The sequence below is a fragment of the Vicia villosa genome, unplaced genomic scaffold (assembly GCF_029867415.1).
Source record: "Vicia villosa cultivar HV-30 ecotype Madison, WI unplaced genomic scaffold, Vvil1.0 ctg.000924F_1_1, whole genome shotgun sequence".
NCBI classification, from domain to species: Eukaryota; Viridiplantae; Streptophyta; class Magnoliopsida; order Fabales; family Fabaceae; genus Vicia; species Vicia villosa.
The window spans coordinates 101,204-173,292 of record NW_026705415.1 but is presented as its reverse complement, the minus strand read 5'-3'; positions in this window follow the sequence as shown (position 1 = coordinate 173,292).

The window sequence follows — 72,089 nt, the reverse complement described above, 5'->3', positions numbered from 1 at the left end:
ATCTGAGGTATGTCACTTTTTTAGGCGGAGCAGATCCTTTTTCAGCATTTCCAAAGTTGAGTACTTTGGAGATTTCTCATTTTGAAATTCAAGGAGAAGAGAATATATGTATATCAAGTAGCACCCTTCTCATCCTAACAATACAATCATATTCTTACCAAGGCAACATCAAACTATCTACTCCAAATCTTTGTACTTTTACTTTTATAGGCATTCCTGTTCAAATATTACCTGAAAGCTATCTTAGTTCTGTTGAACATGTAGACATTCAGGAGGATCTATAAGTGCAAGGTAGTTATGTAAAGCCTCCTTTATATCTACTTAGTTGTTTGTTACAGTTTGCTTGTATCAAATCATTTGATCCTTAATACTGCTTCAAATACTAGTTAGTTAGTATTTTAATATATGAATCTAATTTTAAATTTTCATGATTCATTGGTGAGATTCTCTCCTTACTTACTGATTAATTAGTAGTTGAGTTTCCTTCTATATATAAATGTCATTTGTAATTTTTTAACGTACTATTACTTACTTTTAATAATTTTTTATTTGATTAATTTCGTGTACTTAACTCATATTCTTATGTTAGTATTGTATATTTTTAAAGTATTTAGTGGCAAAACTCTAACACATTAAATATTGAAAATGGTTCCGATCAGGTAATAATTTTTCTATTTTTTGTAACTTTTATTATTGGAACATTCTACCTCTCTCGTGTATAAAGAGGTTATCAATTTTTTATATTCTCCTATTTATATTTATGACAATAAATTGTAATTTTTTTGTTATATTAGAGTAAAAAAAATCATATCAAACAAAAAATGATAAATAAATTCGAAAAAAACGTTAATTAGAAACTCTTTACGAGGCATTAATTAAATTTATTATTTTTTAATATAAATTACATATGTTTATTACTATAAATTAAATATTTTCTTATTTAAGAAATTTGTTTTTTAAAATTTCAAAACCCTACTTCTTTTACTAAAAGTGAGAACCTACATGAAAATTGAACCTTTGTTAAATATATTTGCTCACTAATTTAAGATAATAATAATAAATTAAATTAAATTATTATTTTCATATTTTTATTTATACCAATGATTTCATAAAAGTAAAGACCTCGTTAATATTATTTTTTATTAAAAAAAAAGTTACAGAGGCAGATTGAGTTGTGTGGGTTGGGTAAGTTGGAAGAACGTGAATTTAGTGTTTGAAAAAGGGGGATTAGGAATAAAAAACATTATAGTGTTTAATTTAGCTCTTCTTAACAAGTGGAGGTGGAGAATTATTCAAGAGAACGATTCGCTTTGGTACAATGTGTTGAAAGCAAGGGTTAATTGTTCTCCTTTGGTGGAGGGATATCGTAAAGATTGGTAACTGTTCCTTTCATGATGCTATTGTTCCTTGTAGTAGTTTTGCTATTCAGAATGGTTTTAATACACCGTTTTGTAAAGCAAAATGATTTGAGGAAATTATTTTGAAAGATGCATTCCCGGATTTATAGAAGGCTTCAAGTTTAAAAGGGGTGTCAGTGGCGGCTATACGTGGGTGGATAGAAGGGAGGTGGCAGTGGAGTGACTTTGGGATTTCCATGTTTTTTTTTGGAAGAATCCGGCCATATGGGTGGCTTCATTTTATTTTGGGAAAAGTTGGAGGGTTTTTGTGGTTTCACCGATGGTAAAGATTCAGTTTCTTGGGATTGTAACAACGGATTGGATTTTTCGGTAGCTTCGTCTTATTCATATTATGGTAATGCCTTAATTCCTTACAGACCTCAAAACAAGTTCAACGATGTTTTTCGGCTCGTGTGGAAATCGGAGGTGCTTTTCAAAATTAAGGCTTTCGATTGAAGACTTCTTCTTGATATAGAGAGGTATTTCTATTTCTTTGGATAAATTAAAGTGCATTTTTGGTGGTTTGGATGCTGAGAATAGCAAACATTCTTTTTTTGGTTGTTGCGTGGTGAAGAATATTTGGAGCGAAATTGCTCTTTGGGTAGGTAAAGTGAATAGATTGGAGGATGAGTGTTTGTCGAATTTTATGGATTGACATTCGTACTTTTGTACTCAAAAGGTCAAAGAGAGTAAGGTAGATGTTGTTTGGCTTGCCACAACTAAGAATTTATGGTTATTAAGGAACGGGGCGTGTTTCTGGGAGGAGCATTGGAACTTTAATGACACGGTTTGGAACATAAAGCTCCTTGTTTGAAAGTGGTGTTTTTGCCAAAAAATTACACATTCCAATTATTCTTTTTACGAGTTTAATAAGAATACGTTCTTATTTCTCTCGAAATTTTAATTGGATTGTAATTTTTCTTTTTGGTCGGCTATTCCCGTGTCTTCGTGTAAAAATGTTGGAGAACCCTTAGTTCTCCATTATATAATATTTTGCTTAAAAAAACTTATTTATTATATGCTAAAATAAATAAAAAAGTAAAAAGTAAAAGACTTTATAATGGATACATAATTTAAGATGAAAAATAGTGTGCTTTGTTATTCTTGTAACTTGTAATCTTGATTAAAGAGAAAGGAAAGAATAGCTGTTATAACCAATTATTGTGTTCTTCTTATTTTGCCATCTTTTCTAACCCTTGTGAGTTTCTTGCCGTCAAAATCAAACTGTTTATACTTTGTAGTTTTCAATGAAGCTTTGGTGCCTATATGAATAGCGTCTCATATGCTAATATAGTGGGTTCTTTGATGTATGCTATGGTCTATACTAGACCCAACATAGAATATGCAGTAAGTCTTGTAAGCAGGTACCTGGCGAATCTTGGAAATGCTCATTGGCAAGCAATGAAGTGGATTTTAAGATACATAAATGGGTCTCACAGGGTCCTAATTTATTGTGGAGCCTTGGTGAAGATATTAAAGCAGTAATCGAAGGATATGTTGACTCTGATTATGTAGGTTGTATGGATTCTAGAAAATCTATCTCTGGATATGTTTTCACTATGTTTGGCAAAGCAATTAGTTGGAAAGAAACACTTCAAAGGTTGTTGCTCTATCAACCACTGAAGCATAGTATATTTCCGTAACTGAAACTGTGAAAGAAGCATTGTCGCTTGAAGGTTTTGCAAATGAGCTGAAACTTCAAGGTCGAGGCATCACTGTTAAATGTGATAGTCCAAGTGAAACACACCTGTCGAAGAATTCAGCCTATCATGAGCGAATTAAGTACTTTGATGTGAGGCTGCATTTCGTCAGAGTAATCGAGCGTGGAGAAGTCCAAGTGCTGAAGGTTTCGACTGAGGACAATGCTGCTGATATGATCACCAAGACATTATCATATTGCATGTTTTTCTACAGTATGCAGTTGATAAAGCTGCATGAAGAAAGTTAGTTTGTTCTTTGATGTTATAGATTTTGTTCTAAGGTGGAGATTTGTGAGATATTGTATCGAACTCTAGTATGGTCAAAGGGCAGCTGGTGTCAAAATGTGCATGATGTAGTCAAAGATGGATCTAGCATGCAGGTGTCAAAGATGCTAGGGTTGTTAGCATGTTAAATTAGGTTTTAGTGTTTAAACCCTAATTTGTTAAGTTAGCTTGTTTATTAATTTAACTTGTGTAATGGGCCTTGTGGATAAAGACCATTAGTTAGTATGCTAGGTTTTATAAATAGCTTACTAGTCTCTCATCATTGCATACTGCAAATCCTAATTTAGGATGAGAGAGTTATTTGTTATTCTTGTAACTTGTAATCTTGATTAAAGAGAAAGGAAAGAATAGGAGTTATAACCAATTAATGTGTTCTTCTTATTTTACCATATTTCCTGACCCTTGTGAGTTTCTTGCCGTCAAAATCAAATTATTTATACTTTGTTTACGGTATCGTTTTTTACAATAGTGATACCCCAATATAAACAAGATAATGTTAGTACGGATATAGGAAATGATGCATGAATAAATGACAATAATATACTAACAAATATTAAACAAGGTTAACTAAAGAAAATCTAGAAATAAACATATTAAATTCTATGTTGTTGTATGTTGCTTGAAGTATAAGTATTAGTTTAAAAAAATTTCTTATATGTTGTTTTTAATATAGTTTTCATTTTTTAATTTTTGTATTGTATTAAGGAAATTTTAGAGATTTATTATGTTCTATTCAAAGTGCCTTTTTTTAAATACAAGTGGATTGACGGTAACATTATTGTATAAAATGATGAGTTAGGATCTACATTGGTTGATATTGGAAAGGCAACTTATTTGACCAAACCATTAAATATGGCATCACAAGAAAAATAAGCATTTTATGTCCCCCCCCCCCTTCTGACAAAAGATGATAAATTATTCTCCATGGAAAACACATTCTTTATAGTGATGAAAATCACAATTGAAAATTTGATATTCCTAAGACCCCTTCTTTCGCAAATCTATACCATTGGATGATAAATTATTCTCCAAGGAAAACACAATCTTCATAGGGATGTATTCTTTCTTGCCTTCACTCTTTGAAAAAGCTATTAAGGAATCAACTTTTGGATTTGATTTTGTTTTCCATATCCGGTGACTTCTCTTTCATCTCGGATGCCCTGATGATTATTTTCCATATCCTCTACCCCAAACTGAAATGTTGCTATCCCAACAGTAACCCCAAACTTAGAATGATCATAGGTCAGATAACTCATGTAACTACTTTGAGTTGGGAGGGAAAGTGTTTGGGCTATAGGCGTATATGATGCAGTTACTAAAACAAACAAATGGATAAAGGCTTAAATGGGGTTAACAAAGGATAATAATAAAAAAGGATGGCTAGAAAGGCTCAGGGGTAATAACAAAAAAAATGCATCACTGTGTGAAATCATGCAAATGTCATTAGAAAAGAACGTACGCAAGTTCAGAATGATAAAGACATACCTGAATTGTCTACATGAAGAATATTGTGTTTAGCTTTTTCTGCTCCCACCATGTTAGGTAGAGCTGACAACCTACACAGTACCTCTTATTACATGGGGCTTCTCAACCAATTACGGTTAACCTGCTCAACCTTCAATACAACACAATTAAACCAATCAGATCATTCAGAGGTATATAACAACTGTCATACCCCAATTTTTGACCCTAAAATCATACATCAATTGCATATTAATCATTAATCAAGAGCACCATTGTGAGGCTCTATCTTTGATACTGTGATTGTCTCTGAGGGGAATCATCAAGCACTTTTAGCTTTTTATTTGTCCATACTAACCAAAATCAAAAAAATATGTGTTTTGTCTCTTTTGTTTATATTTTACAGGTAAAAGATCAGGCAAAAATCAAAATAGTGCAAGAAAACATTTTTTGGAAATTTGAAGGTGGAAATCGATTTACCCCTATGGGAAATCGATTTCCTGTGCGCAAAATTAAAAAAATATAAGGAGGGAAGCTTGACATCATTTTGGCACCTTTTTATTTGATCATTTTACCAATTTTCCACCTCACCAAAATTAATCCCTTCACTAAACCCACTTAAACCTCATTCTACCATTTTTACCATTTAAATGCCATTTAAGTACCAATCAAACACAAGTTAATTAACCAAGAGCAAATGACCAAATTGCCAATACTCTTGCTCTCATCCTATAAATAGAGGTCTCTACTCTCTCATTTCTCAAGCTTGGAGAGCCAAAAAATTGCTTGCAAATTCATTTCTCACCCTTTCCAAAACCCTCACCCAAAGTTCATTCTCATAGAATTAGTGAGATTCACATTGAATCTTACTAGTTTTAAACTAAACCTCCTACATTTCTCTCTTTGCTTTGTTTGTTCATCTCCAATTTTGAAGGATCTACACACTTTGTGCTTGTTCTTGAAGTTACTACAACAATTTGTTTCAAGAATTGGTAAATTCCTAAATTCTAAGATGTAGATCTTTGTTGCTTGTGTTCAATGCATCTTTGATGCTATATTGGTCCTATTTGATGGTGATTTGGTGGAAAATTCGTGCTCCAATGGATATGTGATCATAAGGTGTTTGTATGTTTGTCTAAATCAAGTTTTATAGTTCATAATGCTGTTTTTTTGAAAACTGTGCGCAGGAAATCGATTTCCTACAGAGGGAAATCGATTTCCACTATGTTTTTTGCGCCAGATCTGAATTCTGCAGGCAGGAAATCGATTTCCTACAAAGGTAAATCGATTTCCAGTGAGGCAGAATGCTTGTTTTTTTGCTATTTTTGACTTGTTTTTGGTTCTAACTCTTCTTCTACTCTATTCTTTTGATATTTTCTTTGAATCACAAATTAGAGACCTAATTTCTCTCTAATATCAATGGACTTAGGGCGTCGATAGGATGAGAATCCAAATCCGCAAAATTAAGTGATTGAAATTATGGATGAAAGGAGCTTTTAATGTGGTTCCATCTTTTATTTCTTTTTCTTTTGATCGATGAAAGTATTAATACCTTGAGGATTCTTATGGATTCTTGGTAAAGACTAGATCACTCCTCATTTTTCTTTTCGTGCGGTATTGCTTTCGGAGAGTGATCTACATATCGCTTCTCTCGCATGCATTAGCACATAAAGTTTTGACCGGCCTCGTTGTAAGGTGATTTCTACATAAATCACTTGGCGATCTGCTTAACATAGCGCAATATTTCGTGTCCCGAATCAAAAAGATCAAATATGGAAGAGAATTGTATGCGGTTGATTTAAGACTTATGGAGGTTTATCGTGTAGTCGCTATGGTTTTATCAAGCTTCTGATAAATGTCCATTGAATTTAAATCCGAGAACATCCTTCACTCACTATCGATCTTTCTTACTAACTTTGATAACATACTTGACAAGCTTCAAGATGGTTATCTTTAACATCTAACAATTGACTTTAATTGCCACAATTTATTATATTGCTCTTTATATTTTGCTTTATGCTTTACTTTACCATTTCATCATATTTACATTCCGTTATTTTCTCTTTGTCCATTTGGACACTATGTTTATGTTTCCGCTATTTTCTCTTTGTCCACTTGGACCATACTTTACTTTTATGCTAAAACATTAATAAACAACAAAAATCTAAAAAACGTTTAAGGCTCTCTTTCGGACTATTGGTTACTATCCTGAGCATTTTGGAGATTCGGACTTATGGACTTAGTACCTCTGGACCCTTATTCTGTTGTTACTCTGCTGTTATTCTGTCTGTCTGGCATTGGATTGTTGTCTGTTTGTGTATGCAGGTATTTCCTTGAAAATCCTTTATGGTTAAGTCCGAGGCATTGAGATAAGGATTTTACCCGAAAACAGCCGTTACTCTGCCCGATTTTCGTCAGAATTTTAATGTGCTTAATGCAAAGTGGTGCTAAGATAATAAGTTTCTCTGGATCCCCAAGTGGTAATGTTTTGGTTTGGTATTGATAAGTCCAAAGGATGGGAAATCTACCTTGACTCACAATGTCAAGTGTTGGCTTCTTATTTTGGTTAGACCGTTCTTTTCCTTAGCTTTTATTTTACGCAATAGGATAGCCTCTTCATCTCCTCCCATTCTTAAATTTTCAAAATCTTCTCCCTTTTTCAAAAACCTTCTTATGTTTTCAATCTTTTCGAAACCTTTTCTTTAAAAATATCTTTTGCCCTTGGTGGCTTTTCTTCAAAAGTTTAGACACGACTAATTGTCGAAACGAGTGCTTATACCCCTTGATTTTGAAATTGATTGATATAATGAGATCTTTTCCGTGTGAGAGAGCTAGTGGCATACTCGTTGATTTTATCCGAGTTGGAGCCCTTCTTTCATTTGCGATGCAAAGAACTCGTTTGTTCTCGTGATCAAGATCAATGGCTGAGTATTTCTCTCCGACGACGATAAAGTGTTTATTCGTTATTTTTAAACGTTTTTCCCTTTAAGCGGAACTACATTAGCTCTGACTTCTCCATTGCACCGAGGAGATATGTAGGCACAAAGCTTAACGCTTTGCCGAGCTTATTTTAAAAATAAAACAAACCGTTTTTTAGCACACACGACACAAATTTTCAAAAAGGTTCCTGTGGAGTACCACAGATATGAGGGGTGCTTAAAACCTTCCCCTTGTATAATCAACACCCGAACCTGAGTTCTCTTTTGTTTTAAAAACAAACTTTGGGTTTTACGTTCTTTTCCCTTTTCCTTTGGAAACAATAAAGCGCGGTGGCGATTTCAAACGAAATATTGAGTCGAGTCAATCTTATGGCTATGATCTCTGATTTTCCCCGCTACACAAAAATGGCGACTTCACTGGGGATCCAGTTTTAAGTGTGTTAAGCCTATTTTTGTTTATCTGTGTGTTTTTATATGTATATATTGTTGTGTGCTTTGTGTGTTTATTTTCTTTTTTCTTTTTGGTGCTCGATGGTTCCTCTGTGATGAGATAAAGTTCTAACCGGACTTTGGTGAGTAACTTGAGATAGGAGGTGGTAAGACCAATAGTCGCGTGTCAGGAGCAATCCTTACCATGAGTGTCATATGGTGGAACCCCAATCAGTGGAGGCCTCATGGAAGGTAGTAGAGGTTGTTACGAACCATCGTGATAAGGCTATTACTTTCAATAGTGAGTGTCCGTAGAAGCTGAATGGCCTAGAACCCTTTTAACCAATCTAAGCCTTTTTAGGATGTAGTGCAGAAACAAGATCAAGTACCAATTTGAGCTTGTTGTCATGCGATACTACGCTCAGACGAGGTCTTTTTAGGCATATTATTGGCGCCCATGAGCAATTGTGCATGCCGGTAATATCCGATAGAAGATTGATAACTCTGAGAACCTTTGTAGAACCCGATTGGCAGGTACAAAATTCCTTAGAACACACCTTGTGGGATGGGTAGACCCATGGCTCCATGCTCGTGACGTCGAACCTTTGAACCTAGATTGTGTGATTTTGTGTGATTTGATGTGATCTTGTGTGCTCTTGATTGTGATTGATGCATAAACCATGCATTCATGCATTCATAAAAAATGTCCTTTACAAATGGTTTTCAAGGATCTTAGAGAGTTTGTTTGTAAACATCACAGGTACCATGGATCAAAAGAGAAGCATCAAGAAGTACACTTTCAGGAATTCAAGTGCAAAAGAGTTGAAAGAGCTAGCAACTTTGGTTCCTAATCTTGACAACTTCAAAAACCGTTATGGAAAATTGATTTCTATCTTGAAGACCAAAGTGGAAAAGGGGATTCTTGAGACTCTTGTGCAGTTTTATGACCCGATTTATCATTGTTTCACCTTTCTGGATTATCAGCTTATGCCCACTTTGGAGGAGTATTCTTATTGGATTGGTTTGCCAGTTACGAATGATATACCGTTTAGTGGTTTAGAGAAAGAGCCTCAGGTTGATGAGATAGCAGAGCTTCTTCAATTGAAGATATCAGATGTGAAAGCAAATATGACCAAAAAAGGAGGAATTTGGGGGGTGACTTCTAAGTTCTTGATTGGAAAGGCTTATATGTTGGCTAGTAAAGGAAGTATGATTGCTTTTGAGACATTTTTGGCCTTGCTCATCTATGGTTTGATACTCTTTCCCAACATTGACAACTTTGTCGATGTTAATGTTATTCGGATCTTCATGATTGGGAATCCTGTGCCTACTTTGCTTGGGGATACTTATCATTCCATTCACCATAGGACTGATAAAAAAGGAAAACTTATCAATTGTTGCGCTTCTTTGCTCTATAAGTGGTTTATTTCGCACTTACCTCAGACTAAGAATTTCTTAAGCAATCCTGATGGTCTCTCATGGTCTCAGAAGATCATGCCTCTTACTAATGAAAATATCCATTGGTATAATCCTGCTTATGACATTGGTGAGATTATTGATAGTTGCGGAGAATTCTCTAATGTACCTCTTCTTGGTATACAAGGAGGAATTACCTACAATCTCATTCTTGCAAGGCGTCAATTTTGCTACCCCATGAAGGAGCGACCCGCTAGTATTCTTGTATCAAGAATCTTCTATCTTAATCAGGATGGAGATTTGGATATGAGAAATCGGTTTGTGCGTGCTTGGCACCATATCGATAGGAAGAGACATTTGGGAAAGAAACAATGTGTTGCTCTCAAAGACTATACTGATTGGGTTCAAGCTAGAGCTCACACCTTTTAGATGCCTTATTTACTCGAAGAGCCTTCTCTACTCGTTACTCCACCATTATCTTTCACTACTCCTGTTGAAAGTAGTGAGGAGCATCTAGAGCTCGTGGCTAAGATGAGAATGGAAAGAGATGCTTGGGAGAAGAAGTTTCATGCTTCGGAAATTGAGAATAAAGAGTTGAAGATACATTTGAAAGAAAAGGATGAAATGCTTGATATCCAAGATGGTTGGTTGATGGAAAAGGATGATCAGATCCGTCATCAAGAAGAGCTACTTCAACAACATGGTGAAAAGGGAAAGAGACAACAAGAGGATTTATTTTCCTCTAGTAGTTAGGAAGATTCAGTTGCATGGAAGGAAGTTGCTGATAAGCTGATGGTCGAGAATGCTCATTTGAAGGCCTTTTATGAAGACGAGTTGGAGAAGCTCCGTAGGAAGCTGCAGAGAGGAGTTGGATCCTCGTCAGAAGTGTTCCCTTCTAGTTTTAAGATTTTCCTTTGATTTGTAACTTTGATCTTTGAATCCTTTTGTAAGCTTTTCCATTATTAATGAAGATTTTGTTATGTTGTTTTTGCTAATGTTTACAATTAATGTCTTAAAGTTCCTTGAAAACCAATAAAAATCATTTGCATTGCATTTCATGCATCATTCCCCATTTTGGTCTTGCTTCCGAGAGTATTCCAGAGGTCTTATTCAGTGTTCTTCATACAGAATCAAGCTGTCTCACCGGTATAACACTCGAGCTAACTGCAAGAAGAAGATGGAAGGTCTTGAACAAGAGAATCGTGAGCTACGTGAAGAGGTTGTTACTTTGAGATCTGGTGTGGAACGTCTCACTGCTCTAGTTGAGACATTGATGGTTGCTCAGAATCAGAATCAGAATCAGAATCAGGTTCCTCCTCCCAATGCCAAAGCACAGGGTCAGGCCACTGTGATTTCTGAAATTGCTGCTACAACAATTCCTGCTGTTCCTATTGGTGCTACTCAGCAACATATGCCTAATGGATATCCCTGGGGTATGCCTGAAGGTTATCTGTCTGTTCTTGAGATGACTCGTCCGTTGACTCCTGTTATGGTCAACACATCTCTTATTATTCATACTGGTCCTTTTGTCCCGGAGCCCATTTTTGTTGCTGCTCCAAGTGAAATTCATGACAGAATGGATGGTTTCCAAGGTTAGTTTGAAGAATTGCAGAAAGAGATGAAAGCCCTGCGTGGGAAAGAACTGTTTGGAAAGAATGTGCATGATCTTTGCCTTGTTCCCAATGTGAAAGTACTTGCTAAGTTCAAGTTGCCTGAATTTGAGAAGTATAAAGGAAATTCCTGTCCTCAGGCACATTTGGTGATGTATGTAAGGAAGATGTCCACTCACACCGATGATCAACGTCTGTTGATCCATTATTTCCAAGATAGTTTGACTGGAGCTGCTTCTAAGTGGTGTATGGGCCTTGATAGCACCCATATTCGCACTTTTAATGATTTAGCTGAGGCGTTTGTGAAGCAATACAAGTACAATGTGGACATGGCTCCAGATCGAGATCAACTGCGAGCCATGATGCAGAAATAGAAGGAATCCTTCAAGGAATATGCTCAGAGATGGCGTGAGGTTGCCGCCCAAGTGATTCCTCCGATGGAAGAGAAAGAGATGATTAAGATTTTCCTTAAGACTCTTGGTCCGTTTTACTATGAGAAGATGATTGCAAGTGCTCCTGTAGACTTCACCGAAATGGTGGGTATGGGTGTTAGGCTGGAAGAAGCTGTGCGAGAAGGTCGTCTGGTGGTGTGAAGAAGTATGGTTCTTCATTCCAAAAGAAGAAGGAATCAGATGCTAATGCTGTTTCTCATGGGAGGAATAGTCGATTCAGAAATCAATCTCAACAAGTGGCGTCAGTAACTCCTGTTGTGAATTCAGTGCCTGTAGCTCCTGTTAATCAACAACCAGGAAGGCGGAATCCGTATCCTCGAGTTAATGTTGATCCTATCCCCATGACCTATACTGAACTGTATCCTGCACTAATTCATAAGAAGTTGGTTCAACCAAGGTCACCACCTCCTGTTCCAGAGAAACTCCCTTGGTGGTACAAAGCTGATGCCACTTGTGCTTTTCATCAGAATGCTCCTGGGCCTCTGAAGAATGAAGTTCAGAGATTGGTTCGTTCGCGTATGCTTTCCTTCCGTGATATTGGCCCAAATGTGCAGAACAATCCATTGCCAACTCATGAAGCATCTGCTGTGAACATGGTGCATGGATGCCCTGGAAAGTATAAGATTTATCGTGTGGAACACATCAGAGGATCATTGGTGGAGATGCATGCCACTCTGTGTGAATATAGTCATTATGAGCATAATCATGCTGCTTGTAGGATTTGTTCAGTCAATCCTCGAGGATGTTACGTTGTGAGAAGAGACTTACAAGAGATGATAGATCAAAGGCTCATTGAGATTCTGAGGGATAGAGATGAAGATGATGTCAATGTGATCGAGCCGTGCTTTGAAATTCCGGAATATGTAGAAATTGGTTATTATGGAAAAGCTGATGTAGAACCTCTTCTGATATGTCTGCCTGGATCTGTACCTTATAGTTCTGATAAAGTTGTACCCTACAGATACAATGCCACCATGCTGGAAGCTGGAAAAGAAGTCGAGATTAAGCCTCTGTCTTCTGTTGAGAATATAGCAGATGTTAGTAGAGTGACTAGAAGTGGACGAGTTTTTACTCAGCCCCAAGCAGTTGTGGATATCCAGAGGTATCCTACTCGAGTGCTTGTGAATGACGCGACAAGAGTTAATGAAGGGTCGTCTTCAGGAAAGGAAATGGATGAGATTTTGAAGCTTATGAAGATGAGTGATTATAAGATTGTGGATCAGCTACATCGTACTCCGTACAAGATCTCTAATGGAGCTGTTGACGAGTTCTCCTGCTCATAGAGATTCTTTGATGAAGATACTTGATCAAGCCTTTGTGGATCATGATGTGACGCTAGATCAGTTTAATGGGGTTGTGAGTAATATCACTGCGTGTAACAATTTGAGCTTCAATGATGAAGATTTTCCTGAGGAAGGAAGAAATCATAATTTGGCTTTGCACATTTCTGTCAGTTGCAAAGAGGACTCAATGTCTAATGTGCTGATCGATACTGGCTCATCGCTGAATGTCATGCCAAAGTCTACTCTTGCTAAGCTATCTTACGGTGGAACACCAATGAGATTTAGCAATGTGATTGTCAAGGCTTTTAATGGATCGAAAAAATCAGTGGTTGGAGAGGTTGATTTGCCTATTAGTATTGGACCGTTTGTCTTCAAGATTACTTTTCAAGTGATGGATATCTTTCCTGCATACAGTTGCTTATTGGGACGCCCATGGATCCATGAGGCTGGGGCCGTTACTTCAACTCTTCACCAGAAGTTGAAATTTGTGAAAGATGGAAAGATGGTCGTTATGAATGGAGAAAAAGCTTTGCTGATTAGTCATCTCTCTTCGTTCCGTACCATAGAGGCTGATGAAGTAGTCATTGGAACTGCATTCCAAGCCCTGTCTGTTAATGATGAATTCAAAAAGGATGAAGCTTCCATTGCCTCCTTCAAAGACGCTCAGCTGGTGGTTCAGAATGGACATTCAGGAGTATGGGGACAAGTGGTGAGTCTGCAAGAGAACAAGAATAGAGCTAGTCTGGGATTTTCTGCCTCAGACAAGTCTGTGATGAAGCCTGAATCTGCTTTTCGTCCTTATCAAGAGATGTTCCATAGTGCTGGGTTTCTACATCCGACTCCTCCAGAAGTGAACGCTATTATTGAAGACGAATCAGAGCCAGAAGTGCCAAGCTTTGTGACCCATGGAAAGATGATTAAGAATTGGATCACCATTGACATTACTGAGTGTACTCATGCTTCAAAGTAATTTGCTTTTATGTTTTTCAAAATCGTTTCATTCTGCCCAAGATGAAAGTGAAGTTGTTGGGGCTTTTTCCTGTTTGTTTTAAACATTAAGATCATTAATAAAAGTCATTTTGTTTCTGCATATACATGCTTTTTATATTTTTGCTTTTTCTGGAAAGTGGTAACACAAAAAACCTTAAAAAATGTTTTCATTTGCCATAATCTGCACGATTACATGTTTGCATATATCTTTCCTTTTCCTAAAATAATAATCACTTGTGCAGATTAATCAATAAAATCGTTGAAAGTAATGACCCTGCACCCTCTCCTAACTTCGAGTGTCCTGTGTATGAGGCGGAAAAAGAGAGTGATGAATGTATTCCTGATGAGATATCCAGACTGCTTGAGCACGAGGAAAACACCATTCAGCCGTATAAAGAGCCATTAGAAGTCATCAACTTGGGTTCTGAAGAGGATAAAAAGGAAGTCAAGATTGGGGCACTGCTTGGTCAAGATGTTAAGAAGAGGATTGTAGAGCTTCTTAAAGAGTATGTTGACATTTTTGCGTGGTCCTACCAAGACATGCCTGGGTTGGACACGGATATTGTGGAGCATCGTTTGCCGTTGAAACCTAAATGTCCTCCTGTCAAGCAAAAGCTAAGAAGGAGTCATCCCGATATGGCGGAGAAAATTAAGAATGAGGTCTTGAAACAGATAGACGCAGGTTTCCTTGTCACTTCTGTATATCCTCAATGGATTGCCAATATTGTGCTTGTTCCGAAGAAAGACGGAAAAGTTCGCATGTGTGTTGATTATAGAGATTTGAATAAAGCCAGTCCGAAAGATGATTTTCCTCTACCTCACATTGGTATGTTGGTAGATAGCACGGCAAAGTTTAAGGTTTTCTCCTTCATGGATGGTTTTTCAGGATACAACTAGATTAAGATGGCACCTGAAGACATGGAAAAGACAACCTTTATTACGCCATGGGGGACATTCTGCTACAAAGTAATTCCTTTTGGGTTGAAGAATGCTGGCGCGACGTATCAGAGGGCCATGACCACTCTTTTCCATGATACGATGCACAAAGAAATTGAGGTTTATGTCGATGACATGATTGCCAAGTCCCAGTCAGAGGAAGGGCACATGGAGGATCTTTTAAAGTTGTTTCAGCGTTTGAGAAAGTATCGTCTCCGCTTAAATCCAAACAAATGCACTTTTGGTGTCCGTTCCGGAAAGTTATTGGGTTTCGTTGTCAATCAGAAGGGAATTGAAGTGGATCCCGATAAAGTCAAAGCAATTCAGGAAATGCCAGCACCAAAGACTGAGAAACAAGTGAGAGGTTTCCTCGGACGTTTGAATTATATCTCCAGGTTCATTTCCAATATGACTGCTACCTGTGAGCCGATTTTCAAGTTGTTAAAGAAAAATCAGGGATGTGTGTGGAATGAAGATTGTCAGAAAGCTTTTGACAACATCAAAGAATATCTGCTTGAACCTCCCATTTTGCTCCCTCCAGTTGAGGGAAGACCTTTGATTATGTACCTCACAGTATTTGAGAATTCAATGGGATGTGTGTTGGGTCAGCATGACGAGTCTGGTCGAAAAGAGTATGCAATATACTACCTTAGCAAAAAGTTTACCGAGTGCGAAACAAGATACTTGCTGCTTGAGAATGCTTGCTGTGCTTTGGTGTGGGCTGCTCGCCGACTGAGACAGTATATGTTGAACCATACCACCTTATTGATTTCCAAAATGGATCCAATTAAGTACATATTTGAAAAACCTGCGTTCACCGGAAGGATTGCTTGCTGTAAAATGTTGTTATCAGAATATGATATTGAATACTGAGCTCAAAAAGCTGTGAAAGGAAGTGTGTTGGCCGAGTATCTCGCTCACTAACCAATTGATGACCATCAATCTATCAGAATGGACTTCTCGGATGAAGATATAATGTATTTGAGAGCTCAAGATTGGGATGAACCGTTGCCAGAAGAAGGACCGGATACTGGATCCAAATGGGGTTTAATTTTTGATGGAGCTTCTAATGTTCATGGCCATGGTATTGGTGCCATTATTATAACTCCGCAAGGGTCACATGTTCCTTTCACTGCAAGGATATGTTTTGATTGTACAAATAATATTGCTGAATATGAAGCTTGCATCATGGGGCTTGAAGAGGCCATTAATCTGAGAATTAAGATTCTTGATGATTATGGAGATTCTGCGCTTGTGATTAATCAGATTAAAGGAGAATGGGAAACGCTTCATCCTGGTTTAATCCCTTACAAAGATTACGCCAGAAGACTGTTGACATTCTTTGATAAAGTTGAATTCCACCACATCCCTTCAGATGAGAATCACATGGCTGATGCTTTAGCCACATTGTCTTCCATGTACAAAGTGAATTTCCATAATGAGGAACCTCGGATTACAATCAGGCGTCTTGATAGACCTTCTCATGTATTTGCAGTTGAGGAATCAACAGATGAGAAGCCTTGGTACTTCGATATTAAGCATTTCCTTCAGACTCAAGAATACCCACTTGGGGCATCAAATAAGGATAAGAAAACTTTGAGGAGATTGGCTGGCAGTTTCTTCATCAATGCGGATGTTTTGTATAAAAGAAATTATGACATGGTTTTGCTCAGATGCGTGGATAGACACGAAGCAGACATGTTGATGCATGAAATTCATGAAGGTTCTTTTGGTACTTATGCCAATGGACATTCGATGGCTAAAAAGATGCTTAGAGCAGGTTATTATTGGCTGACAATGGAATCTGATTGCTACAAGTTTGTAAAGAAGTGTCACAAATGTCAAGTGTATGCTGACAAGATTCATGGGCCTCCGACACTTCTCAATGTTATTTCTTCTCCATGGCCTTTCTCTATGTGGGGTATTGATATGATTGGCATGATTGAACCCAAGGCTTCAAATGAACATCGGTACATCCTGGTAGCAATCGATTATTTTACCAAGTGGGTAGAAGCTGCTTCATATACTAATGTGACAAAGCAAGTTGTGGTCAGATTTATCAAGAACAACATCATCTGCAGATACGGTGTACCGAGCAAGATCATCACTGATAATGGCTCGAATCTGAATAATAGCATGATGAGAGAACTGTGTGAAAGTTTCAAAATTGAACATCACAACTCTTCGCTTTATAGGCCAAAGATGAATGGAGCTGTTGAAGCAGCAAATAAAAATATTAAGAAGATTGTGCAAAAGATGGTTGTTACGTACAAGGACTGGCATGAGATGCTCCCATTTGCTTTGCATGGGTATCGTACATTTGTTCGTACTTCAACCGGGGCAACCCCCTTTTCTTTGGTTTATGTTATGGAAGCAGTGCTCCCTATTGAGGTTGAGATTCCATCGTTGAGAGTTTTAATGGAAACCAAGTTATCTGAGGCTGAGTGGTATCAGAGCAGGTTTGATCAATTGAATTTGATAGAAGAAAATAGAATGACGGCTTTATGCCATGGTCAGTTGTACCAAAAAAGAATGAAGAAAGCTTTTGATAAGAAGGTTCGACCTCGTGTATTCAGAGAAGGCGACCTCGTGCTCAAAAGGATCTTGTCTTTCACCTCCGATTCAAGGGGCAAGTGGACTCCTAATTTTGAAGGACCCTATGTTGTTAAGAAAGCCTTCTCTGGCGGTGCATTAATTCTTGCAACTATGGATGGAGAAGAGCTCCCACGTCCCGTGAATGCTGATGTAGTCAATAAATACTTCGCCTAAAAATAACAAAAGAACAGCTCGCTAAGTTGAAACCCCAAAAGGGCGGCTTAGGCAAAAAAGAGCGTCTCGGTGGATTGAAAACCCGAAAGGGCGGTCCAGGCAAAAATTAGAGACATAAACAGAATAAAAACCCGGTGGACTGAAAACCTGAAAGGGCGGTCCAGGCAAAAGTTAAGGATTCATGGCAAGTAACTACATTAGACAAGACTTGATCATCAGCAGTCCTCTGTTTATCATGAAGAAGTTCAACACATTTTAACGGAAGCCTTTGCTCAGGAATTCCAAGTTGAGAGAGAGGATGGGGTCATTACATTTCAATGTACCTTTTCCACAAAATTACCACTTTCCAGACTTTGTAATCATCCATGGGGTCTTGCCTTTCGCAGGCTACCATTCTATTAAAAAAGTTTGAGCCTTTGCCCGTTATTTGCAATCTTATTTCTTTCATATTTCTTAAAATGTCATTTATTGTTGATAGTAATCTTTAAAACAAAGAGAAAATTGATCTCAACAAAAACTTTTTTGAAAAAAATATAAAAGAAGTTTTACTTTGATTCATGAGCGCATTATAAGGAATGGATATGTTGATGTATTCATGTACAAAAGAGGAAGAATAGATTCCACTCAATGTACTTTTGGCCTGGTTCAAATATGATGTAAAACTCAGCTATTTTGTTCTCTCGGCTCCGATGTTCCCCTAGTGTGGGTAGCATTTATTCCGAGGCCATCAAAAGTTTGTAGCAATTTCTGCTCATTTTTGTGGATGATACCTCTAGTGTTTAGCTTGAGACATTGCTTGATTATGTTATTTTTGTACTCTATCTATTGAGTTAATCCTTGTGCTAAGTTTTGGCAGCATATGCATCATTAACATGCATCAAAAACAGTCATGCATTTGTATTTGCTATCATGAAGTTTATTGTCAATCAGATTGCTCTTTCATTTAGAGTGCCTTAAGCAGAAAATACTCAATATCCTTGAAATCCCCACTGAATTTGTTTCTAGGTGGATAATATGTTTCAGTTGTACTGTTCAAAATGCCTACGAACAGAAATCCAGTGAGTTATCCCCTCACTTGATCTGGTCTTATTTGGCAGTTTCTTTCCATATTGGCCATGGATTGAATTTTTGTCGCTGGATGATGAATGTTGAGATTATGCATTTATGTTTGCATTCTCAACCTTTGAAAAGAAAAGCAAAGTATTATTGATTGCTCTCCACCTTCAGTGATACGTCGATGTATTTCTCTTTTCTACCTCTAGTGGAACGTTGGTAGTTCACCTTCAGTGGAACGTTGGTGTATATGGTTATATTCATCATCAGTGGTACGTCGATGTATTTCTCTTTTCTACCTCCAGTGGAACGTTGGTAGTTCACCTTCAGTGGAACGTTGGTGTATTTTGTTATAGGGTCATCGTCAGTGGTACGTCGATGTGTTTCTCTCTCCATACCTTCAATGGAACGTTGGTGTATATTGTTATATTTTCATCATCAGTGGTACGTCGATGCATTCATATCATCAGTGGAACGATGGTGTGTTTTCTGTTAGTGAAAGATGGGTATTCTGATTCTCCAGTGAAAGGTGATATATCTTCTCATCCCCAATGAAAGAGGATGCATATTTTCTCATCCCCAGTGAAAGAGGATGCCCCCTTTTCTCACCCCCAGTGAAAGGTGATGCTTTAACCTCTCTGGTGCGAAATGTTTTCCCCAGTGAAGTTTCTTTTCCCAGCAAAGTTTCGTCTCTCCAACAGAGTCTTGTCTTCCCCAGTGGAGTTCTTCCCACAAGACATTTTGTTTTTCCCAGTGGAGTTCCTTTGCCTCCCCAGTGTTGTCGTGTTTCATCGTCATCATCTGCATTCATTAAACATCGCATTATGTTTTAGGTTCAAAAATTGTGTGCTTTATATATTTAAGTCTCTTCAATTTCGTCAAAAAGAAGATTTCCAATCATCGTATCTCCGAACCAAAGAAACTTAAATAGGGGCATCTGTCATACCCCAATTTTTGACCCTAAAATCATACATCAATTGCATATTAATCATTAATCAAGAGCACCATTGTGAGGCTCTATCTTTGATACTGTGATTGTCTCTGAGGGGAATCATCAAGCACTTTTAGCTTTTTATTTGTTCATACTAACCAAAATCAAAAAAATATGTGTTTTGTCTCTTTTGTTTATATTTTACAGGTAAAAGATCGGGCAAAAATCAAAACAGTGCAAGAAAACATTTTTTGGAAATTTGAAGGTGGAAATCGATTTACCCCTATGGGAAATCGATTTCCTGTGCGCAAAATTCAAAAAATATAAGGAGGGAAGCTTGACATCATTTTGGCACCTTTTTATTTGATCATTTTCCAATTTTCCACCTCACCAAAATTAATCCCTTCACTAAACCCACTTAAACTTCATTTTACCATTTTTACCATTTAAATGCCATTTAAGTACCAATTAAACACAAGTTAATTAACCAAGAGCAAATGAACAAATTGTCAATACTCTTGCTCTCATCCTATAAATAGAGGTCTCTACTCTCTCATTTCTCAAGCTTGGAGAGCCAAAAAATTGCTTGCAAATTCATTTCTCACCCTTTCCAAAACCCTCACCCAAAGTTCATTCTCATAGAATTAGTGAGATTCACATTGAATCTTACTAGTTTTGAACTAAACCTCCTACATTTCTCTCTTTGCTTTGTTTGTTCATCTCCAATTTTGAAAGATCTACACACTTTGTGCTTGTTCTTGAAGTTACTCCAACAACTTGTTTCAAGAATTGGTAAATTCCTAAATTCTAAGATGTACACACTTTGGTCCTATTTGATGGTGATTTGGTGGAAAATTCGTGCTCCAATGGATATGTGATCATAAGGTGTTTGTATGTTTGTCTAAATTAAGTTTTATGGTGTTTGTAAATTCATCGTCATCATATGCACTCTATTTTTTACGCCAGATCTGAATTCTGCAGGCAGGAAATCGATTTCCTACAGAGGTAAATCGATTTCCAGTGACGTAGAATGCTTGTTTTTGCTATTTTTTACTTGTTTTTGGTTCTAACTCTTCTTCTACTCTAGTCTTTTGATATTTTCTTTGAATCACAAATTAGAGGCCTAATTTCTCTCTAATATCAATGGACTTAGGGCGTCGATAGGATGAGAATCCAAATCCGCAAAATTAAGTGATTGAAATTATGGATGAAAGGAGCTTTTAATGTGGTTCCATCTTTTATTTCTTTTTCTTTTGATCGATGAAAGTCTTAATACCTTGAGGATTCTTATGGATTCTTGGTAAAGACTAGATCACTCCTCATTTTTCTTTTCGTGCGGTATTGCTTTCGGAGAGTGATCTACATATCGCTTCTCTCGCATGCATTAGCACATAAAGTTTTGACCGGCCTCGTTGTAGGGTGATTTCTACATAAATCACTTGGCGATCTGCTTAACATAGCGCAATATTTCGTGTCCCGAATAAAAAAGATCAAATATGGAAGAGAATTGTATGCGGTTGATTTAAGACTTATGGAGGTTTATCGTGTAGTCGCTTTGGTTTTATCAAGCTTCTGATAAATGTCCATTGAATTTAAATCCGAGAACATCCTTCACTCACCATCGATCTTTCTTACTAACTTTGATAACATACTTGACAAGCTTCAAGATGGTTATCTTTAACATCTAACAATTGAGTTTAATTTCCACAATTTATTATATTGCTCTTGATATTTTGCTTTATGCTTTACTTTACCATTTCATCATATTTACATTCCGCTATTTTCTCTTTGTCCATTTGGACACTATGTTTATGTTTCCGCTATTTTCTCTTTGTCCACTTGGACCATACTTTACTTTTATGCTAAAACATTAATCAACAACAAAAATCTAAAAAACGTTTAAGGCTCTCTTTCGGACTATTGGTTACTATCCTGAGCATTTTAGAGATTCGGACTTATGGACTTAGTACCTCTGGACCCTTATTCTGTTGTTACTCTGCTGTTATTCTGTCTGTCTGGCATTGGATTGTTGTCTGTTTGTGTATGCAGGTATTTCCTTGAAAATCCTTAATGGTTAAGTCCAAGGCATTGAGATAAGGATTTTACCCGAAAACAGCCGTTACTCTGCCCGATTTTCGTCAGAATTTTAATGTGCTTAATGCAAAGTGGTGCTAAGATAATAAGTTTCTCTGGATCCCCAAGTGGTAATGTTTTGGTTTGGTATTGATAAGTCCAAAGGATGGGAAATCTACCTTGACTCACAATGTCAAGTGTTGGCTTCTTATTTTGGTTAGACCGTTCTTTTCCTTAGCTTTTATTTTACGCAATAGGATAGCCTCTTCATCTCCTCCCATTCTTAAATTTTCAAAATCTTCTCCCTTTTTCAAAAACCTTCTTATGTTTGCAATCTTTTTGAAACCTTTTCTTTAAAAATATCTTTTGCCCTTAGTGGATTTTCTTCAAAAGTTTAGACACGACTAATTGTCGAAACGAGTGGTTATACCCCACGATTTTGAAATTGAATGATATAATGAGATCTTTTCCGCGTGAGAGAGCTACTGGCATACTCGTTGATTTTATCCGAGTTGGAGTCCTTCTTTCCTTTGCGATGCAAAGAACTCGTTTGTTCTCATGCTCAAGATCAATGGCTGAGTATTTCTCTCCGACGACGATAAAGTGTTTATTTGTTTTTTTTTAAAACGTTTTTCCCTTTAAGCGGAACTACATTAGCTCTGACTTCTCCATTGCACCGAGGAGATATGTAGGCACAAAGCTTAACGCTTTGCCGAGCTTATTTTAAAAATAAAACAAACCGTTTTTTAGCACACACGACACAAATTTTCAAAAAGGTTCCTGTGGAATACCACAGATATGAGAGGTGCTTAAAACCTTCCCCTTGTATAATCAACACCCGAACCTGAGTTCTCTTTTGTTTTAAAAACAAACTTTGGGTTTTACGTTCTTTTCCCTTTTCCTTTGGAAACAATAAAGCGCGGTGGCGATTTCAAACGAAATATTGAGTCGAGTCAATCTTATGGCTTTGATCTCAGATTTTCCCCGCTACAACATATTTTGGCGAATTTGCAGGTGCAGAGGATACAGAAGCAATTTGTTTGAGTACTCTTTCACACAACCACTAAAGCTATAATTATCATATTACCAGATGAAAGTAAACATCCATAAAATAAACCAACTCAAAGAAAAATAAAATTAAAGACTATAAAAAAATTACGAATACCTCCCTTGGGTTGCCTCCCAAGGAGCGCTCGTTTATCATCATTAGCTTGACGCTTCATTCCCGATGTTAGGGTGGCATATATGACAAAAAGAACACATCATCTTTTTTCTTTCCTTTGTTTGGAAGAAATCCCGTGAACATGAGGTATTGATGATATGGCTTCCAAAGCAGTTTCAATTTGATTTTAGTGAACAAGGCATAAATGGCATCCAATACTTAGTCAATTTCATGTCTTTCGTCTGCCTTGTTGCAAAAAAAAAAATTAGGGACGCTCTTTAGCTCAAGATTATCTTATTGGATATCCACATTTTCACAAATTTTTAAATGAGGTTTTTCATCTAGAGTGATTCCCAAATCGGGTGACCAACATGTAGGAGATACAGGTGGTAATGTATCAAAATAATACATGGCTACAAAAACCAAACACTTAATTAGTAGCAAAGTATAAAATAATTCATGAAGCAAAAATAATACGACTCTTTTTTTTATAAAATAAAATTCAAATAAAAAACATAAATCAAAATTTTAGTTGCAAAGCAACACAATTTTAACTAAAATAAAACAATGAACTTTATAATCTTCGGCAGTCCCCGGCAACGGCGCCAAAAACTTGATAGGGAAAATAGTAAGTGTACTATTTTGCCTCTGTAGTAATAAAGGGGAAATTCCCTAAATGTCGATCTCAAGGACTGCTTGACGAAACAGAGTTCGTGTTCTAAAGTAGTTAAACAAAAGACTTGGGAGTTTTAGATTATTGCTTTTAAACAGAGAAAACAAAATAGTAATTAAAAGTAAACAGAGCAGTTGAACAAATTTAAATCTATATGGGTAAACTGAAGGATAGAAAAACACTTAGAAAGGGGGGTTTGAATAAGTGTAGCTTTAAAAACTTGACAGATAAAAATAAATTGCACAGTTATTTTTATCCTGGTTCGTTGTTAACTAAACTACTCCAGTCCACCCCCGCAGAGATGATTTACCTCAACTGAGGATTTAATCCACTAATCGCACGGATTACAATGGTTCTCCACTTAGTCAGCAACTAAGTCTTCCAGAGTCTTCTGATCACACACTGATCACTCCAGGAACAACTGCTTAGATACCCTCTAAGACTTTCTAGAGTATTCTGATCCACACGATCTCTCTAGTTACAACCTGCTTAGATAACCTCTAAGACTTCCTAGAGTATTCTGATCCACACGATCACTCTAGTTCCTTACAACTTAATGTAATCAATTCTAAGAGTATTACAATTGCTTCTTAAAATCTATAATCACAAACTGTGATATTTCTCTTAACGTTTAAGCTTAATCTCACTAATATATTACAACAGCAATGTAGTGAGCTTTGATGAAGATGAAGATTCTGAGCTTTGAGTAGAACAGAGTTTCAGCAAGTTAATATGAGTTGTTTTTGTTCAGAATCGTTAACCTTGCTTCTCATCAGAACTTCATATTTATAGGCGTTGGAGAAGATGACCGTTGAGTGCATTTAATGCTTTGTGTGTTCCGTACAGCATCGCATTTAATGTTATACGCTTTTGTCAACTACCTCGAGCCTTGTTCACGCTGTGTCTACTGACGTTGCCTTTAATAGCCTTTAACGTTCCTTTTGTCAGTCAGCGTAGCTTGCCACTTGTACTTCCTTCTGATCTGATGTTTTTGAATACAACGTTTGAATATCATCAGAGTCAAACAGCTTGGTGCAAAGCATCTTCTGATCTTCTGACCTTGAAGTGCTTCTGAGCGTGATACCATCAGAACTTCAGTGCTTCTGATCTCATGTTCTTCTGATGCTTCCATAGACCCATGTTCTGATTTTGCTTCGACCATCTTCTGATGTCTTGCCAGACCATGTTCTGATGTTGCATGCTGAACCCTTGAGACAAAGCTTCTGAGCGCTGAATTATGCGTACTCTTTATATATTTCCTGAAAAGGAAATTGCATTGGATTAGAGTACCATATTATCTTAAGCAAAATTCATATTATTGTTATCATCAAAACTAAGATAATTGATCAGAATAAATCTTGTTCTAACAATCTCCCCCTTTTTGATGATGACAAAAACATATATAAATGATATGAATTTGCGATCAGAAAGAACAGACGGCAAAAGACAAATTACACAGCTATAGCATAAGCATATGAATATGTCTCCCCCTGAGATTAACAATCTCCCCCTGAGATAAATAATCTCCCCCTAAAATAAGTACTCGAAGAACTTTAATAAAAGACTTCCCTGATTATTTCGGTAGAGACGATCACATAAGCTTCTGTCTTTAGAGAATTCATAGCTTCTGACTTCTGCTTCCATTGGACAGCTTCAGAACTAGAATTTCTTTAGATCCCTAGAACACTCACAGCTTCTGATTCCTGCTTCCATCTAGGACAGCTTCAGAACTTGAATTTCTTTGATCTTCTGAACATTCACAGCTTCTGATTTCTGCTTCCATCTAGGACAGCTTCAGAACTTGAATTTCTTTGATCTTCTTAACATTCACAGCTTCTGATTTCTGCTTCCATTTAGGACAGCTTCAGAACTTGAGTTTTCTGGATCTTTAGAACATTCACAGCTTCTGATTTCTGCTTCCCTCGGATAGCTTCAGAGCTTTGAATTTCTACCAACATCACTTCATGCTAGATTTGTATCAGAACATTGTTGAATGTACCAGAGCATCATCAGAGCATCTCTACATCCTGAAATGTTACAGAACAAAAACTAAACGACAAACGTCAGCATGAACGAGTCAGAACATAAAATGTATATTAGAACACATAATATGTATCAGAGCCATATAGGCTAAAATAATGTATCAGAGCAAATAGAATTTTGTCAAAGCAAATAGACAAATATGGATCAAATTCTATTATCAGTGCTTCTGATTCATTCTTCTTTCTTGCTTCTGATTTCTGAAGCTTGACAGCACTCAGCTTGCTTCAGTTTCCATGAGTTTATTCTTTTTACAGAATAACACTTCTTATGGTTTTGCTTCTTGTGTTTGCTTTGAAGATTCTCTTCACTTCTTTATACCTGCAAAACACTTAAACCATATAGAACTTGCAGTTCTTGTTAGAAAATGTGTGGGAGCTTTACCCAGCAACTGATAGATTAATCAAATCATTTATCATTTATCTTCTCCCCCTTTTTGTCATAACATCAAAAAGAATATTTCAAAAGATTCAGATGAATAAAACGACAAATAAAATCACTGGAATGTGAAAACAAAGAAACTTTTCATTGATTTCAACAAGAAAGATTACAAGAGAGGAATGCAGGAAAACAGATGCAACAAGGAAAGAAAACTACAAAGACCAAAGGACTAAGATCCTAGCCTACGCAAAATCCGCGCCAGAACATCATGAATCCCGTCAGTGCTTGTAGCTTGCCTTGCCATGAAGGAGCGAAACTCAGCATTGGCTACTTCTTGCGCGTCCAAACGAGAAGCCAGCATAGCTTGATTCTGATGAAGAGCTTCCAAGGTCTCCATCAGAGCTGAGGTTTCACCAGAAGAAGAGGCACCTGAATTTCTGCCAAAAGGGACAGCAATCTCAGCAGGGTGATCTTCTGGGAGATCTTCAGCTTGTGCATCTTCCATTTCCTCATCTGAGTCTGACTCAGAAGTAGCCTTAGCATATTCTGGTACAGGCAGCTCAGAAGTTCCATCTTCCAACGCTTGAAGAATAGCTGCTAGGTTTGTTGGAGGAGTAGGACCAGCAACTTCAGCAGGATAAACCACTACTGGAAAGACCATGTGAGGTGCTTTTTCAGAAGGGTTCATTCTGAACCAGTTGAACAGCCACTGAAAATCTCCAGTCAGCACAGGAAACCATGGTCTCCACACCACGATGTCTCTGCAGAGATTTTCTTCTTCCAACTCATCTGCTGATATCTTCTCCTCAAGAACACTTCTGTTCCTGATGAGATGGTGATAGCTGCTTTCACCAACTTCCAACCGAAGACCACGAACACCAGGAGCTTCAGACATAATCCTTCTCTGAGTGCCTGTAGCCTTAGCCAGAAAATCCTGACGAAAGGTATCCCAAAGGTTGCTTGTAGCATACTCATCCAGATGGTTAAGGTGAGCAGCACCCAGAATCTCCAACCAGCCATTTACATCAGAATGTAAAAGCTCCAGAAATGATTGAGTGGTAGGAGTTGGAGGGTTGACAGTGAACCTGGAGTCGGGAAGAACAACACTATAGGGATTAGGTGTTCTGGTGGGAAAAGGGTGTGAGAGAGATGAAGAAATATCTGATGGATGGGTTGAAGGAGAGGAGATATCAGATGGTGAAGAAGGTGGTTCCGAGAGGATGAATGAGGAGGAAGAGGTGGTGGAGGTCTGTGAAGAGGGAGGTGATTGAGGGGTACCGTCAAGGGGTTGATACACACGTCTAGAGTAATTTCCAGACATCATAGCTTCAAACAGGTTCACTTTGAGAGGGTCATAGGTGATCCTTACTCTTTTTGGTTTGGTTTCTGGTTCAGCAGTTGCCTTTCTCTTTTGTTTCCGATCATTATCTTGATTCCCAGAGCTTGACGATGGATTCATGATGAAGTTGCAGATATTGGAAACTGCTAGGGTTTATGATATGAATGCAAAGAGAGAGAACGAAAAAGAAACTGAATGCAAAGTGAGAGAAATATAAGAGGGAAAAGAAACGTTTGAAGAATATAAAAAGAAAACTGAAAGAGAGTAAATGATGAAGAGCATTTAATGTTACGTGACGTGAGGAGAGATAATAATGACAAAAGACGTGATTTGCACAGTTACCTAAGTAGACGTCCCCTCAACTGCACGCACGCTTGTCCAGGAATAGTGAACACGTGTTTACCATCTGGATAGCCAGTTACAGCTTTTTTTGCTTTTAAAGAGATTCTGAATCAACTTAGACAATGAAACGTTAGTAATAGCTGAATCACAATTTCTAATTGATTTCAATCAGAACTTCTTATAAAAGAAATTTCATTTCAGAAGATACTCATACATAAGAACTTCTCATCTTCTCATTCTGAGCTTGTTTCTGAAGACCCATTTTGTACCTATTATATTGAATCCATCTGGTCTAGGAACAAGATCCCAAACATCATTCCTTGTAAACTGATTCAGTTCTTCTTGCATAGCAATTATCCAGTCTGGATCTTCTAGAGCATGATCAACAGAAGTTGGCTCGATCAAAGATACAAGGCCTAATTGACAGTCTGCATTGTTCTTAAGGAATGCTCTTGTTCTGATTGGATCATCCTTCTTTCCAAGAATGACATCTTCTGAATGACCAGAGATGAGTCTGGATGATCTTCTGACAGATGGTTCTTCAGAAATGCTTAGATTCTCCAGAGAAGCTGATACTTGATCTTCAGATTCTTTGCTTCTGAGAAGCTCTGCTTCTGATGCGTTGCTTCTTGGCTCAACAACTTCTGATATATCAATATCCCAATCTGCAAAATTATCAAACTGCTTTGGTTTTTCAGAACCAAGCTTATCATCAAACCTGATATTGATTGATTCTTCTACAATCAATGTTTCAGTATTGTATACTCTGTAGCCTTTTGAGCGTTCATAATATCCAAGAAGGAAACATTTTTGTGCTTTGGAATCAAACTTACCAAGATGATCTTTAGTGTTCAGAATAAAGCATACACATCCAAAAGGATGGAAATATGAAATGTTGGGCTTTTTATTCTTCCACAATTCATAAGGAGTCTTATTTAGAATAGGTCTAATAGAGATTCTATTCTGAATATAACATGCAGTGTTTATTGCTTTTGCCCAGAAATGCTTAGCCATATTGGTTTCATTGATCATGGTTCTGGCCATTTCTTGCAGAGTCCTATTCTTTCGTTCTACAACTCCATTTTGTTGTGGAGTTCTAGGACAAGAGAAATCATGGGCAATACCATTTTCCTTGAAGAATTCTTCAAAGGATCTGTTCTCAAATTCACCACCATGATCACTTCTGACCTTTATGATTTTACACTCTTTTTCAGATTGAATCTGAATGCAGAAATCAAAGAACACTGAATGAGACTCATCCTTGTGTTTCAAGAATTTTACCCACGTCCAGCGGCTATAATCATCTACGATGACTAATCCATATTTCTTCCCTCTGACAGATGCTGTTTTGACTGGGCCAAACAGATCAATGTGCAAGAGTTCTAATGGCCTTGAGGTAGAAACAACATTCTTGGACTTGAATGCAGGTTTGGAGAACTTGCCCTTCTGACATGCTTCACAAAGAGCATCTGATTTGAATTTCAGATTAGGGAGTCCTCTGACAAGATCCAGTTTGTTAATCTGAGAAATCTTTCTCAAACTAGCATGACCTAATCTTCTGTGCCAGACCCACTGCTCTTCAGAAACAGACATAAGACAAGTCACCTTCTGACTCATAAGATCTTGCAGATCTGTCTTATAAATGTTGTTCTTCCTCTTGCCTGTAAATAGGATTGAGCCATCCTTCTGATTTACAGCCTTGCAAGACTTTTGATTAAAGATTATATCATAACCATTGTCACTCAATTGACTGATAGATAAGAGGTTATGTGTTAATCCTTCTACAAGAAGTACATTAGAAATGGAAGGAGAGTTACCAGACTTTATAGTTCCAGAGCCAATTATCTTGCCCTTCTGATCTCCTCCAAACTTGACTTCTCCTCCAGACTTAAGCACCAGGTCTTGGAACATAGACCTTCTTCCTGTCATGTGTCGTGAGCATCCAGAGTCCAGGTACCACGACATGTTGTGCTTTGTCCTTTTTGCAGCCAAGGATATCTGCAATAGGAATAATCTTATCCTTAGGTACCCACATTTTCTTGGGTCCTTTCTTGTTAGATTTTCTCAAGTTCTGATTGAACTTGGTTTTAACATTGTAAGCAATAGGAGGAACAGCATGATAATTCTTAATGTGAGTTTCATGATATTTCCTAGGTTGTGTCACATGCTTTTTGGTGTGTGTTATGTGAAAACTTTGAGCATGTGAAGTGTGCCTAATATCATGGGAGTGGCCATACTTGAACTGATCATACAATGGCTTGTATGTGAATTTCATTTCATCAACAGGTTCAAGTTTGTATGGGGTTTCACCCTCAAAACCAATGCCGACTCTTTTGTTTCCAGACACAGCATATATCATAGAAGCTAGCTGACTTCTGCCAATACTTCTAGATAAGAACTTCCTGAAACTTAAATCATATTCTTTCAGAATATGGTTTAGACTAGGAGTGGATTTTTCTGAATCAGAAGGAGATCCAACATTATTGGATAATTTTAAAAGTTTTTCTTTTAATTCAGAATTCTCCAACTCAAGCTTCTTTGTTTCAAATTCAAATAGCTTTTTCAGCTTTTTGTATTTGAGACTAATCTGAGACTTGAATTCCAGAAGTTCTGTTAGACCGGAAACTAACTCATCTCTAGTAAGTTCAGAAAATACCTCTTCAGAATCTGATTCTGATGTAGATTCTGATCCGTCATCTTCTGTCGCCATCAGCGCACAGTTAGCCTGCTCATCTTCAGAGTCTGAATCATCTTCTGACTCATCCCAGGTTGCCATAAGACCTTTCTTCTTATGAAACTTCTTCTTGGGATTTTCCTTCTGAAGTTTTGGACATTCATTCTTGATGTGTCCAGGCTCATTGCATTCATAGCACATGACCTTCTTCTTGTCAAATCTTCTGTCATCAGAAGATTCTCCACGTTCAAATTTCTTTGAACTTCTGACGCCTCTGAACTTCCTTTGCTTGTTCTTCCAGAGTTGATTTAGCCTTCTGGAGATCAAGGACAGTTCATCTTCTTCTTCAGATTCTGATTCTTCAGGATCTTCTTCTCTAGCCTGAAAAGCGTTAGTGCATTTCTTGATATTGGATTTTAATGCAATAGACTTACCTTTCTTTTGAGGCTCATTTGCGTCCAGCTCTATTTCATGGCTTCTCAAGGCACTGATAAGCTCTTCCAGAGAAACTTCATTCAGATTCTTTGCAATCTTGAATGCAGTCACCATAGGACCCCATCTTCTGGGTAAGCTTCTGATGATCTTCTTTACGTGATCAGCCTTGGTGTATCCCTTGTCAAGAACTCTCAATCCAGCAGTAAGAGTTTGAAATCTTGAAAACATCTTTTCAATGTCTTCATCATCCTCCATCTTGAAGGCTTCATACTTCTGGATTAAAGCGAGAGCTTTAGTCTCCTTGACTTGAGCATTTCCTTCATGAGTCATTTTCAAAGACTCATATATGTTATAGGCCGTTTCCCTGTTAGATATCTTCTCATACTCAGCATGAGAGATAGCATTCAGCAAAACAGTTCTGCATTTATGATGATTCCTGAAAAGCTTCTTCTGATCATCGTTCATTTCTTGCCTTGTCAGCTTTACGCCACTGGCATTTACTGGATGTTTGTAACCATCCATCAGAAGATCCCATAGATCACCATCTAGACCAAGAAAGTAACTTTCCAGTTTATCTTTCCAGTATTCAAAGTTTTCACCATCAAATACCGGCGGTCTAGTATAACCATTGTTACCGTTGTGTTGCTCAGCAGAGCCAGATGTAGATGCAGGTGTAGACTTTGCAGTTTCATCAGCCATCTTTTACTGAAGCGTTTTTCTCTTCCTGAATCTTTTCTAAACACGGTTAAGTGCTTGCACCTTAGAACCGGCGCTCTGATGCCAATTGAAGGATAGAAAAACACTTAGAAAGGGGGGGTTTGAATAAGTGTAGCTTTAAAAACTTGACAGATAAAAATAAATTGCACAGTTATTTTTATCCTGGTTCGTTGTTAACTAAACTACTCCAGTCCACCCCCGCAGAGATGATTTACCTCAACTGAGGATTTAATCCACTAATCGCACGGATTACAATGGTTCTCCACTTAGTCAGCAACTAAGTCTTCCAGAGTCTTCTGATCACACACTGATCACTCCAGGAACAACTGCTTAGATACCCTCTAAGACTTTCTAGAGTATTCTGATCCACACGATCACTCTAGTTACAACCTGCTTAGATAACCTCTAAGACTTCCTAGAGTATTCTGATCCACACGATCACTCTAGTTCCTTACAACTTAATGTAATCAATTCTAAGAGTATTACAATTGCTTCTTAAAAGCTATAATCACAAACTGTGATATTTCTCTTAACGTTTAAGCTTAATCTCACTAATATATTACAACAGCAATGTAGTGAGCTTTGATGAAGATGAAGATTCTGAGCTTTGAGTAGAACAGAGTTTCAGCAAGTTAATATGAGTTGTTTTTGTTCAGAATCGTTAACCTTGCTTCTCATCAGAACTTCATATTTATAGGCGTTGGAGAAGATGACCGTTGAGTGCATTTAATGCTTTGCGTGTTCCGTACAGCATCGCATTTAATGTTATACGCTTTTGTCAACTACCTCGAGCCTTGTTCACGCTGTGTCTACTGACGTTGCCTTTAATAGCCTTTAACGTTCCTTTTGTCAGTCAGCGTAGCTTGCCACTTGTACTTCCTTCTGATCTGATGTTTGTGAATACAACGTTTGAATATCATCAGAGTCAAACAGCTTGGTGCAAAGCATCTTCTGATCTTCTGACCTTGAAGTGCTTCTGAGCGTGATACCATCAGAACTTCAGTGCTTCTGATCTCATGTTCTTCTGATGCTTCCATAGACCCATGTTCTGATTTTGCTTCGACCATCTTCTGATGTCTTGCCAGACCATGTTCTGATGTTGCATGCTGAACCCTTGAGACAAAGCTTCTGAGCGCTGAATTATGCGTACTCTTTATATATTTCCTGAAAAGGAAATTGCATTGGATTAGAGTACCATATTATCTTAAGCAAAATTCATATTATTGTTATCATCAAAACTAAGATAATTGATCAGAACAAATCTTGTTCTAACATAAACATGTTAGGGAAGGTGTATGATCAGATTCATTAATAATTCTAATTTGACCTTGCAATGACCTCTTTTAAATTACTGATAACCGTTTCTCAAGGGTGTTTACTCCTAAGTCCTTAATGAGTAAACCTTTAAACATTAAAATTAACTCCTATGGCCATAGTGAACTACAGATGAAATTAAGCATTAATTTATCAAGAACAATTTGGTTCCTATAGGGTATCCCTAGTCCTAGGGGATATCTACTATAGGATACTATCAATTAAGCGTTAACGTTGACAGTCCTGCCTAACTATTAATCGTAAATCAAATCTTCTGAAAGAGAAATCATTAAGCACAAATCAAAGTAAATGCAATATAGAATAAACGCTTGTCATTACAAGGTTCAAATAGAAATCACGAACAAACCAGATCAGGGACACTCCCCTAGCAATGGGAGTCTAGCCTCTCATAGAATCCAGGAATAAAACGGTAAAAGTCATAAACATTACACATAAATTGATGAATTAGTTTTCAATCACATAAAGCTCTTGAAGATCTTGATCCACCTTGAAAATGTGAGTTTCCTAACCTTCTAAACGTGTCTTTGCCGTAAATAATTGTCCAACCTAGTGTAATTCGCATTTTAGGATTAAATAAAGCAATTATGGGCTTGTTTTGCGATTTTGGACGCCCATACTCGTATGGGGAGTTCCATACGCATATGAGGGTGTATGGTACGCGTATAGGGGGCCATACACGTGCGATATGCGTATGAGGGGGTGCACACATGTATGGGAAGCAGCGCAATTTTTCAGCTTTTGATACGCTTAAGAAATGGCTGCTACATGTTTGAACCATGCCAAATTAGCCTTTGATGTCTTCACGAAAGTTGTAGCCCTTGATGTTAGCTTTCATTTTCCGCCAGTCCCACGTCATTTCGAGTTATGATGCTCTAGTTATGATCAAAATTCTACCCGACTATCATGTTGAAAAACATGCTGAAAATTCCCAGATCTCACAACTTTTTGAAAATTCGCTGCGTTCCTTTGATGGTCATATAATTGACTTCCTGTAACTTACAAAACACGTTAACCTTCCCAAAAAGATCAAAAAACACCAAGAGTGATTTAAACACAAATAAATATGAATTTAAAGAAATCGACACATAAATCACTCAAACTATATGAAAATTCAAATAACTCGCCTACTTTCACTTGTTAAAATGATAATGATTATAGCAGAAATGGTGACTGATTAGAGGGTTTATTTCTACCCATTGGATGAGATAAATGATCTTCACTACTACGGAAAACCCCTTTAACAACGGTTGCAAAATACATATAATCACCCGGGTTCAGGTATAACGCCCGTTTAAGTATTAAATTATTTAATTAATTGATTGTGAATTATTTGGTGAAATTGTGATTAAATTGTGTATTTGTGTTGTTGAAGGAGTGTATACCTAAATGTGTACAAACATAAAGGTGTGGCCAGGTGTTGCACCCCAAAATTTGCCCCTTTATTTATATCCAACTGGCTTTCATATCACATTCATGTGCATACCCCTTGTAGGTCATCCACTCAATACATTCATTCATATCATTGTTACCGTTCAAGAAAATTGATGAAAAAAGAGCTGCTATGTGGGAAATATCTCGGTTCAAAGGAGAAGTTTGGAAGTCTGATTATATGACCTCATTTCCATCGGAGTCTTCCTAAAATCAGGGTTTCATTCACTCTAATTCAAAGCTCTGATCAGAAGATGCAATCCTCAGGTTCATCAGGTTTTCCAAATTAGGATTTTTGACAAAAGTCAACCCTGTTGACTTTTTTGGTCAAGATTTAATCAGGAAATGATTGTGGATGTGAAAATGTGGTTGTCTTGAAGAAATGTCATTCACTGGGGTTTTATCTGGGTGAAAGATGATCGAGAATCAGATCAGAAATGGATTAATCGGGAAATTCATCTGAAATCAAAAAAATCAGGAAATGTTGACTTTTTGGTCAAAGTCAAAGTCAACTGTCAAATATGGACTTATGGTGGAAAATCGGTCAAAGAAAAGTCAAAGGGCGATTAAATCAAGAAAATAATCAAAGTTGCCATTTATGGAAGTTAGATGAAATGTGAAGTTACTAAAAATAGAAGGGAAAAATACTTAGAAAAATATTTGAGGATTTGGAAATTGGTTGAGTAGCTGACTTCATGGATGATTTACACGTGGATCAAGGCTTTAATTCAAGACAAGCTCAACACAAAACTTGTTCAATTCATGGTCCTCTATAATTTTGCAGTTGGAAGTTTTCTAAATTGAAGCATGGTTTAAGAGATACAGAGCCGTGAAGTTGAGAAATTGTAACTGGTGCTAGTCATATTGCTGGGCATAAATTCTGGGCAGCGTGACACATTTCATCAAGCATGTGGTGTGCTAACTTTGAGGTTAGTTTTACAGAGGTGCATGGGTCCATAAAATACCATCATGGTATGTATCTACTCTCCTTCATGCCCTCTACACAACTAGCAAAGAATCATGGCAATTGGACAGGTATTTAAGGAGATGCAAAGGCTCAAAGTCTTACCATAACCTAATCACGCAACGCCAATCGTATGGGCCAGAGATTAGGCCGCGCGTAAGGAATTTCATCGAGCACATGGTGTGCTACCTTTGGGGCCATTTCTTGAATAATACCAACGTTATTTTGAGTCCATATTGACGTTAGGCTACTCTCCTCCATGTGGTCTTTCAATAGATACCAAGATTTTGGCAATTGGGGTTATGGCTAGCAAATGGCAAAGCCTCAAAGTCTTGCCCTCATAAAGTCACGTTTTGACTGGGGCATGGGCCAGGTTAATGTCACACGCGTGCGCAGTATTGGTAGTGGTGGTTTCATGAGTTCATAGTCATATTTCTTACACTTGGGAGTACTATGTCAAGATGTCTTCAACACCAATCTTGTTCTCCCCCATCTCCTCTTTACCATGAAACTAATTTCTAATGAAATAGAAGAAGGATGAGTGAGTTATAGACACATAAAGTTGACACCATGAACAATGTGGCTTTGAGGTACAAGGCACCAATATGTGATTCCTGTAGCATCCTCACGTTATCACCCAGTTGAGCCATGCAATGTTGCTGAAGTCAGAAAGCATGGGAGAAGTTTACTACAAATGAACAAACTTGTTGGCTAAGGGTGAAAGAAATAAGGTCCCACTTCACACATCCACAAAAGAAGGAGTTCCCACATTCCCTATATAAGGACACGCGCACTCACCTCCATTTTCCACAATTTTCACATTCACTCTTATTCTCTTCTCACTCTCTTGCTCGTTCCAACTTCACTTTTTCAGATCCATCACACTTCACACTCTCCTCTCATTGTTCTCCTCTTCTCCTTCTTCCTCATCTCCACCACAACCAACTTCTCCGGCCACCCTAACAAACTCCAACAAACTTCTCTGTCCACCATAACTAACCACCCTTCGGTCAACACACCACCACAACCACCGTCATCACATCTCCATCATCATCTTCGTTGCGATCTCCAAACTTCAAGCAACTACAGCAATATTAATGGCGTCTTGAAGAAGCTCACTTCACCATCGAGCTCCTGAATCCACCGCAAATTCGGAGTTCATTTCTCAAGATCAAAGCTCCTTCAATCGTTGACACACATCAGAGTTTAGATCTACACCGAGAGTTCTTGTTCTGCTGCTCGAAGTTCAACAACAAGTAAGTTTTCATGTCTCTCTTGGCATCATAGTGATAGTGAATAGGATGAATGCATCTGTATAAATATGATCTCGTTTTCATGCGCTAATTACATGATTCTTGCACTTAATGTGAAATGTGTGCTGGCTAGATGTTAGATTGTGCAGTTGAGTCCTATAGATGTGTGTGGACATGAGGATGAGTTTAGGTTGCGTTTTGGTAGAAATCTTTGCAACTAGTGTATATGATTTGGTTCCGGTTGAGATGATAGAGGAAGCGTTGTTGAAAACGGAGTATAGATCCAAACTCAGTGATGAATTCCGATGGCAGGTGTGTTGGTGCATTCTGAATGGCTGAGAACGTTTTTTGTCTTTAGTGACTTAAATTTCACTGCACCGGTTGATATATGTTGCTAGGCCATGTTAGATATTTCTCTTCATGTATACCATTTGCTAAAAGGAAATAAATGCTGACTGAAATAAAAATAGAATAACAACACAATCTGGGCCACGTCTGCTATATGGGCCTTGCGCAATTAATTTCCACACCACCCAGTTTTGAGCCCACGCACCATACAACATAGATTTAGGTCATGCCAGTTTTTACTTTCTCACCCCCCCTTCTGAAACAGTTTTTTCTATTAGATTTCGTTTTTTGTTTCTTAACAACTTTTGATCAATAAACATTTTACTCAAATAAAAAATGACAAAAATAGTTTTTCTTGCCAATTAGATTTTTAGAATTCATAGTTTTTTTTCTTCTTGGTGATTTTCTTTGAATTTTGATTGTTTCTCATAATAAAAATAAATAGTTTTTTTTAGTCTTAATTTTTGAAAATAGTCTTAAAAGCATGTATAAAAATAGTATTGTTTGTGAATATTTTCTTTAATAGTTTAGAGTTTTATTTCTCTTATTTTTGTGAGTATCTTCTATATTCGTGAAATACCAAAAATGCCCTTAGTTGTTAAAACAACTCTTTTTTAGTTAATCTCCTCTAGATTTTAGTTTAGACTTTATATAGGAATTAGAATAACAATTAGGTTAGAAAAATAGGCTAGTCTCCCCTTTCATTCTTTTTCTTTTCAACATAAAACATCTTAATAAATACTCAAAATAAATTCCCTTAAAAAATACAAAGAAAATACTTTAAACATTAATAAAAAAGTGAAAATCATTAAAAAGGGAATGGAAGCTTGAACGTCCCTTGCTTAAGGGAATGTTCGAGTGCTTGGATCTCCCTTGCTTAAGGGTCCCATTCAGGCGTAAGTTCCCAACTTCTAAAAAACACAAACCAAAGAGTAACTCGAGTTTCCCTTGCTTAAGAGATTTCCTCGAAACACTCAAACTCTCTTCTATCTCTCGCCCTCGTGGCATTCTTAAGAACATGTTGAATCCATTCCATAATTAGGCGTATAAGTCTCCAAAGGTCGAGCATCGTGGAGTGCGACTTTAACCTCTGTTCAACTAAAAAACACAAAAACATAGAAAATATGGAGCCGAACTACGGTCGTTCTGATTCCTGAAAAGGATACGTAGGCATTGGGTCGCGGGGCCTAAGCGAGCACACTTGTAAATAATTCCTTCTTTTCCCCGTATTTCTTTTTGCATTCATTCGCATTTAGTTTTAGACATTAGATACACCCTTTAGATAGAAACAAACATAGGTGGATACCATCGAGTACGATGGGCGTGAGGGGTGCTAGCACCTTCCCCTTGCGTAACCGACTCCCGTGCCCTGTTCTCTGGTCGAAAGACCTTGTTCTTATTCTGAGTTAGGTTTCCTGGTATTCCTTTCCCTTATGGGATATATATATTAGTGGCGACTCTGATCCATTTTTTCGCGGTAGCGACAGCTGGCGACTTCACTGGGGATGTTGATAGACCTGTGCTGGTCCATTCTTAGCGAGTCGATCCTAGCCTTTGTTTGTTTCTTTTATTGGGTGTTTCTTTGTTTGTTTGTTTGTTCGTTTACATCTTGTATATATGTTTGCATATCATGTTTATTTCCGCTTGCACATCATGCATCTGGACTATATTATGGGTCCCCGCGGGGGCCACATATTTTTCTGCTTTGTTTTGCAGGTGGGGGGTTTTGTGAGGTAAAAGGCCCACTACCCAGGCCAGTGACACATAGGATTAGCGTGGATGCTCATGTTGACTCCCGTGGCTCTTGCTACGATCGAGCTTGACATGGGGTACCACAACTGGGCGAGGTTCTTTCATGGAACACTGTGTCTGGCACGCTTGTTGCCTCAAACACTTTGTACCCCATAGGAACTGTAGACCCTAGTGACCATTAGGGACCACTTGTCCGTGTCTAGAATACATACCCGTGAGATTGGGGTGGGACAGGAAATCTTGGCTCCTACATACCATTGCTTCTTCAAAGTTGAGGTCAGACCTTTATTTGGTCTGTTCTCATGGTGCTTGATATTCTGGTATTCAAAAGGGCGTCGAACCTTTGATCCTGTGACATTTGACTCGCAGAGAGGTTTTACATCAGTTGTCCAGAGATTGTACAGATGCTACTAAGATTATATGGACCTGGATCCCACGCCTTTGCATTGCATAACATCATTCCTTCATCCATTTCATTTGTGGGGGATTCTAAAGTCTGTTTCCAAAAAATAAAAAAAGAGGAAAAAAAGGTAGAAAAACAGAAAAGATGGAAAAGGAAAAAAGAAAGGATACTATATGCAAAAAAAAAAAAGAGAGAATAAAAAAGAAACAAAAATGTGAAAAGGCTTTAGGATCCCTTAGAAATGAAACATGCATTCATACTATCATGCATTTCATATTTCTCTCAGAAGGTTATGGGGGCCCTTTCTACTCAGATTTTGATCTCAGCAACAAAGTTGACTTCTCACCGCTATGTGCTCGAAAGTTGGTATTGGAATAACTCCGTGGGGACTTGAAGGAGACGAGGACAGAAATGAGGATTGACAGGAATCAATGTATGGAGGCTATTCAAGTTTTTCTCTTAGACAAGAAGAGTTGAGAGAGGTTCGTCAAAGGCCAAATGCAAATGTTAACTTCACCTCAGGGAAAGTTCTTATGAATTAGAATGTCTGAATTATTGTAGAGGTTCCTATTCCTGTTAAGGAGTCTTCACATCATGAGAACAATTTGGAAATTGAAGTCTTCAAGTTTCTGATTATTGAAAAATGAAAAAAGGTTCCATCTATTGGAGAAAAGGTTGAAAGCCATAAAAGATTGTGACTCCCTTGATTTAGACACTGTTGGATTGTGCCTAGTGCTTGATGTCAAGAACTGCAAAAGTCATTTATTCTCACTCCAGATGGTTTGGACATGCAAATCAAAATGGAAATTATCTCTTGTACATATGTGGAAGTTGCTTGGGGCTCCCGATCGAGGGATAAGCAAGACATTGTCTATCTTGAGCATAGCGCCATTTGCATTGCTCGAATCCCTAAAGCACTACAAATTCTTGTGCAACTTCGTCAGAATCTTTTGCCGTCTGGTAATCAAGAGTGTTCTGCAAAGGCATTTCTCATTTTCAAGCTGTTGCTTCATATCATGTGGCATCTCTTCCCAAATTTTCTTCTCAGTGGCCTTTGCTCGTCAACAGAGAAAGAAAGAATATAAGAAATGAACCGATGTAATTACAATGCTTTGTGCTCAGTTATATCCCTGATTGTTGGTGTTTTGGGTCTTCCTCACCACGGATAGCTCTCTTGAGTTTGATGCCAATGGAACATTATTGCATTCATGATGATGATTACCGTTCTAGCATCTATATTTGGGGCTCCCGACTGAGGGATAAGCAAGACATTGTCTGGTCTTGAGCTTTGCGCCATTTGCATTGCTCGAATCCCTAAAGTAAGGCAAACCGTACAACTCTTGTGTGAATTCGCCAAAGTTTTCTTTTGAGAAGTAATCTAAAGTGTGTGGAAGGAACATATGATACTGCTAAGTGGCTACCATACTGGGGCACCTAGCCATTCAACTGAAAGTGGTAGGACATTCAAAGGCAGAGTTTAAGTCCTCATTGATTCCAGAACAATCACATTCACTCCAAGAGGATCTTGCATAAATTGAAGTCTCAATGGGGTATCAAAACTACAAAAAGCATTCAAGACAATAAGTCCATACGGAGTCAAGTCTCCTCAAAAATGGCATTCATTTAAGATCTTTATTGCATTCTCATTGGTAACATTTCATTGTTTGTTTAAGCATTGCTAGCATGTAAAAATTTGTTAATTTTTGAATGAAAATCATAATACATTGCTTATGTTTGTCTTGAAGTAATCCATTCGTTTACGCTCAAAAAAAAAGGGAAAAAAGTTTTTGGCGTTACGATACCAACTTTTACTTATCTCTTGCTTAGGCAAAGAGCGGAGGGAGGATGATGATATAAAAATGCAAAATCCCTAATTGTGTGTTTTTGAATAAAACCCTACTGAGGATGTACAGGCATTGTTTCAAATCCCCAAACACTGGAGATATAAGGGAGATAGACCCTCGTTAACCCCTTTGAGCCTTGAAGGAGGAGTTTCTTTTCTGATCAGAAAAAGCCCTTATTTTTAACCTTGGGGCAGGGTAGTGTTCATTTAACTTGATCAAGTGTTCAAAACTCACAAATGATATGCATCTAAGGATACAACAATGGTTATCCTTCAAAAGGTTGAGGAAATTCAAAACCGCGATGGTTATCCTTCACTTACCAAGAGGACAAAAGAGGACGATACCACAATGGTAATTCTTCATCAATCATGGAATGACGCAGTCGCAATCACTTCCAACGAATCAAAGACAATGAGAGGTCATACGACTTGTTCAAAAACAAAAAGAAGAGCAAAAAATATGAAAAAAAAATGAAAAGAAAAAATGATGAAAGAAAAAATATAGCAATAAAAAGAAGAATGATGGTGAAAATAAAGCAAGAACAAAGTCGTGTGATAATGAATCAGAAGAATAGAAGGTGAGCGACTGCCATGTCCGAAAAACCTCATTGATTCCTGTCATACCCCAAATTTGTCCTACCCTTTAATTTCTAACTGGCTCTAGCTTCACATTTCATAAACATACATCCACTTAGGCCATACCATTGCATGCATCCATATCATTGATCCTTGATCAGAAGGAGAGACTTGAAACCTAATGTGGGGTGTCATCAGCTTGCCCAAGACTTCTTGAAATCAGGGTTTTTATCCAGTTCACAGCATTGGCAAGTGTAGAAGTGTAGAAGTCATCTGATCCTCTTAATCAGGGTTTCCTTGACCAAAGTCAACCGGTTGACTTTTCGGTCAACATTTAATCAGGGAGGGATTTCATGAATGAGAAGCTTTCATATTGACTATATGGACACATTCATTCGACCGGATTTGACTGGAGGAGATTTAATCAAGAATTTCATCAATAATCAGAAAAATCAGGACAGTTGACTTTTGGGTCGAAATCGGAAGAATTATTCGAATATCGACTTTTGGTGGAAAATCGGTCAAGAAATGTCGAGGAATGAATAAAATCGGGAGTTTGACAAAAGTTGCCAAAAATAGAAAATGACAAAAATGGAAGGTTTTCATACTTAGAAAAATTTTGGTACATTTCAAGTGTGATGATCAGTCAACTTCACAGCATAATTACACGTGGCAAATGACATTTTTTGGAAGAATTTCCAACATCAAAGTTATTCCTTTCATGGAGGAAAACAACTTTGTAGTTGGATACTTTTTCATTTGAAGCTTGGTTAGAGAAGTATTGAAGCATGAAGTTGCTGAAAACTCATTCCATCTAAGTCACAATCCAAGTCATCGGCCAAGTCATGACCAGACATTTTATCAGGCATGTGGCGTGCCAAATTGCAAGCTGATTTCCGAGATGTACAAATGTGAGGAAGACCCACACTTGGTATCATTCTATTCCTCTCCATGTTTCCTATCCAAGAAGACAAGAACCATAGATTTCTATTGTGTTTAGAGCCAGATATAAGTCGTTAAAGTCAGGCCTTCGCAGAGTGACATGTTGACGTGTGCACAAGCCATAATTCAGGGCATGACGCAGTCATTCAATCAAACACGTGGTGTGCCGTTTCCAAAGCCAATTTAAGAGACGTGTAAGCATTCCATTGACTCAATCTTGGTATCAACATATTTTCTTCCATGTCTCCTATCCAATGGTCCAAGAATTACACCATTTAGTTGTACGGTTATCGAAATACAAAGCTTCAAAGTAGTGCTCTTACAAGTTGCATTTTTGCCAAGGACACGAGCCATGGCCAAGTCACGCGCGCAGATAGTGAACAATGACATGTCATCACTTTGCAAGTTACTTTTGAATAGGCTACAGGGTTATTCTCTCAAGACTTCCAACATGAAAAACACCCCATGCCATGCCCTCTTCAAACTGATGCCAAGATTGAGACAAATGATGACCTATGGCTAGAGTTATGCGTGCACAAAGTCAACACCATGGACACGGTTGTTCTCGGCATAAAGAGAAGGATTATGCTACATGATGCAATTGGCCCACACCCAACCTTACCCTATCTTCCCATGCAAAAGCCACGTGAAAACCATACATTATCCATGCTTGCTCATTAAGGGTGGGGGGATTCAATGCAATGCACACCACCATAGATACCATGGACACCCATGATATATAAGAAAACTCCTTCACAAAACACTCACTTCATTCACTTTCCAGTTTCAAACTCTTTGCTCCCTCATCACCCTCCTCTCTCTCAACAACCTCCATAACTGTTTCGGTAACAAACTCCTAACAACCTCCACAACCACCATAACTAACCTTTAGCCACCATAACTACCTTCAACCACCACCATAACCACCGCAACCTCCACCATAACCTTCACTCTCTCTTCTCTCGTTTTCATCTTCATCTTCACCGTCACTTCCAAAACCACCATAACCTTGATCTTCATCACCTTCTCCATTCACTATCATCATCATCATCATCCTCGTGGCTTCCCTTCATGTACATCAGCATCATCATCTCCGCAATCAAATCACCACCATGGCTTCACCACTACAATACTTTCCTGAAGCAAAGCTTCATCTCTAAGGCTGCCTGAACCGTGAGCTCACTTATCAAAGATTGGAGCAAGATTCATCATCATCTTCGTCTCGCTCATGAGGTGACAAAGTTGAAGAACTTTCCTCCTTTCATTAAACTAGAGAACCTGAACAAGCAGTGGTGTTAGGGTTTTGCAATTTCACTCCGGTTAGCAAGCTAGAGGGAGAATCAAGAAAACCTAATGGAATATTTGGAATCAGCATTAGATTCCGAGTTGAGTGATACTAGTCTCGTGTATTTCTGGGCGCTTTGATGGTGGAGTTACGGCGGAGCTCTATGAAGAAGATGATCGGAGAAGCTCCGGCGCCGGTAATGTCTAGGCAAGGTTGAGTTTCGTCGTCATTAGGTGGCATAATCCCATTGGTCAGTTTCCACTTATTATCATTTTTTGTCCTTACTCATATGATTGGGGCACGAGGTGGCGATGTGTGATTGGTTCATAGTTATTTTTGTCTTTTCTGTTTTAAATGTGTGTGCCCAGTTGATACATAGTATTGTCACGTTTTATTTTTCCCAAGCCATGGATTAAATGTTGCATATAATGCATGCTGATGCAGTAACAAATAAAATAAAGTGAACAAGGTGGAATGAATGGACTAACGTAACGGGCCACGCATTTGGGCCCTTGGCTCTTCTAGAACCACACCCCCTCCTTGCTGACATACCACATGCTATTGACCATGGGCCTGAGCGCCCTGCTCTTCGCACACCCCTATCTTAGGCCCAGTTGGCTGTATAACTAGTTTTAGTTCACATTGGAAATACTATCACACCCCCCTGCTGTCTAGATTGTAGATTTTATTTTAACTTTTGTTTTCTTTTACTTTTAGCTTCATAAATCCTTTCTAACTCAAGTAAAAATGCATAAAATTTGTTTTTAGATATTGTAGATTGACTAGATAATTGTCACGATTTTTGTTAGTTTTTCTAATTGTTTTGATCTTTTTAATAAATCTTTTCTTTTACAATATTTGAATATTCTTTGTATCGACACTTCTTTGTAAATAACTCTCTAATAGACTTAGAAATAATTTTAGTCTCGATTTCCTTTCATAGATTTAATTGATGCATGTGTGTTTGTGGATAATAGTTTGTTTGATATAATTCTCAATTTTATTTGTCGCATATTGATTTTCCTTTACCTATTCCATGTATAGTTTTTGTTAATAAATTGCATAGTTTATTTTCGAATCCCTTATATAGACAACTTAGACTAGAATTTAGATATAGTTCCCTATTGCATTCTTTTCCTTTTCAACTTTTAAAATACTTAATAAAAATCGATGAAGATCATACCGTTGTTATATTTCATGGTAGGAAAGAAATGATTGAGGCGTAGGCCTCGATGTATGTTCTTTCCTACTTAGCGGAGAAGAAATGGTTGAGGTGTGAAGCCTCGACGTATTTCTTAACCGTTATTTAGAGAAACGATTGTGGCGTAGGCCTCGATGTGCATTCTCTAAATATTCACAAAAGAACTCTTTTTGTATCTCCTTTACTTAACGGAGAAGAAATGATTGAGGTGTGAAACCTCGATGTATTTCTTAACCGTTATTTAGAGAAACGATTGTGGCGTAGGCCTCGATGTGCATTCTCTGAATATGCAAAACAAAACTCTTTTTGGTATGATCTAAGTCACAAATTAAATCCCCTAAAAAAAACACCAACCAAAAACACTTCAAAAAACCTAATAAATGTTCAGACTTAAAACAAAAGTGAGGAAGTGATGCGAGACCTTGTAGTGGGTTCTCGTCATCATGGAATTACCCTTAAAAGATACAAACCAATCTCTTTTTCTCCTTTCTAAGGGCAAGTTATCTCCGCTCCATTGCATCCTAGGCTGTCCCCTTGTGTGAGAGCGTGAGCGTTAACGCCGCCCAACTAAAAAACACAAAAACAAACAGAAAATCGTGAGCCGAGCTACGGTAACTCTGATTCCTGAAAAGGATACGTAGGCAGCGGGGTAGGGCCCGTGCGAGTACAATTCTTTATTTTCCCTACATTCTGCATTCATTTCGCATATAGACATAGTACACACCCTTTAGATAGAAACAAACATAGGTGGATACCATCGAGTACGATGGGCGTGAGGGGTGCTAATACCTTCCCCTCGCGTAACCGACTCCCGTACCTTGATTCTCTGGTCGCAAGACCCTGTTCCTTCCCTTTGTTAGGTTTTCTGATATTCCTTTCCCTTATGGGATAAATATATTGGTGGCGACTCTGTTCATTTTTCGCGAGCGTGCGACAGCTGGCGACTCTGCTGGGGAAGTTGCTAGACCTGTTGCTGGTCCATCCTTAGCGAGTCGATCCTAGCCTGCGTTTGTTTGTTTATTTACTGGGTGTTTATTTGTTTTCATGTCTATACCTTGTATATATGTTTGCATGTTTATTTTTCTGCTTGCATATCATGTTTATTTCTGTTTGCACATCATGCATATGGATTATATTCTGTGTTCCTTGGGGTCTTCTGTTCTGTTTTGCAGGTTGGGTGGGGATGATTCTATGAGGTAAAAGGCCCAATACACAGGCTATGAGTGCACTTTAGGTACCCTAGGATAGAGTGGGAGCATGGTTTGTCTCGAGGTGTACGTCTCGGGATGGATCATGTGACTACGAGCAGAGTAGTGGTTTCAAACGGAGGTATTATCGTCACCCGCATCCGCGCTGTGATGATGCTTACCTTCGGGCGGACCGTATACTGCGTTTCATGACCTTACCCTGACCTAGATTCACCTGTGAGTGGGGAGGGATATACATGACAGGTACTGTTGGTGACTATTGGTCTTCCTGGTATTCAAAAAGGTGTCGGACCTTTGATTCTGTGATGTTTGACCTGTACCAGTTATTCAGAAGTTTGTACAGTGGTTACTAAGATTATATGGACCGAGGATCCCATGCTTTTGCATTGCATAACATCATTGCTTTGTCCACTCCATTTATGAAAGATCCTAAAGTCTATTTCCAAAAAAAAAAGAGAAAAGAAAAGAAAAAAAAAAAGAAAAGATATGTAAAAGAAAAGGAAATAGAAAAGCAAAAAAAGAAAGAAAAGATATTCTATACAAAAAAGGAAGCTTTAATTCCAAAAAAGAAGAATGAAAGTGTGTGAAAAGACTTTAGGATCTCTCATAAATGAAACATGCATTCATACTATCATGCATTTCATGGTTCTTTCAAAGACTTATGGGACCATTTCTATCCAGATTTCAAGATCAACAACAGATTTGACTTCTCACTGCCACAACTCCAAGATCAACTATGGAACAACTCCGTGAGGAAATGGATGAGATGAGGGAACAAATGGGTCATCTTATGTTGGAAATGCAAGAATGGGTCCATAATCAGGGTGCACTAAAAGAGGAAAACAGTCAGTTGAAGACTCAAGTGAGTTTGGTCATGGAAGTTCTGAAAAAGGTACTAAGAAAGGAAGGGGATGTTGTCCCTACTGCTGCAACAGAAGTTGTTGATCCCTTCTCTTCAGTAGGATCCTTTCCCACTCATGGAATACCTCAGGAAGTTCCTCCTCAACTCCATGTGCCATTACCTCCATGCCAATCTGTTCTTCAAGGAGGCCAAATGTGTGGGAAAAAGCCTAAGATACCTCATAGAATTCTCAATCCTATCCCGATGCCTTACGCTCAGTTACTTCCCCGTTTGCTGGAGCTTCAGTTGATTGAGCTACGAGAATTGGCTACGCCTGAAAAGCTTCCCCCCACCTTTGATGCCAATGCTCGATGTGAGTTCCATTCTGGGGCACCTGGTCATGATATTGAGAATTGTAGGGCGCTGAAGCAGCAAATTCAAGATCTCATTGATTCAAAAGTGATTTTGTTCACCCCCGAGGGTATGTTTGTTCGAGGAAATGGGGTTCCAACTGCGGTGGAAGAAAAGGTTGATTCATACTTCTATGTCAGATCTACTTCAAATCAGAAGCATAATGCACCATCTTGGGTTCCAGGTTTCCCACCTCATCAGTCTCCATTTGTTTCACAGCCAAATCAAAAGAGGAAGACACCTGAACAGAATGGGTACTGGAATCATTGCCATCAGCAGGGTCCACAAATGCCAAGGAGACCACCAAGAAGGATTGACCCAATTCCTATGACCTATAGTCAGCTGCTTTCTCATTTGCTCAAGGATTCTTTGGTCCAACTAAGGGAGTTTAAGCCCCCTCCAATACCAATTCCTCAAGGATATGACTTAAATGCAAGGTGTGAGTACCATTCTGGGACATCTGGACATTCAACTGAGGATTGTAATATTTTGAAACACAAAGTCCAAGATCTCATTGATTCCAAAGTAATGTCATTCACTCCGAATGGCCTGCGCATAAAACAAAGAGTTCATGCATAAGTGAATGCCCGTATTCCAGAAAGTATCACAAAAAAAAAAAAAGAAGAATAAGCCCAAATGGAGTCAAGGCTCCTCAACATTGGCAATCATCATTTCATTTCCGTATTCTCACTTCAATATTCCCTATTTTGTTGAAGACTACTTCCTTGTCTGAGTTGGTTGGTATGATAATAATAAAAGCACCACAAATTCTCGAGCAACTTCGTCATAATCTTTTCCAAAAAAAGAAATCAAGAATGTTTTGTAGAAGCATCTCTCATTCTCAAGGTTCTTATGCTCAGTTGTATCCGTGGAGGTTGGTGTTTCAGTTGGTGTTTGAGTTCTCTTTGCAACAAATAGCTTCTCTAAGTTTGGTGACTACGCAAGGTTCCTCCATGTTTGATGGCAAATACCTCTTCAATGACTATGCTTGGGGCTCCCGCACGAGGGATAAGCAAGACGTACTCTTATCTTGAGCATTGCATCATTCGCATTGCTCGAATCCCTAAAAGCATTACAAATTCCTATGCGAATCCGTCAGAATCTTCTTCTGTGTGATAATCAAGAGTGTTCTTCACAATGATCCTCATTCTCAAGGTTCTACTTCAGATATCAGTTGCCTTTTCTCAGGATCTCCTTCTCAGTGGCTTTGCTAGTTAACAGAGACAAGAAGAATATGAGAAATAAATTGATGTGATTGCCTTGTGCTCATTCGTTTCCTTGTTTGTTGGAATCACAATTGGTTAAGATTCTAGTATTGGGTCTTCTTCACCACAAGGGGCTCTCTTGAGTTGATGATCATACAAGATTCTTCCCATTTATGATGGCGATTACTATTCTAGCAACTATATTTGGGGCTCCCGCACGAGGGATAAGCAAGACGTACTCTTATCTTGAGCATCGCATCACTCGCATTGCTCGAATCCCTAAAGCAAGGCAAAAGTTTACAACTCATGGGTGACTTTGTTGGAGTTCTCTTTTGAAGTAATCTGAAGTGTTTGGAAGGAACTGCAGAAAGTATTCAAGCTCAACAAGTCCAGACGGAGTCAAGTCTCCTCAACAACGACACCCATTTAGTTTCTTACTGCATTCTCATTGTAATTTTTCATTTGTGTGTTTAAGCATCAATAGTATGTAAAAACTTGTTAATTTCTGAATGAAAATCATAATACATTGTTTATGTTTGTCTTGAAGAAATCCATTCGTTTTCACTCATAAAATGTTTTTGGCATTACGATGCCAACTTTACTAATCGCTTGCTTAGGCAAAGAGCGGAGGGAGAATGATGAAAAATAAAAATGCAAAATCTCTAATCGTGTGTTTTTGAATAAAACCCTACTGAGGATGTACAGGCATTGTTTCAAATCCCCAAACACCGGAGATATAAGGGAGATAGACCCTCGTTAACCCCTTTGAGCCTTGAAGTAGGAGTTTCTTTGCTAATCACAAAAACCCTTATTTTAACCGTGGGGCAGGGTAGTGTTCATTTAACTTGATCGAGCTTTCAAAACTCACCAAAAGGGTATGCATCTAAGGATACGACAATGGTTATCCTCCAAAAGGTTGGGGAATGTCAAAACCGCGATGATTATCCTTATTCCATCAAGAGATCGAGAGATGATGATACCACAATGGTAATCCTTCATCAAATCAAAGGAGTGAGGCGGTCGCAATCACCTCCAACGAATCAAAGACTATGCGAGGTCACACGACTTGTTCAAAAAAAAAGAGAGCAAAAAAAAATGAATGACGAAAAATAATGAAAATAAAAAAGATGAAAAGAAAATGGCAAAAAAAAAAGAAGATGATGAAATTGCCAAGCAAGAACAAAGTCGTGTGACAATGAATCAGAAGAATAAAAGGTGAGCGACCGTCATGTCCCAAAAACCTCATTGATTCCTCAACCATTTCAAATTCCTTGTGAGGGATGGACACTCGTGTCGAGTTAACTGAACATAGGAATGGAGAACATCACGAAGGGGGTGGGTACAAATAATTTTGAGCCTAAAAATCCTTTGTTTTCTAAAAACCGTGAACCTGGCCAAGTTACAACCCTTAAAAGTCCTAACTGAAGTAGGGTTTATTTTGAAAGCGCACTCTGATGAGATAACATTTAACTGACTCCCAATGAAGCGTAACTCATATCCATGTTGGTATCGTATGCTTGCTTTATCTTCCATATGCAAAAATCGAGGTTGTGTCGACTAGTGATCCATTCACAAGAGGTCGCAACCTCATTCCATAAAAAGTTTCTTTAAACTTCAAGACTAACATAGGCTTTGCATTAGAATTATCATTCTTAGAATTAACATTCTTTTGCATGCAAGATATGTGCTTAACATCAAGGAAATTTTCAAAGATCAGAATCAGTGAGTAACTTGATCATGTCGAGGTACAAGAGACTTGAGAACTCCGAGGAGTAAAAGCTAATCATTTCAAATGTTGACCGTCAAGGGGCAGGTTCTCTAAAGAAATCTGTTGGGCATGAACAGTTGATGCATTCTTTGATTACTCCGAGGGGAAGAGTGTGAAGACTCCGTTGAGCGTGGTAAAGTTGTTTCCACGTATGTTTGACTTCAAAACAAAGAAAGCTCGAGGATTCTAGTAAGATGTGCTTAATCAGGGGCAATTGAATCGAGGTTTGACCTCTCAAATTCAACATATCTGGGACAATCATGTCGATGAATCTTTTCAAGCTTTGATTAATCTGGGACAATCATGTCGAGGAATATCTCTTGAGTCCGATCAATCTGGGGCAATCATGTCGAGGAATATCTCTCATGAGTTCAACCAATCTGGGGCAGTTACGTCGAGATTCGACAAATCTCTCCAAAGGCCCATTGGGGCAAATTCCTCCATAAGTCACGAAGCTTGGGACACAATTCTGAGTTTTTGTCGCTCCATGACCATAGGAGTTTATTTCTCCTAGAATCTTGGTCTCCCCCCAAGCATGGAGTTTATTTCTCCCGAGAGTTTGTTCCATTCCTCAAGCATAGGAGTTTATTTCTCCTAGGAGTTGTCCTACTTCCCTAATCAAGGCTCCTTATCTGGATTTCTCATTCCCAACATGGTGAATCGAGGGAATCTCCTCAGGCTGAAAATACTCCAAGCAGTGGCACATGGTGAGAAGTCAGAAATTATTCTTCAAGTCAAAGAAGGTGCATCTTACAAATCAAAGTCCAATATCTATTGGCACCTCCACATGGTCCTTAACACTAAGGGGATTCTCCCTGGTGTTTACCTCATTAATGCCTTTATTTGGCATTCTGCATATAGTGTTCACTGCATATAACATCGCATCCTCAAAAGCGTAGCATATCCGTCAAAGCGGATCATTACGCCATAGAAAAATTCAAACATGCATAACAAAGCATAAGCCAGATAATACAAATCCGCACCCAGTCAAGACAATAATACATCCCCACACAAAAAGTTGTCCTTACAAATTCTGATTGATATCTGCTACTACATTTCAAATCTCTTCCAACCTCGGTGCCGAGGCGAGGTATCTTCCATCTCTGATGAGTGTCTGACACAATGTCTTCTTTTGTCCTGATGTCGAGTCGATGTTGAGTCATAGATCGTAAGAGATCTTATTCTTTCAGTCCTGAAGATCATGCTTAGGTCTTCTCCTGATGTTGAGTCGATGTTGAGTCATAGATCGTAAAAGATCTTATTCTTTCAGTCCTGAAGATCATGCTTAGGTCTTCTCCTGGTGTCGAGTCGATGTTGAGTCATAGATCGTAAGATCTTATTCTTTCAGTCCTGAAGATCATGCTTAGGTCTTCTCCTGTTGTCCTGATGTTGAGTCATAGATCGTAAAAGATCTTATTCTTTCAGTCCTGAAGATCATGCTTAGGTCTTCTCCTGGTGTCGAGTCGATGTTGAGTCATAGATCGTAAGAGATCTTATTCTTTCAGTCCTGAAGATCATGCTTAGGTCTTCTCCTGGTGTCGAGTCGATGTTGAGTCATAGATCGTAAGAGATCTTATTCTTTCAGTCCTGAAGATCATGCTTAGGTCTCCTCCTGATGTTGAGTCGATGTTGAGTCATAGATCGCCACGAGATCTTATTCCTTTCAGTCCTGATGTTGAGTCATAGATCGCCACGAGATCTTATTTCTTTCAGTCCTGTTGTCCTGATGTTGAGTCATAGATCGTAAAAGATCTTATTCTTTCAGTCCTGAAGATCATGCTTAGGTCTTCTCCCGATGTCGAGTCGATGTCGAGTCATAGGTCGCTACGAGACCCTATCTTTTCAGTCATTGTTTCATACAACCTTCCTCTTTGAAAACCTGTATCGGCACTGTTACCACATTACATACTACCACCGTTCATCCAATTACTCATTGTAAATTCCTTCACCAGAAAAACAAAAATCTCTTTCCCCAGCAGATATCAAAACAAAAAAACAAAAAAAATAAGGATAACACTTACACCATCTTTTCAGGACAAATTTCAGGTCTTGGATATTTAATCATCTCTACCTTGAATGTTCGAAAGGCTAGCGCCAATCTCACCTTCAAGTTTCAGACGATTAAATAGGGGCAGCTGTCATACCCCAAATTTGTCCTACCCTTTAATTTCTAACTGGCTCTAGCTTCACATTTCATAAACATACATCCACTTAGGCCATACCATTGCATGCATCCATATCATTGGTCCTTGATCAGAAGGAGAGACTTGAAACCTAATGTGGGGTGTCATCAGCTTGCCCAAGACTTCTTGAAATCAGGGTTTTTATCCAGTTCACAGCATTGGCAAGTGTAGAAGTGTAGAAGTCATCTGATCCTCTTAATCAGGGTTTCCTTGACCAAAGTCAACCGGTTGACTTTTCGGTCAACATTTAATCAGGGAGGGATTTCATGAATGAGAAGCTTTCATATTGACTATATGGACACATTCATTCGACCGGATTTGACTGGAGGAGATTTAATCAAGAATTTCATCAATAATCAGAAAAATCAGGACAGTTGACTTTTGGGTCGAAATCGGAAGAATTATTCGAATATCGACTTTTGGTGGAAAATCGGTCAAGAAATGTCGAGGAATGAATAAAATCGGGAGTTTGACAAAAGTTGCCAAAAATAGAAAATGACAAAAATGGAAGGTTTTCATACTTAGAAAAATTTTGGTACATTTCAAGTGTGATGATCAGTCAACTTCACAGCATAATTACACGTGGCAAATGACATTTTTTGGAAGAATTTCCAACATCAAAGTTATTCCTTTCATGGAGGAAAACAACTTTGTAGTTGGATACTTTTTCATTTGAAGCTTGGTTAGAGAAGTATTGAAGCATGAAGTTGCTGAAAACTCATTCCATCTAAGTCACAATCCAAGTCATCGGCCAAGTCATGACCAGACATTTTATCAGGCATGTGGCGTGCCAAATTGCAAGCTGATTTCCGAGATGTACAAATGTGAGGAAGACCCACACTTGGTATCATTCTATTCCTCTCCATGTTTCCTATCCAAGAAGACAAGAACCATAGATTTCTATTGTGTTTAGAGCCAGATATAAGTCGTTAAAGTCAGGCCTTCGCAGAGTGACATGTTGACGTGTGCACAAGCCATAATTCAGGGCATGACGCAGTCATTCAATCAAACACGTGGTGTGCCGTTTCCAAAGCCAATTTAAGAGACGTGTAAGCATTCCATTGACTCAATCTTGGTATCAACATATTTTCTTCCATGTCTCCTATCCAATGGTCCAAGAATTACACCATTTAGTTGTACGGTTATCGAAATACAAAGCTTCAAAGTAGTGCTCTTACAAGTTGCATTTTTGCCAAGGACACGAGCCATGGCCAAGTCACGCGCGCAGATAGTGAACAATGACATGTCATCACTTTGCAAGTTACTTTTGAATAGGCTACAGGGTTATTCTCTCAAGACTTCCAACATGAAAAACACCCCATGCCATGCCCTCTTCAAACTGATGCCAAGATTGAGACAAATGATGACCTATGGCTAGAGTTATGCGTGCACAAAGTCAACACCATGGACACGGTTGTTCTCGGCATAAAGAGAAGGATTATGCTACATGATGCAATTGGCCCACACCCAACCTTACCCTATCTTCCCATGCAAAAGCCACGTGAAAACCATACATTATCCATGCTTGCTCATTAAGGGTGGGGGGATTCAATGCAATGCACACCACCATAGATACCATGGACACCCATGATATATAAGAAAACTCCTTCACAAAACACTCACTTCATTCACTTTCCAGTTTCAAACTCTTTGCTCCCTCATCACCCTCCTCTCTCTCAACAACCTCCATAACTGTTTCGGTAACAAACTCCTAACAACCTCCACAACCACCATAACTAACCTTTAGCCACCATAACTACCTTCAACCACCACCATAACCACCGCAACCTCCACCATAACCTTCACTCTCTCTTCTCTCGTTTTCATCTTCATCTTCACCGTCACTTCCAAAACCACCATAACCTTGATCTTCATCACCTTCTCCATTCACTATCATCATCATCATCATCCTCGTGGCTTCCCTTCATGTACATCAGCATCATCATCTCCGCAATCAAATCACCACCATGGCTTCACCACTACAATACTTTCCTGAAGCAAAGCTTCATCTCTAAGGCTGCCTGAACCGTGAGCTCACTTATCAAAGATTGGAGCAAGATTCATCATCATCTTCGTCTCGCTCATGAGGTGACAAAGTTGAAGAACTTTCCTCCTTTCATTAAACTAGAGAACCTGAACAAGCAGTGGTGTTAGGGTTTTGCAATTTCACTCCGGTTAGCAAGCTAGAGGGAGAATCAAGAAAACCTAATGGAATATTTGGAATCAGCATTAGATTCCGAGTTGAGTGATACTAGTCTCGTGTATTTCTGGGCGCTTTGATGGTGGAGTTACGGCGGAGCTCTATGAAGAAGATGATCGGAGAAGCTCCGGCGCCGGTAATGTCTAGGCAAGGTTGAGTTTCGTCGTCATTAGGTGGCATAATCCCATTGGTCAGTTTCCACTTATTATCATTTTTTGTCCTTACTCATATGATTGGGGCACGAGGTGGCGATGTGTGATTGGTTCATAGTTATTTTTGTCTTTTCTGTTTTAAATGTGTGTGCCCAGTTGATACATAGTATTGTCACGTTTTATTTTTCCCAAGCCATGGATTAAATGTTGCATATAATGCATGCTGATGCAGTAACAAATAAAATAAAGTGAACAAGGTGGAATGAATGGACTAACGTAACGGGCCACGCATTTGGGCCCTTGGCTCTTCTAGAACCACACCCCCTCCTTGCTGACATACCACATGCTATTGACCATGGGCCTGAGCGCCCTGCTCTTCGCACACCCCTATCTTAGGCCCAGTTGGCTGTATAACTAGTTTTAGTTCACATTGGAAATACTATCACACCCCCCTGCTGTCTAGATTGTAGATTTTATTTTAACTTTTGTTTTCTTTTACTTTTAGCTTCATAAATCCTTTCTAACTCAAGTAAAAATGCATAAAATTTGTTTTTAGATATTGTAGATTGACTAGATAATTGTCACGATTTTTGTTAGTTTTTCTAATTGTTTTGATCTTTTTAATAAATCTTTTCTTTTACAATATTTGAATATTCTTTGTATCGACACTTCTTTGTAAATAACTCTCTAATAGACTTAGAAATAATTTTAGTCTCGATTTCCTTTCATAGATTTAATTGATGCATGTGTGTTTGTGGATAATAGTTTGTTTGATATAATTCTCAATTTTATTTGTCGCATATTGATTTTCCTTTACCTATTCCATGTATAGTTTTTGTTAATAAATTGCATAGTTTATTTTCGAATCCCTTATATAGACAACTTAGACTAGAATTTAGATATAGTTCCCTATTGCATTCTTTTCCTTTTCAACTTTTAAAATACTTAATAAAAATCGATGAAGATCATACCGTTGTTATATTTCATGGTAGGAAAGAAATGATTGAGGCGTAGGCCTCGATGTATGTTCTTTCCTACTTAGCGGAGAAGAAATGGTTGAGGTGTGAAGCCTCGACGTATTTCTTAACCGTTATTTAGAGAAACGATTGTGGCGTAGGCCTCGATGTGCATTCTCTAAATATTCACAAAAGAACTCTTTTTGTATCTCCTTTACTTAACGGAGAAGAAATGATTGAGGTGTGAAACCTCGATGTATTTCTTAACCGTTATTTAGAGAAACGATTGTGGCGTAGGCCTCGATGTGCATTCTCTGAATATGCAAAACAAAACTCTTTTTGGTATGATCTAAGTCACAAATTAAATCCCCTAAAAAAAACACCAACCAAAAACACTTCAAAAAACCTAATAAATGTTCAGACTTAAAACAAAAGTGAGGAAGTGATGCGAGACCTTGTAGTGGGTTCTCGTCATCATGGAATTACCCTTAAAAGATACAAACCAATCTCTTTTTCTCCTTTCTAAGGGCAAGTTATCTCCGCTCCATTGCATCCTAGGCTGTCCCCTTGTGTGAGAGCGTGAGCGTTAACGCCGCCCAACTAAAAAACACAAAAACAAACAGAAAATCGTGAGCCGAGCTACGGTAACTCTGATTCCTGAAAAGGATACGTAGGCAGCGGGGTAGGGCCCGTGCGAGTACAATTCTTTATTTTCCCTACATTCTGCATTCATTTCGCATATAGACATAGTACACACCCTTTAGATAGAAACAAACATAGGTGGATACCATCGAGTACGATGGGCGTGAGGGGTGCTAATACCTTCCCCTCGCGTAACCGACTCCCGTACCTTGATTCTCTGGTCGCAAGACCCTGTTCCTTCCCTTTGTTAGGTTTTCTGATATTCCTTTCCCTTATGGGATAAATATATTGGTGGCGACTCTGTTCATTTTTCGCGAGCGTGCGACAATTCCTCAACCATTTTAAAAATTCCTTGTGAGGGACGAACACTCATGTTGAGTTAATTGAACTTAGGAATGGAGAACATCATGAAGGGGGTGGGTACTAAATAATTTTGAGCCTAAAAAAATCCTTTGTTTCTGAAAACCATGAACCCGGCCAAGTTACAACCCTTAAAAGTCGTAATTGAAGTAGGGTTTATTTCGAAGACGCACTCTCATGAGATAGCGTTTAGCTGACTCCCAATGAAGCGTAACACATATTTATGTTGGTATTGTATGCCCGCTTTGCATTTCATTCACGAGAGGTGGCCACCTCATTTCATAAAAAAAAAGAGTTTCTTTAAACTTCAAGACTAGCATAAGCTTTGTATTAGAATTGTCATTCTTAGAATAAACATTCTTTTGCATAAAAAAAAAATTTATTTTTTTTGCTTAAGCATCAAGAAAGTTTCCATGATGAGAATCCGCAAAGAGCTTGATCATGTCAAAATAAAAGGACTTGAGAACTCCGTAGAGTAAAAAGTAATGCTTTCAGAGACTGATATCAAGGAGCATGTTGCCTGAAGACCCCATTGAGCATAATCAGTTGATACCTTCTTTGATTGGTTACCCAGAGGGGAGAAGTTTGAATATTCTATTGAGCATAATCAGTTGATACCTTCTTTGATTGATTACCCTGAAGGTTTTGAATACTCCATTGAGTATGATAAAGTTGCTTCCATAGTTTGGTTGACTTCAAGGGAAGTAAACTCGAGGATTCTGATAAGATGTACATAATCAGGGGCAGTCACGACGAGGAATCTCTCTCGTGAGTTCAACCGACCTGGGGCAAGCAAATCAAGGTTTGACATCTCAAATTTGACCAATCAGGGTTGATAAAGTCGAGGAATCTCTCTCTTGATTTCAATCAATCTGAAGTAGTGACGTCGAGGAATCACTCAAACTCACTCAATCTGGGGCAATTACGTCGAGATTCGAAAAACCTCTTCAATGATCCGTGGATCAAGAAAAAGAATATTTCAAATGTATGAATATGCTGGGGCAGATTTTCTCAAGTAATTGGTGTGTAAGGAAGGAACCATCATTCACTTGTAAAATGCAGTTGATAATCATGAAGTTGATAGGCATCATAATGCTTTTCCCCAACAAGTCATTCCCCGAGCATAGGAGTTTATTTCTCCTAGAAAAGTCTCTCCCCAAGCATAGGAGTTTATTTCTCCTGAGAATTCATTCTCTCCCCAAGTATAGGAGTTTATTTCTCCTCGGAGTTGTTCCACTCAAATATTCCCTTATCCGGATTTCTCATCCTCAACATGGTGAATCGAGGGAATCTCCTCATGTCAAAAATCCTCAAGTTGAGAATTCTCTAAGTCATGGGACATGGTGAGAAGTCAGAAGTCATTCTTCAAGTCAACAATAAGAAGTATATCTTGCAAGTTAAAGTCCAATGTCTATTGGCACCCCCACAGAGTTCTTAACACTAAGGGGATTCTCCCTGGTGTTTACCTCTCCCGAGGTCAGAGACGAAGCTCGATCGACAAGTCAGCGGGATATCCTCTAAAGGGCCCTTGTTATCTCTGCATATAGTAATCATTGCATTCACCTTGCATCTACAAAAAACACGTAGCATTTCCATGAATATGGAGCATTACGCCATGAAAAAAATCAAACATGCATCAATGCATAAGCCAAGTTTGTGCGTGCTCCAAAGGCACAAAGTAATATATCCCCAAAAGAAGTCTCACTTTCTCCCTCCAGTGTGGATTGGGTACAAAATCTTTCTTCGTCAAGATCATTGCCTTTTTTGGTTATTTCCCGTTGGCTGAGCTCAATCGTTTGGATAACCCATACTTTGTGTGTGACAATTTGAATGATTGTCACTCTTGTAGAATTACACCCCGCCTTTTGGCCTGAGGGAACCATGTAGTTCTTATATTCCGTAAGTAACAATACCTCTTTCAAAGTCCAGTGTTTACTGGCATCATCTAATAGAGTCTGGTCGTCACCAGTCTTCTCTTTGTACTTACTTTTTGTGAGTCCCCTTACTGCCTTTTGCATAAGGGATACCTCTTGCTTCTTGCAAGTCTTGTTTTGGTTACTTTCCCGTGTGCTGCGTGTAGATTAGAGTGCGAATGAGGGTGGGCATTCAACCCATCTCATTTTTCAATCATTTGGGTAATCATACTTGGTGTGTGGCAACTCGAATGAATGCCACTTTTGAAGAGTACACCCTGCCTTTCGGCCTGAGGGATCCATGTAACTCTTATGCTTCGCAAGCATCAACATCTCCGTGAATGTTCAGTGGTTACTGTCATCCGCGTGTCGAGTCTAGTCGTTACTAGTCTTATCCTGGTTATTTTCCCGTGTGCTGCGTGCAGATTAGAGTGCGAATGAGGGTGGGCATTCAACCCATCTCATTTTTCAATCATTTGGGTAATCATACTTGGTGTGTGGCAACTCGAATGAATGCCACTCTTGAAGAGTACACCCCGCCTTTCAGCCTGAGGGACCCATGTAACTTTTATGCTTCGCAAGCATCAACATCTCTGTGAATGTTCAGTGGTTACTGTAATCCGCGTGCCGAGTCTAGTCGTTACTAGTCTTGTTTTGGTTATTTTCCCGCATGCCACGTGCATAATAGAGTGCGAATGAGGGTGGGCATTCGACCCATCTCATTTTTCAATCATTTGGATAACCATACTTGGTGTGTGGCAATTCGAATGATTGCCACTCTTAAGGAATTACACCCCGCCTTTCGGCCTGAGGGATCCATGTAATTCTTATGCTTCGCAAGCATCAATATCTTCCTGAAAGCCCAGTGTTTACTGGCATCCCCTGATTGATTCTAGTTGTCACTAGCCTTTCTTTCAGTCAAGCCCAATGTTTATTGGCATCGCTTTCAAAATCAGTGTTATTAACATCCCCAAAAGAATTTAGTCATTGCTAATCTTCTTCAGTCAAGTCCAATGATTATTGGCATCCCTTTCCTTAAAAGTCCCATGGTTATGGCATCCTTTAAAGACCGGTTGTTACCAGCAAAAGTCCTATTGTTATAGGCATCCTTCGGTCAGTTCTAGTTGTTACTAGTCTGTTCCTTTAAAGTCCTGTTGTTATAGGCATTCTTTGGTTGAGTCTAGTTGTTACTAGCCCTTTCCTTTAAAGTCCTATTGTTATAGGCATCCTTCGGTCAGTTCTAGTTGTTACTAGTCTGTACCTTTAAAGTCCTGTTGTTACAGGCATCCTTTGGTCAGTTCTAGTTGTTACTAGTCTGTTCCTTTAAAGTCCTGTTGTTACAGGCATCTTTCGGTCAGTTCTAGTTGTTACTAGTCTGTTCCTTTAAAGTCCCGTGGTTATGGGCATTCTTTGGTCAGTTCTAGTTGTTACTAGTCTGTTCCTTTAAAGTCCTGTTGTTACAGGAATCTTTGAAAGTCTGGTCGTTACCAGCAAAAGTCCTGTTGTTACGGGCATCTTTTGGTCAGTTCTAGTTGTTACTAGTCTGTTCCTTTAAAGTCCTGTTGTTACAGGCATCCTTTGGCTGGGTCTGATTGTTATTGGTCCTTTCCTTGAAAGACTAGTTGTTACCAGCAAAAGTCCCATTGTTACGAGCATCTTTTGGGCAGTTCTAGTTGTTACTAGTTTGTTCCTTTAAAGTCCTGTTGTTACAGGCATCCTTTGGCTAGGTCTGATTGTTATTGGTCCTTTCCTTCAAAGTCCGGTTGTTATCGACAAATGTCCAGTAGTTGACTGGCTTTCCTTGTTTATATCAAGCATTTAATAATATCTCTTGTTTGGAATCAGTGGTAACTGGTGTCCTCTTCCAAAATCAAAGTTACAAACATCACCTCAGAGTTGTTACTCCAGAGCGCAAATTTTTGGGTTCTTTGGTATTCAATCCACTTATACCTCTCATGTCCAGAACTTGTGTCGTTCGTACATTTAGGTTCAAGAAGATTGAATAGGGGCAGTTGTTGCACCCCAAAATTTGCCCATTTATATCCAACTGGCTTTCATATCACATTCATGTGCATACCCCATGTAGGTCATCCACTCAATACATTCATTCATATCATTGTTACCGTTCAAGAAAATTGATGAAAAAAGAGCTGCTATGTGGGAAATATCTCGGTTCAAAGGAGAAGTTTGGAATTCTGATTATATGACCTCATTTCCATCGGAGTCTTCCTAAAATCAGGGTTTCATTCACTCTAATTCAAAGCTCTGATCAGAAGATGCAATCCTCAAGTTCATCAGGTTTTCCAAATTAGGATTTTTGACAAAAGTCAACCCTGTTGACTTTTTTGGTCAAGATTTAATCAGGAAATGATTGTGGATGTGAAAATGTGGTTGTCTTGAAGAAATATCATTCACTGGGGTTTTATCTGGCTGAAAGATGATCGAGAATCAGATCAGAAATGGATTAATCGGGAAATTCATCTGAAATCAGAAAAATCAGGAAATGTTGACTTTTTGGTCAAAGTCAAAGTCAACTGTCAAATATGGACTTATGGTGGAAAATCGGTCAAAGAAAAGTCAAAGGGCGATTAAATCAAGAAAATAATCAAAGTTGCCATTTATGGAAGTTAGATGAAATGTGAAGTTACTAAAAATAGAAGGGAAAAATACTTAGAAAAATATTTGAGGATTTGGAAATTGGTTGAGCAGCTGACTTCATGGATGATTTACACGTGGATCAAGGCTTTAATTCAAGACAAGCTCAACACAAAACTTGTTCAATTCATGGTCCTCTATAATTTTGCAGTTGGAAGTTTTCTAAATTGAAGCATGGTTTAAGAGATACAGAGCCATGAAGTTGAGAAATTGTAACTGGTGCTAGTCATATTGCTGGGCATAAATTCTGGGCAGCGTGACACATTTCATCAAGCATGTGGTGTGCTAACTTTGAGGTTAGTTTTACAGAGGTGCAAGGGTCCATAAAATACCATCATGGTATGTATCTACTCTCCTTCATGCCCTCTACACAACTAGCAAAGAATCATGGCAATTGGACGGGTATTTAAGGAGATGCAAAGGCTCAAAGTCTTACCATAACCTAATCACGCAACTACAATCGTATGGGCCAGAGATTAGGCCGTGCGTAAGGAATTTCATCGAGCACATGGTGTGCTACCTTTGGGGCCATTTCTTGAATAATACCAATGTTATTTTGAGTCCATATTGACGTTAGGCTACTCTCCTCCATGTGGTCTTTCAATAGATACCAAGATTTTGGCATTTGGGGTTATGGCTAGCAAATGGCAAAGCCTCAAAGTCTTGCCCTCATAAAGTCACGTTTTGACTGGGGCATGGGCCAGGTTAATGTCACACGCGTGCGCAGTATTGGTAGTGGTGGTTTCATGAGTTCATGGTCATATTTCTTACACTTGGGAGTACTATGTCAAGATGTTTTCAACACCAATCTTGTTCTCCCCCATCTCCTCTTTACCATGACACTAATTTCTAATGAAATAGAAGAAGGATGAGTGAGTTATAGACACATAAAGTTGACACCATGAACAATGTGGCTTTGAGGTACAAGGCACCAATATGTGATTCCTGTAGCATCCTCACGTTATCACCCAGTTGAGCCATGCAATGTTGCTGAAGTCAGAAAGCATGGGAGAAGTTTACTACAAATGAACAAACTTGTTGGCTAAGGGTGAAAGAAATAATGTCCCACTTCACACATCCACAAAAGAAGGAGTTCCCACATTCCCTATATAAGGACACGCGCACTCACCTCCATTTTCCACAATTTTCACATTCACTCTTATTCTCTTCTCACTCTCTTGCTCGTTCCAACTTCACTTTTTCTGATCCATCACACTTCACACTCTCCTCTCATTGTTCTCCTCTTCTCCTTCTTCCTCATCTCCACCACAACCAACTTCTCCGGCCACCCTAACAAACTCCAACAAACTTCTCCGTCCACCATAACTAACCACCCTCCGGTCAACACACCACCACAACCACCGTCATCACATCTCCATCATCATCTTCGTTGCGATCTCCAAACTTCAAGCAACTATAGCAATATTAATGGCGTCTTGAAGAAGCTCACTTCACCATCGAGCTCCTGAATCCACCGCAAATTCGAAGTTCATTTCTCAAGATCAAAGCTCCTTCAATCGTTGATACACATCGGAGTTTAGATCTACACCGAGAGTTCTTGTTCTGCTGCTCGAAGTTCAACAACAAGTAAGTTTTCATGTCTCTCTTGGCATCATAGTGATAGTGAATAGGATGAATGCATCTGTATAAATATGATCTCGTTTTCATGCGCTAATTACATGATTCTTGCACTTAATGTGAAATGTGTGCTGGCTAGATGTTAGATTGTGCAGTTGAGTCCTATAGATGTGTGTGGACATGAGGACGAGTTTAGGTTGCATTTTGGTAGAAATCTTTGCAACTAGTGTATATGATTTGGTTCCGGTTGAGATGATAGAGGAAGCGTTGTTGAAAATGGAGTATAGATCCAAACTCAGTGATGAATTTCAAGTTGAACGGTGCCGGTCCTTTAAATTTCTGGAAATTTTTGGTCTCGTTCCGGTAGGGCTTTCGCCGGAGAAGATGACGGAGGTCATCTCCGGCCGCCAGCGGATTTTCTTGATTTTTTGCTTATGGCGGACGCGTGTCATCCATGCGCTGGCTCCTCTTCCATATTATTTGCTTTTTTTTTGTCTTATTATAATGATTGGCAGGTGTGTTGGTGCATTCTGATTGGCTGAGAACGTTTTTTGTCTTTAGTGACTTAAATTTCACTGCACCGGTTGCACCGGTTGATATATGTTGCTAGGCCATGTTAGATATTTCTCTTCATGTATACCATTTGCTAAAAGGAAATAAATGCTGACTGAAATAAAAATAGAATAACAACACAATCTAGGCCACGTCTGCTATATGGGCCTTGCGCAATTAATTTCCACACCACCCAGTTTTGAGCCCACGCACCATACAACATAGATTTAGGTCATGCCAGTTTTTACTTTCTCACCCCCCCTTCTGAAACAGTTTTTTCTATTAGATTTCTTTTTTTGTTTCTTAACAACTTTTGATCAATAAACATTTTACTCAAATAAAAAATGACAAAAATAGTTTTTCTTGCCAATTAGATTTTTAGAATTCATAGTTTTTTTTTCTTCTTGGTGATTTTCTTTGAATTTTGATTGTTTCTCATAATAAAAATAAATAGTTTTTTTTAGTCTTAATTTTTGAAAATAGTCTTAAAAGCATGAATAAAAATAGTATTGTTTGTGAATATTTTCTTTAATAGTTTAGAGTTTTATTTCTCTTATTTTTGTGAGTATCTTCTATATTCGTGAAATACCAAAAATGCCCTTAGTTGTTAAAACAACTCTTTTTTAGTTAATCTCCTCTAGATTTTAGTTTAGACTTTATATAGGAATTAGAATAACAATTAGGTTAGAAAAATAGGCTAGTCTCCCCTTTCATTCTTTTTCTTTTCAACATAAAACATCTTAATAAATACTCAAAATAAATTCCCTTAAAAAATACAAAGAAAATACTTAAAACATTAATAAAAAAGTGAAAATCATTAAAAAGGGAATGGAAGCTTGAACGTCCCTTGCTTAAGGGAATGTTCGAGTGCTTGGATCTCCCTTGCTTAAGGGTCCCATTCAGGCGTAAGTTCCCAACTTCTAAAAAACACAAACCAAAGAGTAACTCGAGTTTCCCTTGCTTAAGGGATTTCCTCGAAACACTCAAACTCTCTTCTATCTCTCGCCCTCGTGGCATTCTTAAGAACATGTTGAATCCATTCCATAATTAGGCGTATAAGTCTCCAAAGGTCGAGCATCGTGGAGTGCGACTTTAACCTCTGTTCAACTAAAAAACACAAAAACATAGAAAATATGGAGCCGAACTACGGTCGTTCTGATTCCTGAAAAGGATACGGAGGCATTGGGTCGCGGGGCCTAAGCGAGCACACTTGTAAATAATTCCTTCTTTTCCCCGTATTTCTTTTTGCATTCATTCGCATTTAGTTTTAGACATTAGATACACCCTTTAGATAGAAACAAACATAGGTGGATACCAACGAGTACGATGGGCGTGAGGGGTGCTAGCACCTTCCCCTTGCGTAACCGACTCCCGTGCCCTGTTCTCTGGTCGAAAGACCTTGTTCTTATTCTGAGTTAGGTTTCCAGGTATTCCTTTCCCTTATGGGATAAATATATTAGTGGCGACTCTGATCCATTTTTTCGCGGTAGCGACACCAGGTATTGGTATTTATGCTATTTTATAGTATATAGTTAGATGATAACACTAATAATAATAATAGAATAGATGATTGATTAGTTTATTGGGCCTATTATGGTGTTAGCATTAGAATTAGCGGGAGTGTGTTGTTAAGCCCATTAGAGTGATGAAAGTTAGTAAGGAATTAATAAAATAAGCGAGAAAAGAGAATTGAAAAAATAGAGAAGATAGAGAATTTTGGGGAGAATGTGAAAGAGAAGAATAGGCATAAAGAGGCTATGGCAATTGTCGTTAATTGTAGCTGTACTGATGACTTCAAGGCTGAACGAGGCTTAAGGCAGGGAGATTCTCTCCCTCCTCTTTTGTTTGTTATTGTTATAGAAGGTTTAACCTATCTTATGGAGAGAGTCGTGGAGTTGGGAAAATATAAAGGCATTCAGTTTAGTGAGAATTACTCGGTGGATATTCTGCATTTCGCAGACGATACAATCATCTTTGTTGAAAAAGGGAATAAGAATTTATGGATCTTGAAGGCTATTTTAAGAGGCTTATAATTAATGTCAGGTTTGAAATAAAGTTAATTAGAGATTTCTTATTTATGAGGCGTTAGTTAAAATTACTCATTTATAATAATGATTACATATAAATTAATTATTAAATAGATATTTTCTAATCTAAAAAATTTTTATTTAAAAATCCTAATATCTGGTTGTTTTGTCAATAATAAGAACCTACATAGAAGTTAAACCTGCTATAAAGTATTTTTGCTCTCCAATTTTTGAAAATATTAAATTTAATAAATAATTATTTATATCAATAATTTAATAAAAGTAAAGATTTAACTAAATAAAATAAATAATAGAATAATTACCTACTTTTTCTTTATGAAGAGTTAATTATTTATATTAATTTTTAGTAATAATTACATATATATTTATTATTAATAAAATATTTTCTAAATTAAGTAATTTGTAATTTAAAATTCCTAAACCCTAATAATAAAAATAATAATAGAATAAACAAAATTAATTTTTAATTACTTTCATTTTTTCTTATTGAGACGTTAGTTAAACATACTACTTTTTTAAAAATAATTTCATCAATTTATTACTAATAAAATATTTTTTAATTTAAACAATTTTTATTTTAAAATACCTAAACCTTAAAAGAAATATTATAATAGCATGAACAAATAGCCCACATTATACTTATCAATCCTTAATTAAATAAACAACATTTTATGAATAATTACATATAATTATTATTAGTAAGATATAGTATTTTAATTTAAGATATGTTTACTGTAAAATTTCTAAACCATTCATTAGCCAATTGTGAGAACGTACATAGATGTTAAACCTGCTATGAAATATTTATTCTCTCAACTTTATGATAATAATAAATTTAATAAAATTATTAATTTTAATAATCTGTTTATATCAAAATAATTAAAAAATTAAAGACCTTGTCCAAAGAAAATTAATAATATATTAGGTAAGTATTTTTTTCTTAATGAAGCGTTAGTTAAATATTGTACCATTTTCCAATAATTACGAATATTTATTTTTAATAAAATAATTTGTACCGTAAGGAGTTATTTTTTTCCTTAAATTCCAAAACCCAATTAAGAAAAATAATAAGAGATTAAACAAAAAAGGCATAGTAATTACCCTTTTTTTTTTGAAGAATTGTTAATTAATATACTACTTTTAAACAATAATTACATATATTTATTATTAATAAAATATTTTCTAATTTAAGGAATTCTTATTTGAAAATTCCAAAACCCTGATAAGAAAAATAATAATAAAAAAACAAAAAATATATATTAATTACCTACCTTTTTCTTTATGAAGTATAAATTAAATATAGTACTTTTAAACAATAATTACATATATTTATTATGATAAATTATTTTCTAATTTAAGGAATTTTTATTTTAAAATTCTAAACCCTAATTCGCGAAGAAGCATGAAAAGTAATCATAGAGAGTGATATATAAATTCTTGTTGAATATCTTTTTGACACCTGTGAGGCAACTTATAAACGTAGAAGAATTGAGTTCTTTTTAGCATTCTGTCAACAATATAATTCATTCGTCTTCATCAGAAGTGTCTTCAAAAATATCAATGGAAAAAGCATCTTCCCATTCTTCACGAAACAATATAAATGAAGATAGGTTAACTAGTTTACCAATTTGTATTCTTCTTCACATACTCTCCTTTCTAAATGCTAAAGAAGCCGTTCATAGTTGCATTCTATCCACACTGTGGAGAAATCTCTGGAAGCCTCTTCCAACTCTTTTATTAAGCTCTTCACACTTTACTCGTCGCAAAACTTTCACAAAATTTATACATCAGATTTTGTTACTACGCGATGCCTCAGCCTCATTATACGCTCTTAATCTTCACTCTCCCATTTCCATGAAGCGTCGCCTATTTGAGAGGATTTTAAATTATGCTGTAGCGCACAATGTTCAACAATTAGAAATCCATGTCTGGTGTAATATTCAAGTCTTTCCATCTTGCTTTTTATCACGCCACACCTCTCAAGAGTTTCAAAAAATATTATTCCCCAATCCTAGGTGTTTTCAAGCATTAACCAGTTTGCATCTAAGATATGTCACTTTTTTAGGCGGAGCAGATCCTTTTTCAGCATTTCCAAAGTTGAGTACTTTGGAGATTTCTCATTTTGAAATTCAAGGAGAACAGAATATATGTATATCAAGTAGCACCCTTCTCAACCTAACAATACAATCATATTCTTACCAAGGCAACATCAAACTATCTACTCCAAATCTTTGTACTTTTACTTTTATAGGCATTCCTGTTCAAATATTACCTGAAAGCTATCTTAGTTCTGTTGAACATGTAGACATTCAGGAGGATCTATAAGTGCAAGGTAGTTATGTAAAGCCTCCTTTATATCTACTTAGTTGTTTGTTACAGTTTGCTTGTATCAAATCATTTGATCCTTAATACTGCTTCAAATATAAGTTAGTTAGTATTTTAATATATGAATCTAATTTTAAATTTTCATGATTCATTGGGTGAGATTCTCTCCTTACTTACTGATTAATTAGTAGTTGAGTTTCCTTCTATATATAAATGTCATTTGTAATTTTTTAACGTACTATTTCTTACTTTTAATAATTTTTTATTTGATTAATTTCGTGTACTTAACTCATAATCTTACGTTAGTATTGTATAGTTTTAAAATATTTAGTGGCAAAACTCTAACACATTAAATATTGAAAATGGTTCCGATCAGGTAACATTTTTTCTATTTTTTGTAACTTTTATTATTGGAACATTCTACATTTCTCGTGTATAAAGAGGTTATCAATTATTTATATTCTCCAATTTATATTTACGATAATAAATTATAACTTTTTTGTTATATTAGAGTAAAAAAATCATATCAAACAAAAAATGATAAATAAATTCGAAAAAAACGTTAATTAGGAACTCTTTACGGGGCGTTAATTAAATGTATTAATTTTTAATATAAATTACATATGTTTATTACTATAAATTAATTATTTTCTTATTTAAAAAATTTGTTTTATAAAATTTCAAAACCCTACTTCTTTTACTAAAAGTGAGAACCTACATGAAAATTAAACCTTTGTTAAATATATTTGCTCACTAATTTAATATAATAATAATAAATTAAATAAAATTATTATTTTCATATTTTTATTTATACCAATGATTTCATAAAAGTAAAGACCTCGTTAATATTATTTTTTATTAAAAAAAAGTTAGAGAGGCAGATTAAGTTGTGTGGGTTGGGTTAGTTGGAAGAACGTGAATTTAGTGTTTGAAAAGGGGGGATTAGGAATAAAAAAACATTATAGTGTTTAATTTAGCTCTTCTTAACAAGTGGATGTGGAGAATTCTTCAAGAGAATGATTCGCTTTGGTACAACGTGTTGAAAGCAAGGTTTAAGTGTTCTCCTTTGGTGGAGGGATATCGTAAAGATTGGTAATTGTTCCTTTCATGATGCTATTGTTCCTTGTAGTAGTTTTGCTATTCAGAATGGTTTTAATACACCGTTTTGTAAAGCAAAATTATTTGAGGAAATTATTTTGAGATATGAATTCCCGGATTTATACAAGGCTTCAAGTTTAAAAGGGGTGTCGGTGGCGGCTATACGTGGGTGGATAGAAGGGAGGTGGCAGTGGAGTGACTTTGGGATTTCCATGTTTTTTTTGGAAGAATCCGACCATATGGGTGGCTTCATTTTATTTTGGGAAAAGTTGGAGGGTTTTTGTGGTTTCACGGATGGTAAAGATTCGGTTTCTTGGGCTTGTAACAACGGATTGGATTTTTTGGTAGCTTCGTCTTATTCATATTATGGTAATGCCTTAATTCCTTACAGACCTCCAAACAAGTTCAACGATGTTTTTCGGTTCGTGTGGAAATCGGAGGTGCTTTTCAAAATTAAGGCTTTCGATTGGAGACTTCTTCTTGATATAGAGAGGTATTTCTATTCCTTTAGATAAATTAAAGTGCATTTTTTGTGGTTTGGATGCTGAGAATAGCGACCGTTCTTTTTTTTGGTTGTTGCGTGGTGAAGAACATTTGGAGCGAAATTGCTCTTTGGGAAGGTAAAGTGAAGAGATTGGAAGATGGGTGTTTGTCGAATTTTATGGATTGACATTCGTTCTTTTGTACTCAAAAGGTCAAAGAGAGTAAGGTAGATGTTGTTTGGCTTGCCACAACTTGGACTTTATGGTTATTAAGGAACGGGGCGTGTTTCCGGGAGGAGCATTGGAACTTTAATGACACGGTTTGGAACATAAAGCTCCTTGTTTGAAAGTGGTGTTTTTGCCAAAAAATTACACATTCCAATTATTCTTTTTACGAGTTTAATAAGAATACGTTGTTATTTCTCTCAAAATTTTAATTGGATTGTAATTTTTCTTTTTGGTCGGATATTCCCGTGTCTTCGTGTAAAAATGTTGGAGAACGCTTAGTTCTCCATTATATAATATTTTGCTTAAAAAAAACTTATTTATTATATGCTAAAATAAATAAAAAAGTAAAAAGTAAAAGACTTTATAATGGATACATAATTTAAGATGAAAAATAGTGTGGTTTGTTATTCTTGTAACTTGTAATCTTGATTAAAGAGAAAGGAAAGAATAGTTGTTAAAATGATAATGATTATAGCAGAAATGGTGACTGATTAGAGGGTTTATTTCTACCCATTGGATGAGATCAATGATCTTCACTACTACGGAAATCCCATTTAACAACGGTTGCAAAATACATATAATCACCCGGGTTCAGGTATAACGCCCGTTTAAGTATTAAATTATTTAATTAATTGATTGTGAATTACTTGGTGAAATTGTGATTAAATTGTGTATTTGTGTTGTTGAAGGAGTGTATACCTAAATGTGTACAAACATGAAGGTGTGGCCAGGTATTGGTATTTATGCTATTTTATAGTATATAGTTAGATGATAATACTAATAATAATAATAGAATAGGTGATTGATTAGTTTATTGGGCCTATTATGGTGTTAGCATTAGAATTAGCGGGAGTGTGTTGTTAAGCCCATTAGAGTGATGAAAGTTAGTAAGGAATTAATAAAATAAGCGAGAAAAGAGAATTGAAAAAATAGAGAAGATAGAGAATTTTGGGGAGAATGTGAAAGAGAAGAATAGGCATAATGAGGCTATGGCAATTGTCGTTAATGGTAGCTGTACTGATGACTTCAAGGCTGAACGAGGCTTAAGGCAGGGAGATTCTCTCCCTCCTCTTTTGTTTGTTATTGTTATGGAAGGTTTAACCTATCTTATGAAGAGAGTCGTGGAGTTGGGAAAATATAAAGGCATTCAGTTTAATGAGAATTACTCGGTGGATATTCTGCATTTCGCAGACGATACAATCATCTTTGTTGAAAAAGGGAATCAGAATTTATGGATCTTGAAGGCTATTTTAAGAGGCTTATAATTAATGTCAGGTTTGAAATAAAGTTAATTAGGGATTTGTTATTTATGAGGCGTTAGTTAAAATTACTCATTTTTAATAATGATTACATATAAATTAATTATTAAATAGATATTTTCTAATCTAAAAATTTTTTATTTAAAAATTCTAATATCTGGTTGTTTTGTCAATAATAAGAACCTACATAGAAGTTAAACCTGCTATAAAGTATTTTTGCTCTCCAATTTTTGAAAATATTAAATTTAATAAATAATTATTTATATCAATAATTTAATAGAAGTAAAGATTTGACTAAATAAAATAAATAATAGAATAATTACCTACTTTTTCTTTATGAAGAGTTAATTATTTATCTTAATTTTTAGTAATAATTACATATATTTATTATTAATAAAATATTTTCTAAATTAAGTATTTTGTAATTTAAAATTCCTAAACCCTAATAATAAAAATAATAATAGAATAAACAAAAATAATTTTTAATTACTTTCATTTTTTCTTATTGAGACGTTAGTTAAACATACTAGTTTTTTAAAAATAATTTCATCAATTTATTACTAATAAAATATTTTTTAATTTAAAAAATTTTTATTTTAAAATACCTAAACCTTAAAAGAAATATTATAATAGCATGAACAAATAGCCCACATTATATTTATCAATCCTTAATTAAATAAACAACACTTTATGAATAATTACATATAATTATTATTAGTAAGATATAGTATTTTAATTTAAGATATGTTTACGGTAAAATTTCTAAACCATTCATTAGCCAATTGTGAGAACGTACATAGATGTTAAACCTGCTATGAAATATTTATTCTCTCAACTTTATGATAATAATAAATTTAATAAAATTATTAATTTTAATAATCTGTTTATATCAAAATCATTAAAAAATTAAAGACCTTGTCAAAAGAAAATTAATAATATATTAGGTAAGTATTTTTTCTTAATGAAGCGTTAATTAAATATTGTACCATTTTTTAATAATTACGAATATTTATTTTTAATAAAATAATTTGTACCGTAAGGAGTTTTTTTTTTTTCCTTAAATTCCAAAACCCAAATAAGAAAAATAATAAGAGATTAAACAAAAAAAAGCATAGTAATTACCCTTTTTTTTTTGAAGAATCGTTAATTAATATACTACTTTTAAACAATAATTACATATATTTATTATCAATAAAATATTTTCTAAT